Source organism: Convolutriloba macropyga, unplaced genomic scaffold, assembly GCF_964194025.1.
Source record: "Convolutriloba macropyga unplaced genomic scaffold, txConMacr16.3 SCAFFOLD_942, whole genome shotgun sequence".
Lineage (NCBI taxonomy): Eukaryota > Metazoa > Xenacoelomorpha > Acoela > Convolutidae > Convolutriloba > Convolutriloba macropyga.
Genome location: NW_027451884.1, coordinates 20,001 through 73,948, shown reverse-complemented (window position 1 = coordinate 73,948; position 53,948 = coordinate 20,001). Strand labels below are relative to the sequence as shown.

At 36.5% G+C, this 53,948-nt stretch overlaps 1 protein-coding gene across 1 annotated transcript; it reads left to right on the top strand.

Annotated features, from left to right (window-relative positions):
• Nucleotides 1–17,112: 17,112 nt before the first annotated feature.
• LOC142357033 (uncharacterized) lies at nt 17,113–43,255 on the top strand. Its single transcript, XM_075408752.1, has 4 exons — nt 17,113–17,124; nt 17,255–17,425; nt 18,935–19,043; nt 43,047–43,255. Exons 1-4 carry the CDS (start codon nt 17,113–17,115, stop codon nt 43,253–43,255), a joined length of 501 nt encoding a protein of 166 aa, XP_075264867.1.
• The last annotated feature ends 10,693 nt before the right edge of the window (nt 43,256–53,948 follow it).

The following is a 53,948-nucleotide window of genomic DNA, read 5'->3' as shown; positions in this document are numbered from 1 at the left end:
CTTTGACTTTAAAAAATAGTTTTTGAGAGGTCGGTGCTTTTAAATGAAAGTTACCTGCCGTTTTTTCGTTAATTTGGCCCAGGTTTTTTCTATTATGACTTAGTTTTTTTGTATAAGTAAATTGTAGCCGATGCCGCATGAATATGCACCCATCTGAAATCAATACTGCAATGTTATTGAGAGCCTAATAATGACTTTAAAGTACAAAATTGGCACAATGGCTCAATTTTTTTTTTTCATGTTTCGGATTTTTTCATTACTTTTTTCGTTATTCGTTCTTTATTTTTGGGTCCTAAAGTGGATTTGTTTTTTCGAATTTTTCAAAAAAAGTGCCTTTTGGCTACTTACGTTTGATGTTTCATGCATTAAATGCCTCTTTATAACTTGAGATATTTTTGTTTTGTAGAATTGTACATATTCTTGCACGATTTTAAAATATTTTTTGCCAAATTTTTTTTATTTTTTATCGTTTTTTGAAATTAAGTACTAGAAAATTTCATGTGTACTTTGTGAACTGTCACGGACCCTAGTTTTTTGACTTTTTAATGAATGATCTTGTGGCGCTCAGCATTTGAAAGTCTGCAAATTTTATTTCATGTGTGCAAGTTTAAAATTTTTTTGACAATTTTATGGCTAGCAGTATTTTTTTCAACCTTTGAACTATTTTTTCCAGATTTGAATTTATACAGGAGGATAGATATATAATTTTATGCTACATAAAAAAATGCAATTGATTTTCTACTTCATATTTTTATTTGATTTTTTAACTTTCAAAAGTCATGAACTAGACTTTTTGTTTTTTATATTTTTGTTTCTGTCCTTATTCTCCACATTGTAGCATGTATCAGTCTATCATTGTCCTGAGACCTATAGTTCTCGTCAGCTCTGCTTTTATCAGTTATTAAAAATATTGAACTTAGCCTTTTTCTAAGATTTTTTTTGTTTTTAATTGATTTCAATGGCTGTGCGGCACCGAGACTTTGCTTGAAATGCCGTTTACTGCTTGACACATTTTGACTGATAATTACTTTCCACAAAAGTCATTGGGGCCTTAGTTTGATTTCCTCTGATTTAAATTCTTTTTTGTCCTTTTGTTGATTGATTTGAAGGTTTTCTACCATTTTTGCTGAGTCTTTTTTTGCATTTTTGGCCATTATATTGTTTTATTGAAGTTAATGGTAATTGATTTAAAACCTGATGTCTGCAGGCTCTATTTATCATAAAAATATTCAAGTTTCTTTGTCTGCACAGTTGTCTCTTTCTATGCGATTTGACAAAAGTGAGAGCTTTTACACAATGTTTGCGAGATCGTTAAGGCTCGACTGATTTTTGTGGTTGAAGAAATTGTTTTCTTTGCTTGAAACAGCTGTTTTAGTTTGCACGTGTACTTGCACTACATGGAAATTAAAATTGATTTTTCCCTTGTATTTTCATGTTTACTTTTTTTCTGTTAAATTTGCCTTTGATTCTTTGACTTTAGACCGCTTTTCTTCTCTGCATTGATGCCTTCTGCAAAAGACATTGGCAATTTGAAAAGACAATTCTTTTGGAGGACATGACTTCGAGTCGTTTCCTGATTTCTTCCGGCTATGTTTTTTCTTGGTCAAAACTAACTATCGCAACCTGACAGTCTGGGCGAATGTTATCTATCTCTACCTGGCCTAGTTTTGTTTTATTTTAGGATTGCTTCTTTTTTTTCGTTGATATTAATCCCTTCTTTTTTCGGGACCTGTTGTTTAAAGTCTATTTGCATCGATGATGGGATATTTCTCGTCTCTTCATTGATTGCCACTTAATGTTGTGTCTGTTAAAACTCGTCCCTTATCTGTTTGATGTTTGACGTCAAGCAGTTGAAGTTAGGTTGCAGGAGAATTTCTCTAGTTGGAGGTGGTGGTACAGTCTTCTGGGTTACATTATTTCCTGCTAGTGGTTGGTGCAATTATGCGCTGTTAACGATGTGATAATTCTTAAGTATACTTTTACCGGCCTAAATGCTGTAAACTTGATTTCTCAGACAAGTTCGAATCATAATCATCAAAAAACAGGCTAAACAAAGGCGCACGTGGCGAAAAAAAGAAGTAATTAATTAAAGAAATTGAAACAAAGATCCTTTTTGACCAAATGAAACCCAAAAAACTGAAGAACGAAAGACGACAACGCCATCCCCCCAACCGGGACCAGAAGACCATTGTCATGCGCTTCGCAGTTTTTATCTGACTGCAACGTCTTGTTGTGCAAGACTTTGACTTGTTAGCTGCCTAATCGGCGAAGAATCTAAATTTGTTTTGGAAATGTCTGTCTTAGTTGAGGCTTCAAGTTTCAGGTTCTAGGTTTCCTGGGTCTTTTCTTGGGTCTTTCCGATCTCTTTTTGTTTCGGACAAATTTTTTGATCGTTGCATCTCCGTATAATAGGCTGGTAAGCTGGTAACGTGTCCCTTTTCATTTTCGTAAGAGACAGCCCGGACCCTAGCCCCAGCACAATTCAGCGCTGAATCTTTACATTCCTATATTAACTCGGAAAATCAGTTCTGAATCAGTACATTTGCAGTCCAGTTCTAGGTTTTTATGAGCAGGACAAATTCAGAAAAATTTTTAATTCATGATTTTGTACTTGACAGATTTAACTTGATTTTTTACCATGATCGGACAAAACTCCTGTGAATTTTTAAATTTTCGATTTCTCCAAATAATCGACCATGACGAAATTGCTTGAAAACTGGCAAGCTTGAATATTTTAGGTAAGTGTCGAATGATCTTATTGTACTTTCTACAGTTCTTTTTCCGGCGTGGGCAAAAAACCTTACGTATATATATTTCATATATTGTGTATCATATATTTTGTATCATATATCACTGCTTTCATATATTTTGTGCGTTTGAGAATTTTTTTTTAGATTATTTGTCTGAAACATCCAGCATGTTTGGTTTTTGTGGTTTCTTGGTAGCCGTTTTCAGAGAGTTGATATCAGGGTAGCAGTTTCTGGGCAGTGGTTTCTGGGTAGCTTCTGTTGGTCTTAGCACCAATATATTTGGTAATTTTGATGCTGTTCCACTTTAAGGATCTAGTTGCTGGGATCCTATTGAGTAAAGGTCTTGAACTTGGTTTTTTAGCTGTTTATTAGGTATAACTGCAATTCTTGGTTTGTTTTTTAATGGCTTCAGTTTAGCGATTTGGGTCTAAGGGGTTTTTGTGTTCAGGCATTTACTGTCCAAATGCACGTAAGACCGTAGCTGCGGTCTAAACTTCTGATATTCGCTTCCAGGTCAGGCCAGTATGGGAGTTCAGCTTTTTAGTAATCTTCGTTTGGCCTATATGAATAACTTAAGGTTGGACAGTACCGTTTTCTTCTTTTCGTTATAATTACTTCTCATCTACCATCACCACTCTCATTGCAGTCCCCAAATTCCAATTTTCTGGGTAATTTCTTTTTTGAGACTTCTTTTTGAATTTTGGCATTTTTTTCGACTTGAATTTCCTTTTCCTTTGAACTGCACCTGAAGTCTCGAAATCTCTGCTATTGGTGTTTACACTCTTGAGGGTCAATTGTTAGAAATGTTTGTTATAATACAAGTCCTCTGGTTTATCTCGGCTGTTATTGAGATTTTGGATTCAATTTGGGATAACAGTCCAAGTCTTATTTTTTTATCTCAAATTTTTGTGACTGGTTTGTTTGATTTTCTCATATGTACAATTTGCAGCTTTACGGTGCTAGGAAAATTGGCTGACAGTTTAGCCGAGAAATTGAGATATTTAGCCGAAAGTTTTGTCATAAATGGTCAAAAAAGTCTCATTGGTCCATAAATCAGTAGTTCGGCGGACCATTATCTTTGGTGTGTGGTTGGGGTGAGGGGGGGGGGGGGGGGGGGGGTGGAAGTTGGGAGGTCGCGACTACGGATAGACATTCGTTACGTTAGTTGACGGTATATTTGATAGCTTATGAAATATTGATTTGAATTGGCCAATCACAGCTTCGGAATTAAATTTATCGCTCAATTTACTTAAATACTTAATAAATCTCCTTTTTTGTTGTCGGCTAAACGCCCTGTCGGCCAATACGGCGGCCACCCATCTTTACTCTTAGTGAGATTAAAGCGAAATGCAGTTGTTGATTTGACTCATTTAGTGGTTGGTCTTTTCGGCGTCCACAGCACGATTTTTTTTGTTAAGTTTTTGCCTTAGACATTTTAGCCCAATTGCGGTATGATAGTTTTGTCCCAATGGGCGGGTTTTGAATGACTAAAAAGACTCTTGAAAGTGGCTATTAGAGCTGATGAATTTTATTTTTTTTTTGGCGTAAGCTAAAACGATTCATGACCAATGATGTGTGATAACTATCCGCTTTCGTGGTTTCTCGGTTTTGATTACGGTAAAATCTGTTTCCTGACTTCATGGTGTTTTGTTTCTGATGCGATTTTCTAACTCTTACTGTTATTTAGTTCCATATCTAAAATTTACTATATATGCTTTTGGGATAAAATTTTCCACAGTAAATGAGTGCACCTCGATCTTTTGTTTCTTTGAGGTATCTTCATTGTCGAATTTAGTTTGTTTCTCTTTTTGTTCCTCCAGTTAGCCGTAAACGCAAGACTTGACACGCAACTAACGGCACAGTCTTCGTTTTGCTTATATTCTGTCAGCTTCTCTCACTTATTAATTCGATGCTTGTTGCATGAGGGTTAAATAAATTGTCGCATATTGTTTTTGCACATACTTTTAGGGACATATGTGGTTTTTTCAGTACAGTATTACTGTACGTAGCGATATGCTTCATAGAGTGGCAAGTGCAGAGCAAAATCGTAAGATCTGTAATTTTTGTTTTCTAAGCCGAACATTTTTAGATGTGTCGAATGATCTTATGGTACATTCTACAGTTCATTTTCCGGTGTGAACAAAAAACGTTACGTATTCTGCTTTCATATAATTTTCGTTTGATAATTTTTTATAGATTATTCGTCAGAAACATTCAGCATGTTTGGTTTTTGTGGTTTCTGGGTAGCTGTTTTCAGAGAGCTGTTTTCTGGGTAGTGGCTTCTGGGTAGCTTCCGCTGGTCTTGGCACCAGTATTTTCGGTTATTTTGATGCTGGCCCAGTTTGGGGATCTAGTTGCTGGGATCCTATTAAGTAAAGGAAGTAAAGGTTTTGAACTCGGGTTTTTCAACTGTCGTTTAAGGTATTACAGCAATTCTTGGTTTTTTTAATGGCTTCAGTTTACCGATTTGGGTCTAAGGGGTTTTTGTGTTCAGGCGTTTACTGTCCAAATGCACGTTGGACCGTAATTGCTGTCTTAACTTCTGATATTCGCTTCCAGGTCAGGCCAGTATGGGAGTTCAGCTTTTTCCTTCATTTTCGTTTGCCCTATATGGAAAATTCACCTTTTCGTTATTAGGTGAATTTTCCATATAGGGCTGCACCGTTTTCATATTTTCGTTATTAATACTTTGTCATCTACCATCACCAATCTCATTGCGGTCCCCAAAACCTCTTCCAGTTTTCTGGGTAATTTGTTTTTTAAGACTTCTTTTTGAACTTTGGCAATTTTTTTTAATTGAATTTCTTTTTCCTTTGAACTGCGTCTGAAGTGTCTGCTATTAGTGTATACATGCTGGAGGGTCAATTTCTAGAAATGTTTGTTATAATACAAGTCCAGAATGTGATCCTGTGACTTTATCTCGGCTGTTATTGAGATTTGGGATACAAGTTGGCATAACAGTTCAAGTCTTTTTTTTCAAATTTTTGTGACTGGTTTTTTAATTACCTGTAATGTACAATTTGCAGCTTTACTCTTAGTGAGATTAAAGCGAACTGCAGTTGTGGATTTTATTCATTCAAGAGCTGTTCTTTTCGGCGTTCAAAGCACGAATATTTTTTGTTAAGTTTTTGCCTTAGACATTTTAGCTCAATTGCGGTATGATAGTTTCGTCCCAATGGGCGGGTTTTGAATGACTAAAAAGGCTCATAATAAATTGATGCTTTGAAAGTGGCTATTAGAGCTGGTCAATTATATTTTTTGGCGTAATCTAAATGATTCATGACCAGTGTTTTGTGATAATTATCCGCTGTCTTTTTTCTCGGTGTTGATTTTACTATGGGATGTATGTGATCCTGTTGATTAGCTGTCTTTAGTTGTACATGATGTGAAAATCATCAACCAAAAGAAACTTTCGCGATCGGGTTATACAGCTGCTGCACATTTTTGAAAGTTGGTCTCTACTGATTACATTGATTAGTTTTTTTTGGTCCATTCTGCTGTTAAACTCCTACCCAGTAGGAAGTGATGGAATTATTTTACTCCATTAACAATGGCCCGTCCGAGTTGAATTTTTCCGCCCAAAATGATGTAAGAGTGGGGCTGCAATGGGAGGATTTTTTAGGAAAATGCAGCTCAAAACTCTAACGTCTTTTTGGGCTGCATTAGGCTTCCAACGGGGGTAAAATGATGTAAGAGTGAGGGGGTAAAAACAAATCAACCCCCCACTCTTACATCTTTTTGGTCTGTCAAGTTAAAATAATGTAAGATTTGGGGGGTAATTTCTCCATTACCCCCGAACTCTTACACCATTTTACCCCCGTTGGAAGCCTTATGCAGCCCAAAAAGAAGTAAGGGTTGAGCTGCCTTTTCCTTAAAAATCCTCCCATTGCAGCCTCACTCTGACATCATTTTACCCCTCTTGGCAACTCAACTCTTACATCATTTTACCCCTCAATCTTACATTGTTTTAGCCCCCATACTTGAAGACTTCCAGTCTTGAACCCAAAACCTCGCAACCCTCAGCTGGTTCTCCTTAACCTCCAGACCATCAAAGATTGTCCAACTCTTGACGGTCTATATATATATATATATATATATATATATATATATATATATATATGCAAATTTATATATATATATATATATATATATATATATATATATGAATAATAATTGTTAGAATTGCCCCCTCTCAGCAAATGACCCCCTCACTCTTACATCATTTTACACCCTCTGAACAAATAAGCCCCAACTGTTACACCACTTTTCGCCCTTGGCACCTCAAATCTTACCTCATTTCACTTCCTCTGAACAGACTACCCCCTCACTCTTACACCATTTTACCCCTCTTGACAGCTCATCTCTTAATTCACTTTACCCCTCTGATCAAATTATCCTCTCAATCTTACACTATTTTGCCCCCTTGGCAGCCCAACTTTTACATCATTTTACCCCCTCTGAACAATTTACCCCTCACTCTTACATCATTTCATCCCAATTGGTAGATGAACTCTTACCTCATTTTACCACCTCTGAACAAACTACACCCTCACTCTTGAACCATTTTACCCCCCTTGGCAGCTCAACCCTTAATTAATTTTACCCCCTATGAAAAAAGAACTCCCTCAATCTTACACAATATTACCCCCACTGGCAGCCTAGCTCTTACCTGAGTTTACCCCGTCTAAAAAACCCTCACTCTTATACATTTTCACCCCCCACCCTTGGCCGCTCAATTTATTTCATTTTAACCCCTCTGAACATCTTTCCCCTTACTCTTACTTGGCTATTTTAGTCAGGGAGGATGATTTTTTCAAAAATCCTCCCGATGCAGCCCATTCTTACATGGTGATTTTAGTCAGGGGGAATTCCTCAAAAGTCCTCCCATTGCAGCCCATTGCAGCCCTCTCTTACATGGCAATTTTAGTCAAAGGGGGTAATTTCTCAAAATTCCTCAGCCCAACTCTTACATCAAAATTCCCCATTGCAGCCCAACTCTTACATCATTTTACCCCCATAGACAAATTACCCTCCACTCTTACAACAAAATGGGAAGATTTTTGGGAGGACACTCGACCCGGGCGCTTATCTGAGTCGCGTAATTTTCTTCGAACCTATTCAAATGGAATGATTTGTAAGCTATTTGTCTTACACTGTGTATGGTTTGCCAGAGGGTTGTGACAAATCTTAATTTGCTCGAGTGAACAAAAGAAGCTACTTTTCCCTCGGTTTTGTAATGGGCCAATTACTTATTCTCTCTGATTTTAGATTTTATTCTATCAAACGCTTCTTGATCGCGTTCTCCCCATCTCATCTCGTTGATTGGATTTTTTTAACTTTCCTTAAAAAAATGGTTAGTTTTATGATATTTGGGTTGACTTTCTATAGGTAATAGACTCACCAGAGCTTGGATCTGACATCAATTTTTTAAGGCGATGCTGATCCCGGTTTTGCGTGCGGGTTTTTGAGTTGAAGTCTTGAATCCGTTTTATCAATGTGGTATCCGAGCCAATTGATAAGGGAAACCGTTGGTTACGAAACATAAAGCAAAGTTGTTATAAGGTGGGAAAATTAGCTTTTTGGGGATGCAAACTGACTGTTATACGCGGCTAGGTTGGCGACAACAGAAAACGTCCATTTTTTAAATTACAATGAGAGAGTGTGCAAATTAAGAGTTTAATTTCTCAGCAATTACTTTGTAGTTTGTAAATATACTTTTTGATCCTTTTTTTTACGCATTTGGGCTCTTTGAGCTGGGATGAAGTAAGTAGTGAAATAACCAATAAAAAACTTGCTTTTGAAGAAAACGACCGGTAAGATCACTCTTTCTCTAAACTTGACGCTTCTTGGACTATACATCCTAAACTTCTCTCGTGGGAAATCACACAATTTTTTCTCTTGTGATATAAGTCATACAATTTAACTTGTGAAAAAGGTGTCTCGTGTGATTTCACGCGAATGAATATAAGTTATCTCCGTTTGATGAATATTTACATGATTTCTTGTGTTGATGAGCAAAATTTTTGTAGGCCTAAAAAAACTCCTAATTTTTGAAGGCAAAATTTTTCGCGTGCAAGTTTTAGTTGTTCTCTTGAAAACTCATAAAATCAATATTAATGTGCTAATTTTGTGTGTGAACGCTTGCTCTGTCTTGCGGGTAAACCAATCCTACATCACCCTAAATTAGATCTGATCTGTTTTGTGACCATTTGTCTATAGTGTAGGAGGTATTGAAGCTGTTTCAGGAAAATATATTTATGTTGAATTAGGCACGAAAAGCGTTGAATAAGAATACCAAAGAAAAATCACAACACAAACCACCCAATGCTTTCGTTTTTCTTACATGAGTTTAACAATGTAAGAAGAAAATTACTCCAAATGTTGTGACCCCTGTTTTTGAGTTGCACGCAATTAAGAAACAATTGATAAGGGAAATTGAGTTCGTTTAAAATTGGGAACAACCTTATTGAAGTAAATTACCTCAAGAGTTCAAGACCGAGCTTCAAAACCCGGTGAGATTGTTCTTAATCACCCCCCCCCCCTCCAACGTCGTACCGCCGGTAGCCTTTTATAGAAAGAGCAGTCGAGTACTGCAACAGAAATAGTCCCAACGGCGAGGACACTTCAGAGAAAATTTTTAGTCCTAAAAATTTTTGTCCTAAAAATTCCTAGGCAAGTCATCATTAAAAATGTGGTCGACAACAACACGATCAAAAGTCTAGCTATCAAAAAAAAGAACCTTCGATTCGGGAAAGCATTTCGTTATTTTACGATTTGCAATCCCCCATATGATAAAAATACAGTTTCGAATATGGGAAAAATGAATTACAATCTACGAAAAACTGTTGTGAACAATACTGTTCGTCTGCCAATCCAGTCTCAAGATAATGCTAGCTCACGAGACATCATTGATGACTCTGACCCCATCAGTGATGCAAATACTGCCTTAACGCAAAACTTTCAAGACCTGAGTGTAAAAGAGCAATTCCACACAACACCAGGAAACATACTTTTCATCCCCGATACTGTCAATAAACTCTATAAGGTGCAAGTGTTAGAAAACTCGGGGCATGAAACCAAAATTAGATATAGTGGTTGGGGCTCAGAACACGACTCGTGGTTTAATGCGAAATCAATTTGGGCCTATTCGAAGCACAAACATAACTTGAAGAATCGCAAAAAAATAACAAAAGAAATTTCAGATAAAATTGACCTACTCCTTGCGTCGTGAGAGCAAAACCAGCTTGATGATAATTTCTTTGGGAACATTGAACAAACAATACTGAACGAGAACAAAAAACTGCCCTGTTTACAGACAATAGTTAGTTCACATGTTCCAACATGTCGTTTCGTTCCGGTCAAGTTTAGAACTAAGTGGTCACAATTGCTGACCAGAATCCTGGATGATTGTGCCACAACACCAGATGACGAACTAAATTGGCAGAAATTGTTTTCTGTTTCGAAGTGCATCTTGCGTGCAAGCAACCGAGGAGGTAAAAAGCACAAACGAAATCAGGATCAGCGGCTCTCCGATCGCATCGATCGATGGAATGCGGGTGAATATGCAAACCTTTGGACAGAAGCCTTGGCAATGAAACAAGCGAAGAAAAAATCCACAAACGGAATAGAAGAATTAGCCAGCAGAGCTAAAAGTCTATGTTTGCAAGGTCAATTTGGTCGCGCCGCAAAAATCCTGTCATCTGAGGGACTTGCGCCTAATAGCAGAGCTACTCTGAAAGCACTAGAAGAGCTACTACATCTCAAAGAAGCGCCTCCAACTTTGCTCCAACCAGACAATGTTGCTTCAAGTGCGTATCAATTTAGCGATAACATAGTTTTTGAACAATTGAAAACTTTCAGCAAGTACACTGCAGCTGGTCCTTCCAAGATGTATCCAGAGCATCTATTGCACGCAGTAGAGTGTACTGCTCCCGACCACTCTGAATCCGCCCTTAAAGCAATAACAAGGTTTGTAAATACAGGAAGCAGGGGTAAATTCCCCTCATTTGTTTCAAAAGCCCTCTGCAGCGCATCGGTCACCGCTCTATCCAAAAAGAAAGGAGGAGTACGCCCAATGGCTGTCAGTGAAATCATGAGGCGCCTTATTGCTAAATGTTTAGTGAAAGAAGCAAAACTAGAAGCAATTGAGTTGTTCGATTCAATTCAGCTAGGGGTTGGAGTCAGCGGAGGTGCGGAAGCAATTATCCACTCTGCGAAAATCACCTACGAAAAGATCCTCAACGCTGACTCTAATGAAGGAGTGCTTCAGATTGATTTCCTAAATGCCTTTAATTCGATTAAGCGTTCACACTTACTGCAAGCAGCATGCGATTTCATACCAGGTATAGCAGCTTTCACATATTTTTGCTACTCTCAGCATGTGCCACTGCTGTATAATAACGACAGTCTTCAAAGTGAATCAGGTGTTCAACAATGAGATCCCCTGGGTCCACTTCTCTTTTCGCTGACGTTATGGCCTGTTATAGAAAAAATAAGAGACGCGGTTCCAAATCTTACCCAGCACACTTGGTATTTGGACGATGGTTTTGTTGCTGGTTCAGAAGATCAAATCCGAACTACGCTCGATATATTAGCTAATGAAGGTCCAAAAAGGGGTCTGTATTTGAGGAAAGACAAGTGCGAACTCTGGTGAATCATAGATCTACCCTCAGTTGATCGAGAAGTCACACGAAATATGGGCAATGGTTTTGAAGTACTGGGTGCCGCAGTCGGATCACCAGAATTTGTTTCTTCTGGCCTGCAGAAACGTGTTCACAAGGTTTTGTCGCTCTTGGAAAATTTGAGATATCTGAATGATCCCCAATGTGCTCTCGGCATACTTCGTTATTGCCTAGGGACACCAAAGTTAGTCTACTCTCTACGCACTAACACGCCGACAAGACATCTGATCGATGTTTTAAAAGTCTTTGATTCCAGCCAACGGGATGCGTTAGATCAAATAATAGGTACTGTCACCTGTGACAATGTGTGGATGCAGTCAACTTGCCAATAAACATTTCTGGCCTCGGAGTGCGAAAATCGCAAGAGCAATACAAAGCCGCATATGTGGGCTCAGTGTTAGCATCTGATGACTTGGTTTAGAAAATTAAAAAACCAGCGCGCGTCAGGCAGTAGGGTTTTTAATTCAGTAAGAAGAAAATTCAAGAAGCTGTAGATACTGAAAAGTTTTCTGAGCTGCTAAGAAATCAGTCGTCAAACAGAGAGAAAGCAAGACTGCAATCACTCTGTTTGCCTCATTCCGGCGCATGGCTTGCGGCACCTCCAGTTCATGCCTTAGGTCTCCATCTGAGTCCCAGCGAATTTCAAATTAGTGTCAAATACAGACTAGGTATTGCAGTTTATGAAGATGAAAGAATATGCCCTTACTGCAGGTCTGGGACCCTTGACATTTTTGGTGACCACGCCGTCATCTGTACCGGAAGATGGGATGCAATTTCTCGGCATGACAGGATTCGTGACCGTTTTGCATCAGCTTGCTCAGCAGCTAACTTGTCCCCAGTCATCGAAAAACGGAACCTTATTGCAGGAAACGGTTCTCGCCCTGGCGACATATTTATGCCTTCATGGGAATCAGGTCGTCCAGCTGCTCTAGACGTCACCGTAACTTCTCCACTGCAACCAAACATTATAAATCATGCGGCAGGGAAGTCTGGTTAGGCGATTGAAGCAGCCGAAGAGTGAAAGTATGCACAACACGAAAAAAATTGCTCTGAGCAAGATTTTTGTTTGTTCCTCTCGCTGTTGAGTCATTGGGTGGTCTGTCAGTTACTCTCAAGAAAGCGTTAAAGCGCATAGCTCTGTTAGCTGACAGCAGGAATTATCAGTCGCAGGGACATGCTATCGCTTTTGATAGACTTGCTCAGTTCGTTTCCGTTGTGATTGTAAGAGGATCGGCTACAATATTGCTAGCACGAGTCCCGTAACCCCAGCTTTCGCAATATTTTTGGACAAATTCTATTGTGGGCAAACATTGTGATCTCCAAGAAGAGTGGAGTTCTTTGAGAAGTGTCGCCCAATGAGAGGGGACCTGCGTTTTTGTAAATATTGTCTCACCCAATGAGCGGGGAGAACATAAATAATTTTCAAGAGTTCAATGAAGACTGAAACGAGAAGAATTCTGAAACTTAAGGAGAACAGGACTGATGTTATAAAGAGCGATTGAGAAGAATGAAGTATTCTTCAACCAAAAACACACTTATTTGAACCTTTAATGAGCAAAAACTTTTGATTCCGAATCAAAGTTTGATAACAAAGATTTGTATTAATTCACGATTGAGTATTTAAAAAAAATGTGTTGGCTATGTGAAAATAAAAACTGCAGATGAAGACTCTCACTTACAATTCTCTCGGCCTTAATATCCTGGTTTTTTTCGTGATTCACACAAACAATCGTGTGAAAATCCATTTTTTTCGTTTAATAAATCCAATTTATGGCATAGTATCTCAGGAAATTTTCATCCGGAGGCACACTAAAAGAACTGTGAAAAAATATAAGAATTTATGTGAACATTACCCGATTTTTTGTGAGTTTCCACATGTGAATATTTGTGTTTTTGGGTTATAGGATTTGTATTCTTTTCATGTTCTTTAATATAGGCAGAAACAAGAGTTGTATTAAGAATAAAATCGAATCTTAAAATAAGATGAAAATTTTAAATTTTTGTTAACCCATGCGTGTTGTTAACCATTTTTTTTTTCAGCAATCAGCTTCCGCTTTTTAAATCTTATAATAAATTGTTTTCGGAACCGCATATTACAAATAATCATTAATCGTATAGTTATCTAGAAATTATTTTCAATATTTCTAACGCGCCCTGAAAAAGTATCATTGACCCTTAATGAATCGTTTTCAGGCTTCTTTGTGGGGAAGATAAATGTTTCTATTTGAAAACTTTTGTAACCGTTGGCTGAACAGACACTAAGCTTAAACAACCCAGAGATACATTTACAGTGCTTTCTTTCGTCGTTCGTCTTAATTTCAGGAGCTAGGATTCTGCTCGAAGCTAGAACAATTTTCGTTTAATTTTATGAACTTACACAACTTTTTACAACACTTAGGAGCAGTCAAATTGACGCAATTTCAAGGACGCCATAGCTTCTGAAGATTTTTTCCAATATTTCCCCTCAATTGATTATCACTTAGATGAAGGCCACGCGACAAAGTACTTCAAAGGAAACCGCTCTTGATCAAATTTGGTTAAATATGTTTGCATATCTCAAACGTGTGACAATAATCTGAATCGCATTAATTTTGTCTCCATTTTATCTTCAAAAATCATTAATTTTTAATAAAAGGGACTTAATCAGGCAGATTTTGGAGACACAAATTAAGATAAATGCCATTATTGCTTTGATGATAAATATGTCACCAAAAAAGTAGTCAATTTAGACCGATTTAGATAAAAAAATTTGGCTGATAATTGTATCGTGCTGACAAAAATATCAGATAAAATAAAGGTTGCTTAGATCTTTAACTTTGCTTAACTGAAGCAACAATAAACACGAAATTCAAAATGAGCAACTTAACCTTGACTTCAACCGAGTCATCTACAATTGACATTTATGCCTCGTGGTTTGACCCAGTGTGGACAGATTATGTGAGAGTGTTTGGAGTGGTGACGTCACTGTTGGGACTGATAGGCAACTATCTCTGCTTCATCACTGCTGCAGAGATGCCACAGTCTAATGGCACTCGACTCATGAGACACTTGGCAGTGTGGGACTCAATGGGTGCCATTGTCAATGGAATACTCAGAATGGGTTTCCAGCTATTTGGCATCGTTATCGCCAACTTCAGCGTTAATATTCATTTTTTGTTCACAAGCATTTGTCTTTTTATATATTACTAGCAGGCCCGCAAAAGCATCACAAGAAAATCATTTAAAAGAAAAGATAGAAGGTTGAAAAATCGGATTTTTTGCACCATCTGGGGCTGGAACCTATGCCCCTCGTTCAAAAGCAATAGGTATTACGTTTCGTCACCGATGTGTTTGGTTTTAGTATATTACCCTACGTGCCAACACTTTTTTGTTCAACCACGTTTTCTGCTTTACCATTTTGCATATTTAAGGAGCGCTAAGACTTGTACAGATAACGATATTCTACATGGTGGCATAGTGTAACTCATGTTCTGCGTTAGGCTGCATGTATAAGGAGCGTTTAGAACATGCGATGAAACGGAGCTTTAACATACAAAAGTGAAAAGAGAAGAAAGAAACGAAAGAGAAAAGACAGAGGAAAGAGAGAAAACGAACGCAGAAAAAAAGAACAGGAAACAGACAAACAAAAGAGAGAAAAGGAGAGAAAATAGAAAAAAAACAGAAAAGACAGAGAAACGAAACACAAAAAAGACAAATGAAAGTGGGAAAAGAGAAACACAAACGAAAAAAAACAAAGACAGAAAGAAAAAGAGAAAAGAAAGAGTAAAGAAATAGAGAAAACAAATCGAGAAACGAAAGACAGAAATGAAAGAAAAAAAAGCGAAAAAAAGAGAAAAGCAAAAGAAAAAATAGAGAAAAGCGAGAGAACAGGAGAGACGACAGAGAAAAACAAATGCAGAAACTGAACAAAAAAAAAGAGAAAAAATAAAAACAAAAGAGAGAAAAGACACAGAGAAACCAAAAAAGAAAGAAGAGAAACCCAAAAAGGAAGAGAGAAGAAAGAGAGAAAATAGAAAAAAGGAGAGAAAAAAGGCAGGAAAAAAAAATGAAACGATACACAAAAAAGAAGGAAACGAAAAAAAGAAAGAAAAAGGAAAGCAAAAGAAAAAGAAGAGAAAAGAAAAAGAGAAAAGAAACAACAGAAAAAAAGAAAAGCAGAAAAAAGAGGAAAGAAAGCGAGAGACAAGAGAGACGAAAACGAGAGAGAGAGAAAATAGAAAAGCAAGACAGAAAACCGAGGGATAAAAGAAAGGCAGAAAAGAGAAAGAAACGGAAGAGAAAGAAAAAACAAAAGCAAAGAGAAAAGAACAAAAACCTAATGAAAAAACGAAAGAGAGGAACCAAAGAGAGGAACAAAAGAGAGAAGACTGAGAAAGAAACGCAAAAAAGAACAGAAGAGACAAAGGGAAAAGAATGAAAAAAATGAGAAAAAGAAACAAAAAAGAAAGGCAGAAAAAAGAATAGAAAAGAGAAAAGAAACGAAAGAGTAAAGTAAGGAAGAGAAAAGAGCAGGAAAGAGAGGCAAAAAAGAGGAGACAGATACAAAAGACACAAAAGAGAAAAGCGAAGAAAGAGAAAAGCAAGTGAGAGAAGAAAGAGAAAAGCAAGAGATAAAAAGAAGGAAAGAAAAGAGAAAAGAAAGCGAAAGGAAGGAGAAAAAAGAAATAGAAGAGAGACTGAACAGAAAAACCGAAAGGAAAGAGAAAAAACAAGAGAGAAAAGGAAAGAAATAAGACAGAACAGAAACGGCAGAAAAATAAAAAAGAAAATACGAAACGGAGAAATGAAAGCGAAAATCAATTCAGAAAAGAAAAGAGAAAAGCAGGAGAGAAATGAAAGAAGGAAAAGAAAAAGAAAGGCAGAAAAGAAGGAGATAGAGAAAAGAACGAAACATCAGAAAAAAGAAAGGCGTAAAAGAACAAAAAAAAAGAAAAAAAGAAGGACGGAAACGAAGGACAGAAAAGAAAGTGAAAAGCAAGACAGAAAAGAAAGCGAGAAAACGAAGAAGAAGGGCTGACAAGGAGAATAGCAAGAGATAAAGAAAAAACAAAGGAAAGAGAAAATAACCAAAAAACTAAAGAAAAACCTAAAAGAGGAACAAAAGAAGAATGGGAGAGAAAGGTAAAAAACGAAAAAGAACAGAAAAGAAGGTGAAAAAAGGAGAAAGTACACAAACAAAAGAGAAGAAAGGAAGCAAAAGAAGAAAAGCAGAAACCAAAAGAAAACAAAATAAAAAAGAAAGAACAAAGAAATACAGAAACGAAAAACAAGAGAGAAAAAACCAAGAGAGAAAAGAAAGAGAAAAGAAAGACAGTAACAAAAGAGAAGAAAGGAAGCAAAAGAAGAAAAGCAGAAACCAAAAGAAAACGAAATAAAAAAGAAAGAACAAAGAAATACAGAAACGAAAATCAAGAGAGAAAAAACCAAGAGAGAAAAGAAAGAGAAAAGAAAGACAGTAAAGAAAGAGCAAAGAAGATAAAAAAGTTAGTCGAAAGCGAAAGAGAACAGAAAGCGAAAAGAAGAGAAAAGGAGAAAAAAAGGACAGAAAATATAGATAGGTAGCGAGAGTAAAGAAAGCGAGGAAAACAAATCAGAAAAGAAGAGAATAGAGAAAGAAGAAAGAGAAAAAGAGAAAAAGGCAGAAGAAACACAGAACAGAAATAAAAAATCAAGAAGAAAAAATGGAAAGGAAAGCGACCAGAACAAAAAATTTGAAGACAAAGAAGGAAAGAACGACAAAAAAGAGAAGGATTAGAAAGAAAGTCAAAAACAAATAAAAAAAAGAAAAGAAAAAAAAAGAAACAAAAGAAAGAAAAACATCAGAAAGAAGAACAGAAAAGAGAAAAGAAACAAAAGAAAAAAGAAAAGAAGAGAAAAGAAAGAGATAGAGCGAAAGACAGAAAGAAAAGAGAAAAAGAGAAAAGAAAGCGAAAAAAAGAAGGAAGGAAAAGAGAAGAGAGACAGAAAAGAATGAGAAAGGAACGAGAGAGAGAAAGAAAACACAGAAAAAAACAGAAAAGTGAAATCAGGAAAAAAGAGAAAAGCAAGATACAAATGGAGAGAAAAAAAGACAAAAGAAAGATAAAAAGAAGTACAGAGAAAACAGACAGAAACGAAAGATAGAGAAAGAAGAAAAAAGCAAGAAAGTCGAAAAGCAGAAGAAAGGCAGAAAAAACAGGAAAAACAGAAATGAGAGCGAGAAACAAAAAATAAGAAGGCAGAGGAGAAAAAAGATAACAGAAAAAAAGAGACCACAGACAGAAAAGAAAAGCAAGATAGAATAGAGAGGAAAGAAAAAGCATGAGAGCAAAGCAGAGAGAAAAAAACAGAAAAGAAAGAGAAAACGAAACGATAGAGAAAACAGACAGAAGAGAACGATAGAGAAAGAAGAGAAAAGAAAGAAAAGGCAAAAGAAACTCGGAACAGAAAGAGAAAAGCAAGAGAAAGAAAAAACGGAAAGGAAATAGAAAAGAACAAAGAACTGAAGAAAAAAAAACGAAAGAGAAGAACAAAAGAGAGGATTAGAAAGAAAGGCGAAAAAAATAAAAACAAAAGAATAGAAGAAAAAAAGAGAGAAACAAAAGAGAGAAGAAAGGCAGTAAGAAGAATAGAAAACAGAAAAGAAATAAAAAAGAAGAAAGGCAGAAAGAAGAACAGAAAAGAAAACAAAAAACAAAAGAGAAAAGAATAGAACAGAAAATAAAGAGATCAAGATTAAGATAGAAAGAAAAGAGAAAAGAAAGCGAAAAGAAAGCGAGACAGAAAAGAGAGGAGGGAGAGAGAGAGAGAGGAGAGGAAAGAGACAAAAAAAAACAGAAAAGAGAAGACAGAAACTGAAAAGTACAAAGAAGGTAAAGAAATCAAAAAGAGAAAAGCAAATTAGAAAAGGAGAAAAGAAAACGAAGAGAAACGCAGGATACAAATGGAGAAAAAAAGACATAAAAGAAAGAGAAAAAGAAACAATACAGAGAAGAGAAAGAAACGAAAGAAACATAAAATATAAACTAAAGAGAAGGGGGAAAGAAAAGAGCGAAAGAGAGAAAAGGGATACAAAAGAAAAACGGAAAGAGAACAGAAAGAAAAAGCAGAAAAAAGAAGGAGAGAAAAGAAAGACAGAAAAGAAAGACAATAAAAAAGAAAAAAAGACAGATAAAAGAGAGAAAAAATTCAGAAACGAAAGAAAGAAAAGACAGACAAATGAAAAGACAGAAAAGAGAAAGAAGAGAGAGCAAACAAAGAGGAAAAAAAAGAAAACGGTAAAGAAAAAAAGAAAATAAGAACAGAAAAAAGAGACCAAAGACAGAAAAAAAGGGAAAAGCAAGAGAGAAAAGAAAGAGAGAAAAGAAAGAGAGAAAAGAAAGAAACGAAAAAACATAAAGGCAGAACAGAAGAAAGAGGAAAGAGAATAAAGAAAGACAAACGAAAGACAAGAAAGGCAGAGAGGAAATACAGAAAACAGAGAAAAGCAAAAGAGAAAAGCAAGAGATGAACGAAAAAGAAAAAAGAAAGAAGAGAACTGACAGACAGAAAAAAAGAAAAAAGCGAATAGAAAGAGAAAAGAAAGAAAAAGAAGAGAGAAAAGAAAGAGAGAAACAAAAAGCAAGAAAAGAAAGCGAAAAAAGAAAGACGGAAGAGAAAAAAAAACAAACGAAAAGGAAAAGAAAGACAAAAAAGAATACAGACGGGAAAAACAGAAAAGAGAAAGAAAAGCAATAGAGAAAAGCAAGAGATAATCGAAAGAATAGAATAGACAGACGGACGAAAACAGAAAACGAATAGAAAGAGAAAGGAAAGAAACAGAAGGGATAAAAAGACAGAAAAGAAAGAGAAGCAAGAAAGAAAAAAAAACAGAAAAAAAACAGAAAACAAACAGAGAAAGGAACGACAGAAAAGAAGGAGAAAAGCAAAAGAGAAAACAGAAACAAAAAAAGATACGAGAAACTAAAGAGAAGCGGAAGAGGAACAAAGAGAAAAAAATAATGAGAACAAGAAAGACAGATAAAAAGAGCAAAAAAGAGAGCGAAAGAGAGAAAAGAAAGAAAAGAAACAGACAAAAGAAAAAACAGAAAAGGAATACAGAATAGATCGAAAGAAAAGCCAAAGAAAGGAGGAGAGAAAGAGCGAAAGAAGCACAGAAAGAAAAAGAAAAGCTAAAGAGTACAGCAAGAGAAGAAACACAGAAAAATCAACAGAAAAAGCACAACAGAAAAGAAAGAGAAAAGCAAGAAAGAAAAACAACAAAGAGAAAGAAGACTGAAAAAGAGAGAAAAGACAGAGAAACGAAAGAGAGAATAGACAAATGAAAAGAGAGACAGGAAAAACAGAAAAGAGAGAAAAACAAAAGAAAGAGATAAACGGAAGATAGAAAAGAAAGAAGAGAACAGACAGAGAGAAAACAAGACAAGCGAATAGAGAGAAAAGAAAGAGAAGGGAGAAATAAGACAGACACGAAAGAACGAAAAAAAAAGCTAGAAAAGACGGAAGAGGAAAAAAAGAAAGAAAAGAAAGACATAAAAGACAGACAGGAAACAGAGAAAAGAGAATGAAAGACCAGAGATAATAGAAAAAGAGAAAAGAATAGACAGACAAAATGGAATAGAAAGAGAAAAGAAAGAAACAAGAGAGAAAAAGACAGAAAGGAAAAACAAAAAACAAGAAAGAAGCAAGAGAAAAAAGAATGACAGAAAAAAAGCAACAGAGAAACGAACGACTGAAAACAAAGAAAAAAGCAAAAGAGAAGAGCAGAAAAGAAAAAAGATACGAGAAACTAAACAAGCGGAAGAGGAATAAAGAGGAAAAGAATGAGAAAAAGAAAGACAGATAAAAAGTACAGAAATCAAAGAGAGAAACAGAGAAAAGAAAGAAGGAAAAAGATAAAAGAGAGGAAAAACAGGAAAAAGACAAAAGAGAGGAAAAACAGAAAACGAGCGCCGAAAAAAAGAAAGGAAAACGAAAGAGAGGGTGAGAAAAGGATCGAAGGAAAAACGAAATACATAAAGAAAAAACGGAAGAGAAAAATTACAGAAAAAGACAAAAGAAAGAGAAAAGAAATCGCAACAATCTTTGTTTAGAATTTAAAAAAGCTAAACAAAATCTTGACCGTGTTGCATATCTATCTAGGTAATTCAAATTTCTTTATCATTTTTTCATCATTTAAATGGAGAATTTTTCATCTTTGATTTTTTTCGGACTTTTACTTAAAGAATCTTTATTCTCTCAATATCTGTGATGCATCGCAAATGTCAATCAAGGACTGTTTTCGTGTGACAAATTTTTCGGTGATGGAATAAATTTTTATAAGCGGGTTTTCAGTCTTTGCCCTATTTTTGCATCCCCAGTTTTTCAATCGTTGACCATTGTGGCACAGGTAGGTTTCCGAACTTGGGCAGCTTTTTGGTCAATGACCTATTTTTGCATCCACGGGTAATCATTCATTGACCTTTACGACATAGGTAGCTTTCAAGTCATTGACCTATTTTTGCATCCGTAGATCCATAGATTTTCGGTCGTTGACCTTTTTGGCACAGGCAGCTTTTCGGACATTGGCAGCTTTTCGGTCAATGACCTATTTTTGCATCCACGGCTAATCAGTCATTGACCTTTACGAAATAGGTAGCTTTTAAGTCATTGACCTATTTTTGCATCCGTAGATTTTTCGGTTGTTGACCTTTTTGGCACAGGCAGCTTTTCGGACATTGGCAGCTTTTCGGTCAATGACCTATTTTTGCATCCACGGCAAATCAGTCATTGACCTTTACGGCATAGGTAGCCTTTCGGTCAAAGACTATGCTGCCAAGAGCGAGCATACATGCAAAACGATGTGGCGCATGGTGTTCAGTGGCTTTCTGTCGAGGTTGAATTTATAGATGCTTTACAGCAAGGGATTTAGCCTAGTGGTTTGCGAATGTTTTTATACCCTGATCGAACTCAACAGACCCCGGTTCGAATCCACCTCGCGGCACTCAAAATGCATGCAAAACGCTAGCTTTCTGTTTTTCGCTAGTTTTCAGCTTTTTGGTCAATGACCTATTTTTGCATCCACGGGTAATCATTCATTGACCTTTACGACATAGGTAGCTTTCAAGTCATTGACCTATTTTTGCATCCGTAGATCCGTAGATTTTCGGTCGTTGACCTTTTTGGCACAGGCAGCTTTTCGGACATTGGCAGCTTTTCGGTCAATGACCTATTTTTGCATCCACGGCTAATCAGTCATTGACCTTTACGAAATAGGTAGCTTTTAAGTCATTGACCTATTTTTGCATCCGTAGATTTTCGGTTGTTGACCTTTTTGGCACAGGCAGCTTTTCGGACATTGGCAGCTTTTCGGTCAATGACCTATTTTTGCATCCACGGCAAATCAGTCATTGACCTTTACGGCATAGGTAGCCTTTCGGTCAAAGACTATGCTGCCAAGAACAAGCATACATGCAAAACGATGTGGCGCATGGTGTTCAGTGGCTTTCTGTCGAGGTTGAATTTATAGATGCTTTACAGCAAGGGATTTAGCCTAGTGGTTTGCGAATGTTTTTATACCCTGATCGAACTCAACAGACCCCGGTTCGAATCCACCTCGCGGCACTCAAAATGCATGCAAAACGCTAGGCTGCATGTTTAAGGGACGCTAAAACATGTGAAGATTAGGAGCTTAAACATGGTGACATAGCATTCGAGTTAGAATTAATATATAGATTGATTTAGGTAAGATAATAAATCTGATAAAAAATTTTATTAGCAGAAATTGCGAACAATTCAGTATTTCTCAGTTTCAATTTTCAGAATAATTGACTTCAAAAATTTTATAAAAGCGATTTTAAAAACAAAACAACTTTTTCCTCTAGCTTTGAAATTATACCTACATAATTATCTTGGTATTTCTTCCTTCCACCCAACTCAAATTAGAAAAGCTGGTTCAATACATATTCCGCGTCGAGTCCTTGAACACGGAAATCTGAGTTTTATAATGTATCGATGTTTCCGTTATCATAGGATTTTAAACTGATAGTCAACGGTTTACTAAAAGAAATCCGTATCGGTAGCATTATTCATGTCTGGCCGAGGAATTGTGGAACATTTATTTATAAACAAAGGGTTACATTTTTAAACGAAAAGATAATTTCGCGCTTTTCGGGTTATATATGTTGAAATTGGGGTATTTCTGCCGCTTAAATGGGCGATGAAGTTAACTGAATTTTCTAAAAATTTTACCACTTCACTTACTGCAGAAGATGTTTGAATGTCTCAAAACGCTTCTTGCTCTTGGAAAATTCACACCATTGGGTCCTTCTACCATTCCCTCCTGGGCATTGCGAGACGCAGCTAGTGAACTACCTGAGCCTATTTGTTTTCTATTGAATGAAAATATGAAAACAGAAAAATTCCCTGCTGAACTCAAAAGAGCCAACATCATTCCACTTTTTAGAAAAGGAGACCTTGATGATCATCTAAACTATCGACCACTTTCGTTAACACCAGCATTAGCAAAAGTGTTTGAATCTGTTATTAAACAACAAATTGATGAATATGTTCATAAGAATGTCCTGCTTTCTAAAACACAGTTTGGTTTCAGAAAAAAATTTCTACAACAAATGCGCTTGTTTATTTAACTGAAAAAATAGGATGCAACATTAACGAGAAAAATATTATTGCGGCAGCATTTTTAGATCTATCAAAAGCTTTTGAATCCTTTAATCTCGAACTCATGATTCAAAAAATTTCCATTCTTGAGTTTTTGAAGCCAGCTCAAAATCTAATTACGAGCTATCTTTCAAACAGAACACAAAGAGTCATAATCAATAATGTCTAATCATGGTGGATTGAAGTGGCTCAAGGATTTCGGCAAGGAACAGTCTTAGGTCCTCTTTTGTTCAATCTATATGTTTACTATCTTAGTAACTTTTTGTCATGTGAAACAATACAATACGCAGATGACACAGTCTTTTTAAACTCTCGTGATGAAGTTCTCAAATTCAAAGACCGACTTGAGAAGGCCATCCAAAAAAGCATACACTTATTTAGATTACATCACCTCAAGATCAATTCGGATAAAACAGAGTTTATATTTTTTGGTCGCTCTAATCCTCAAGACGAAGCGACATTAAAAGTTGGAGACAAATTAATCAAATTAATAGGTTCGAAAGCGGAAATTAATTATCTCGGTGTTTATATTGACAAAGACCTCAAATATCAAAAGCAAGTAAAAGTTCTTCTGTCAAAAATGGCCCAGGGCATTAAATGCATATATGCACTCAGAGACATAATTCCCACTGTATACAAAAAATTATATTGTTTTTTTTTGTTCTGAGTCATGTTCAATATTCTTCTGTATTACTTGCAACTGTCAATCAAAATCTCATAACAACACTAGAAAAGCAGTTAAATTGGGCCATCAAAGCTTGTTTTCACAGACAAAAGTTTTTACTCATCCTCAGATCCTAAAATGAACCTTTGTATACTACCTATTTCGCTGCTTTTTGATTACAGGGCTGCCATTTACTGTCATAGCATCATGAATAAAAAGAAGCCTGCCTTCTCAAGCTCAGCTTTGAAATTACCAACCCCCTTTTTTTATATACACGAGCAAACTCAAAAAATTTTTACCCAGACAATTTTATATGCAACTTGCATGAAAAAAGTATTACAAAGAGAGGTATTCAGCGGCACAATCCGTTTCCAAACAATTATTTGTCAATGTCATGAAGTCTTGCAAAGAACAAATATAAGCAGTTTTTTTAATGAATACAAGAAGGATCCGAAGAAAACCCAACATTATTCAAGTTCTTGGAATCATTTTAAGTTCATTTAAATCTCTTTCTGTTTTGTACTCAATTTATGTTACGCGCGCCCCTCCCCACCAAAACAAATGACTGCTCTATTCGTTCGATATTTTAGTTATTATAAATTATTAGTTTTCGCTAGATGTAATTATCAATATTCTACACTGCCTATCTCCGTAAATTTTACTACGACTGAAACCTTTACAGATATTGGGAGAAATACAGTGTTCCTTTTTTAAATTGATTTCAAGTCATTTGATTGCATTTTAAGATAATTTCGCGGCAATCAATAAGAATCTTAATTAATTCGCGGGGTTTTTGAAGGTGATGCTTTGGGCTCGTTTTTTTGCCTAAACTGAACAGCAGCAACGTTGAGAATGTTATAGTGTATGCTTACTGGTGAGAACAAAAATTGTATGACATGCAATCTAATCAATTAATACTTTATTGGTTTTCACTAAACATAAACTGGTCTCTAAAGCAGCAGTGCATCAATTTACATACTTTATGTTACCAAATACTACTTAGAGTACTTTTTGTGTTCTTTAAGAGCTTTTTTGGCTCTGCAAGTCTGATTTGCCTTAAGGTGTGATTTTGAAGTTTTAAACAGAATTTCTCGATCGTTTACCAACTCACTCCGAAAAGATTATTTAACTGTTTTGTTATTTCACCTTTTATAACGCTGTTGTCAACCCGAAATGACCGCATTTGATGGAAAAGGTACAAAAATAACTCAGAAGACAGAGTCAACCGTGGGCTTACAAACGGTGCAGAAGGTAACAGGCTCAAGGCATTTCCAGCGACGGAACGGTGCGAGTTGTGTGAAGAATTGGAATAAAATAAAACTCGAAAAATTTGAGTCCAAACAAAAGATCACTTTTGAGTTGGAATGTAGTGCAATTAAACGATTGAAAGTTGCTTGTTAGGTGTCCAACAATAATAAATTCTGCAGCTTTTCCTAATCAATTTCGGAGAAAAAATGCAGTTTTAAGATCTCGTTTTCCGACAAGAGAATTATCGTGTCCTTATGCAAGGAATTGCTTCAAAATTTTCCAAGAAAAAGAGTTGCAGCTACTGGCATGGCCAGCATATAATCTAGATATGAATCCAACTGGAAAATATGGTCCATTTTGAAGCATGACTTCCAAAAACTTTTTTTTGCAAGATGTTGATAGAAAAATTGTGCAAAATCTGAAACAAAACTGATGCAAATGTCATGAGAATTTTGTTTGAAAGTATGCGAACTGTCTGCTGGATGTTAAGGAAACTAAAGCGTAATGACTCCTTACTAGAGAACTGGCTTGAACGCAAAATGTTGATTTACTTGTTGTTGCGTTGTCGCTATTTAAAAAATCTCCTGGCGTACATATATATCCCTGGTACCTTAGTGAAAATTGGCAACCAACGTGGTCATCGAATAGTCCAGATATTCAGCAGATTTTATCTTAAATAATAAATAGGTTAATAATCAGCAATGCCTTATAGAGGAAGCGGCACGCAAAAATGACCAGATTACAATTTCAATTGAGATTTATCTTTGTCAATTACTCACGAGATATTTCTTTATAAAGTCAATAGCATATAAGGATAATTTGCTGTTTCGCACATTTTCATCATGTTCTTTTCTTTTTGTCCTTTTTTGTCTTTATATTTATTCTTCCACTCAACAAACAATTTGATTAATAACAACCCCTTCTGGCCGGGCGTTTTTACCGTGTTAATGGCTATCCTAATCGTAAGCGCAGACAACAGCGATGTCTTCAACAAATTCAAGAAGAGTTCTATACAACTTGACTTGCTCAAAATCAAGATTACAGAAACTGATTTTTGAGATAAAACAGTATTTGCTGCTATTGCAAGCCCTTTTCTGCTAGTGCCAGGCACGAGTCTTGAAAGAGAGGGGTCTCTTTCAGTTTTTTTTATCTTGTTATCTCCAACTAGTGATTATAAAAATTCCATGGCACAAAAAGGGTTCAGACAGCAAAACATTTTTTTCTCAGTACATTATTGTCACTGTCATGGCACCGGGTGCGTTTGAGTGCAAAAAGAGCGTACTTACCAATAGCTGCTGCATCACAGAGGAGTCAGGGTACTACAAAAATGCATCACTCAATCACTTTTACATCATTGGACCTTAGTGCCACGTGCACTTTTCTCATAAAAACCTGGGAAACTTTGCTGCCACTATATTCCAGTAATTTCCACTGTGCTAGTAGATATACAGCACGGTATATTAGAAATATAGCACGATATATCCATTAGCACGCTAATAGCATTACCGTGCTAATGGATATATCGTAAACTAAGAATGACATTGCCTATATATGTATGGCCCCCTATATATCAGCAGTACGATGTGGCTGCTATTGCTGCGATCGTAACGCTCTCCTAATAACTCAAACGTACTGAGCGCATCAGCGGGGTGAAGGAGCCCGAAACACTAAAAAATTTTGCGGCTATTTTTTCGTGTTTTTGTTACATTGCTCATTTGAAGTGGAATATAGTTTGATTATATGGTTTTTTTCATTCTGAATAGTTCGTCAGTTAAATCAAAGAAACGAAAATCATTCAGTGAGGAAAAGTTGCCCCCGATATAAAAAAAATTTGAATAGAATTGCCCTAAAGTGAACCACTATGGTGTTCGGCATTTACTTTGAAAACCTGTTGGACGACCCTTTAAACATAAATTTTTAAATTTCTGCAACTATAGCCCAGCCTCAATCAGCTTAAATAAAAAAATCACATGCAAAAATTGATCTGCCCTTTTTAAAAGAGGTCTTGAATTGTGGTGTCAGTAGCAAAATCTTAACCGGAACTATAGTTTACTGAATGTGTTTAGTTTTGTAGGTATACTTGAGGTCGTGGAAGAATCTGTCAATTGTTTAGCATGAGTTTATGCATACAGTTATCTGCAGTTATCTGTGTTAAAACATGCTACACAAAAAATGAGTACTGTTTTAGTCTATTAGACAGAATGATAAATGCCATGATCAGAACGCTTGCAGGTAGAAAATCCATAATTAATATACCAAGATCCATTACTGGGTGTAGCTGGCACTAGTCTCCGGGTGGGCAAAAGATTGACGTTTAATATGAATCATGGCTGTCTTTGATTGGCTCTTTAATTGCAACTGTTTTGTGTAAGTTCAATTGCCGTTTTGTTCCGATTTGCTAAAGGAGTCACACACCCTAAATTTTTGTTGTGTGAATCATACAAAAATCGTGCATCGCCACACAATTTTTCGGTGGAAAAGTGACACACGAGAAAATGCACGATTCTTACACGATTTTCTCGGCCTTAATCACAGTGTTTATCGCGTGATTCGCACAAAAAAAGTGTGATGTTTTACACCTTAAGTCCGAATTGAATAGGTTAACAAATCTTCACAAATCGGGGCATCTATTGCAACTTTGATATAGAATGCAAAGAGGCAGCACCATAAGAACAGAATAAAACAAGGCGGCTCGTTAATGTGCGTTCGCACATGATGTTCCGACCCGAGCTCATCTACATTTTTGACTAAAATGTCAACCAAATCAAGAGATAACAAAAATAGATGTTTGAGTTTAAAACAATCGTTACACATTCTATCTACTAATTGAATTACTAATGCCATGCTTCATTACAGCACCAACGTGACCTGACATTGAAGAGACTAGAAAAAAAATAGCACCAACAAAATTTTGCCGGCAAAAAATGAATATCTAAATTTAAAAGCACCTGGTAACAACGTCAAAATGCAGTCAGATAAAACCTTAACTACACAAGTTTACCTTTTACTAACTATACAGCAGATGAAAAGTTTTCTTAACGAGACTAGGTAACAAGCCGACAAAAAGAACGAACAGTGAGGCGAAACTTAAAAATTAATCAACATTTTTCGCACCAAGAAAATTCAAAAATCTTAAAAAACATTGGTTTTTAATAAAAAAATCCTTGATAAATTACTAAAAAGTCATTACAAAACCAAAAGCACCCGTCTGTGGTCAGACTATGCCATAGAAACAAACTAAAGAGAAACTCAAAAAATTACAAACGATTTGCGAAAACACAAACCTTTGCTACCATTAAAATCAATAGCTATCATCTGAATATGTATTTTTAATTCAGTTGTTATTTCTGCTATTTCAGTTGAAGGATTTATACTGAAAGATTAAATAAGTTTACTTGGGCCACATTTAAAAACCATTGGGATCTGTTATTACGCGATTGTTCTGAAGGAAGAGAAAAAGAAACGCAAAAAATGGCCATTCAATAAACGTTCAGAAAAACGAAACAACAGTGGCACATAATATCAATATATATGTTATTTCTTGAAATACACGAAATTCGATGGGACATCTGATTGATGAATAGAAGTTAAATTTGACGAAAGGAACCTATTCGCTATATACTGAATGTTTCGAGCAACATCATTCATTCAGTCCTCAATTACAAGCCTATGAGATCTGTGAGCAATTTACGGCTACCTAAAGAACAAAAACAGCGAATTCAGGAAAAAAAATTGAGCGACAAAAGGGTCGAAGGCATTAAAAAAATGAACTTTTCACTAAACACTCTTCAATTTTAAATTAATTTTTCAGGAGCAATGGGAAAACCTTTTTTATCAATATAATTTCAAAAAATCAACAAATATAAACAAATACATTAGACGCACGAAAATTGCGGGAAAACACGTATTATCAACGCCATTAAATTCATTAGCCTTCAACGGAAGCCAGTATATACAATAAATGATGCCTCGAGGGGACAATAAGTTTTTTCGCCAATCGTATTTCATCAATAAGACCTTACAACAAGTTAATGACTATGAAAACAACAACAGAGAGAGGCAAAAACCACAAATTCAGTAGAAAAGTGCCTGAAGAAAATGTCGAAGCAACTCAAATCATAAGCTCTTCCCTGAAAACTTTATTTATGATCCGTTGAACTTCTTCCCTAAACCAATAGGGACTCTCAGCAGTAAGATGATGTGATAAGATTTCAAAAGGATCGAAAAACAAAATAAAGTACCCAAAAAAAATATGAATTCTCGTGGCATTGATGTTTTAAAACTAATAGGTAGAAGATAAAACAGCTAACCAGATTAATTTTGGCTATAGTAGAACGGAAATGGATTCTGTTAGAACCAACAATGACCAAGAGTATTCACGAAAAAAAATTAGGAATGGTTGAATTTCAAAAAAGTTTCGAAAAATTATTTTTAAACCCTTAACAGCCAGTAAACTCAATCTTTCATCGGAGCTCAATGACGATGCTCAGATATAACCCATAGGGAGGAAAATGATGTCTGTCATGCATAGATAGTTAAAAAGACATCACAATAAGTCTTATGACAGAAAACAATAACAAAAACAGCAAAAACTAAAATTCAGTAGAAAAATGCGAGAAGAAAGTGTCGAAGACAATTAAACCATTAGCTATTCTCTGAAAACTTTCTCTGTGATCCACTGAACGTCCTCTCTAAGCCAGTTGGATTACAATAATCTTTGGATAATGTGATAAAGAGTTCAAAAGTGACCAATAATTCAAAAAATCCAAAAAAAAAAATTTAAAAAAATTGAAATCTTTGTCATTGAAGTCATATAACCAATAGCTAGAAGATAAAACAGCTAAACAGAATATTTTTAGTCGCAGTAAAAAGCAAGTGGGTCCAGTCAATACTGAAACTCACTAACAGTTCAAGAAAAATTTAGGAATTGTTATTGTTCAAATAAAATTTTCGAAAAATGATTTTTATTTTAACAGACATTAAATTCAATAGCTTTCAACGGAAGTCAATAAAAACGCTCAAAGATGCCCCGGTGGCAGTACATTTATGTTTGTCATGCATAGGTATTCATTATGAGATCACAGTAAGTATAATGACTATTAAAACAACAAAAAAAAACAGGAGAAAACCAAAAAATCAGTAGAAAAGTGCAAGAAGAACGTGTCGAAGCCATTTAAACCATAAATTTTTGTTTAAAATTTTTATTGGTCATCCACAGAACATCGTTTTTAAGCTAATGGGAACTGTCAATATTTGGATAATGTGATAAGATTTCAAAAGTAACCAATAATACGTAAAAATCCAAAAAAAAATTTAAAAAATTGAAATTTTTTGTCATTGAAGTCATATAACCAATAGATAGAAGATAAAACCGCTAACCAGTTTAATTTTGGTTGCAGTAGGAAGGAAGAGGGTGCTCTCACCCCTGGACTGACTTACAATTCACTATAATAAGATTATGATTCTTTAATATTCAAAAAAAAATTCGAAAAATTATTTTTTAAGTCTTAACAGCCATTAGCCGCCCCCTCAATGAAATAGACATGTTCACTTAATGCTCATTATGGAACATATTGCACTGTTAGTCAATGAATCCCTACCATAGGACTCCAAAAAAAATAGTAAAACTTCAAAAAGAAATTCAAAATTTCATTCAAAATTACGAAAACTCAGAATCGAAGCCAAAAAAAAACATGAGCAATTCCTTGAAAACGACGTTTTTTGTTCATTGCGCTTCATTCGACTATAAAGAAGTTTTGTCATTAATAGAACGTCGATATAAAATGTGACTTGTCTCTAGGTGACTTAAAAAAGCAAAAAAGAGAAAAGTTTTATTAAAAAAAGGGCTCTCAATTAGAGTTCGATTTTTTTTTGATAGTGAACTTCCCTATGAGACCAGAACTAGTCTTTCTATCGCCTTGCATTCAACTTTTACGAACTCAAAATTTATTCTTTTTATAGAAATTTGAATTAATGTTTTCGTAAAAAAGATCTTAGTTTGGAGAAAATTGTACTAAAAGTGAACAATCATGCTAAAGATCCCATTGTTCACACAAAACTTCAATCCTCGATAACTCCTCGAAAAAAACGAAATTCAAAAAAATCTTTTTACTTTTGAATTCTACGCTGGACCAGCTTTTTAATGATACCACTCACATTTCTCTACGACGAATATATCGATCGGCCAAAATTCACTGAACAAAAAAAAAAAACCCATTTGAGTATATAGTTCCTTCCCCCACAAGTGGGGTCGGAACAATCAACCATTTATAGTCTCTGTCTTGTAAAAATTTTTGTTTTCTTCGTGCACAATTGTGCTGCACTCAACTCATTGATGATCTTTGTACAAATTTAAAAAGACATCAACGAATGATTTTTCTCCAAGTTAACGATGACATTTGATAAAACGGTAACACAAAATTTGACATTAGCATCCTGTGAATGTGACTTTCAAGAAAGTGTGTGTTTATTTGTTTGATTCATGTAATAGATCTAGTGAATTGCCTACTACAGTAAATCACGAGAATTTTTTCACTGCTTTTACAGCATTTATTTAGATTTGCGTGAGACCTCGACTCGGCAATTGAATGAGTCGTAAATGTGGTGCTAGGAAAAATGGCCGACAGGGTGTTTAGGCGACAAGGAAAAAATGAGAAATTTAGAAGAAGAAGAAGAAAAACACTTTATTGTATTCCGTCGTCTGTCAGTTACTATACTAACTGTTATCTAGAATACACAGTGTATATTAATAAATGAAGTGAGAAATGGAACAGAGAGAATGTTTAGAGTCGGTTATGAAGATATTTAGATTCACAATTTTTTATCTCATCCTTCCTAATATTCAGGTGGGGGTGGTAATAATTGTACTTTTTATGTAATGCCCAAGTCGACAGCGAGGATGGCTTGTTTAAATTTTCTTTTCCGTGTTTGGTGAGAGCGCTTTAACATTTTATATCAAACTCTACTGTTGGTCTTAGAGTGTTAATACGGCTAATAGTGCTAAAAAGGTATGATTTGGAGAGGTACAGGCTTTTTGCTTTTGTTGGAAGAAGCCACAGTTTTGTTCTGCTATTTGTATTATATGAGAAATTTGGGAACTGGAGCGTTCTAAACGCTTTCGTGCTGTTTGTAACAAGTTGTGCTGCATAGCTAATGGACCGCTATGATATTATTTGCTGGGCAGTGGGGATTGAATAAAATCGTTTCACCCTACGAAGTGACCTCTCTTTGTTCCTAACGGCCACACGACACCCCCAATTTATCTGTTTGTCTAGTTTTAGCAGGTTTTTTTTGTGATACCATTCAGTATGAGACATGGATAATGTATATGGCTCAATACAAGACTTTTCAGGAGAGCAATGAGAGTTGGTTCTGGCAGTGCACCTTGTAAGCTTTTGATAGCTTGAATCCCCGCTGCCATAGATTTAAGCATTTTGTTGATTTGTTCATCAAAACTTAAATGCTTGTCGAGTAATATGCCAAGGAATTTGACAATTTTTGATTGCTTCAATGATTTCCCTTCGATATTGAGTTCATGGTCTTTTATAGAGTCTGAGGCACGGGGTTTGCAAAAAATGCTGAACTGAGTTTTTGAAATATTGATCATCAGTTTGTTTGCACGGAAGTATTGAATGATTGAATGAAAATTTGTTTCCAGCTCTCTTATACTCATCTCAGTAGTTTGCTTGGAGCATAACAATGTTGTGTCATCAGCGTATTGTATAAGATTACAGTTATCCGAAACAGCTTTACACATATCATTAACGTAGATTATAAAGACAAGTGGACCTAGGACAGTGCCTTGAGGCACCCCTTGAGTTGATTTATACTCATCTGAAAAAACCCCGTTTAGTTTAACTTGCTGAGAGCGGTTTGTTAGAAACGAAGCCAGTAGCGCCACTGCACTTTCTTTGAAACCTATTGATCTCATTTTCATGTACAAAATTTCGTGTGACAATGAATCGAATGCCTTAGAGAGGTCTAGGAACGCAGCAGCTGTTGGGATATTTTCATCTAGCTTCGTTCTAATGATCTCGCTGGTATAAAGTAAGGCATCGGTGGTTGAGTATCCTGCACGAAATCCAAATTGTTTATTAGTTAGGATTTTGTACTCAATAAGATATTCATTAATCTGATCAGCTAAGAGTCGTTCAATAACTTTCGAGAGACATGGTGTCAAGGAAATGGGTCTATAGTTAGCAGGATCTTCAGGGTCATCTTTTTTAAAAATTGGTATCACATGGGCAGTTTTAAGTGTCGAAGGAAACGTGTTTTCGCTTACACTGGAGTTAATTGCAAAAGTTAGGTGCGGGAGTATTGCGTTCATACCATCTTTTATTGCCCACATTGGTATTTTTGTGGGTCTTAGGGGTTTGTTAACGCTTAATTTGAGAATTGTGTCCCGAACTTCTCTTTGAGTCACAAAGCGAAAATTAAAAATTGAGTGATTTTCTGATGCTATGTTAGCATAGTACAACTCATTTGATTCCCTTTTATAGTCTCCTAGTGTTGTAAACCGGTAGTTTAGAAGGTTCACTATCTTTTCAGGTTCCGTAACTAGGTCTCCTAGTGCATTCTTTAGGGTTCCAATACTTGCTTCTACATTAAAACTGTTTCGAAGTGAGTTAATAAACTTCCAGCGCTTACTTGGTACTTCCAGCGCTTACTTGGTACTTCCAGCGCTTACTTGGTCTTCCAGCGCTTACTTGGTACTTCCAGCGCTTACTTGGTTCCAGCGCTTACTTGCTACTTCCAGCGCTTAATTTAGCCGACAGTTTTATCATAATTGGTCAAAAAAGTCTCATTGGTCCATAAATCATTAGTTCGGCGGACCATTATTTTGGTGTGAGGTCGGGTGGCGCTCCACTCGGCCTCTCCGTGGCCGCAAACCCCCTGCCGGGGGGGGGGGAGGGGGGAGGTTGCGACCACGGATAGACCTTCGTTATGGTACTTGACGGTATATCTGTCAGATTACGAAGTAGTTAATTAAATTGGCCAATCACAGCTTCAGGATTAATTTTATCGCTCATTTTACTTAAATGGTCGGCTAAATTTTTTCTTATTCTGGTTGCCGGCCACACACCCTGTCCTTCAATACGGCGGCCACTCGTATACATCAATACGGAGTTGTGGGCAACTCTAACTTTTTCTCTCACCCAATGGGAGGGGAGATTAAAAAAGAAAAGAGACTCAAAGCGATGTTAATTTGGGCATCTGATCGACAATTAATGGTTTATTTTCAGAACACTGTTTATGAACCACCATCGCACTAAAATTATTACTTGCTAAATTAAATGATTAAAAATGAACAACTATAATGATGTTTCAGCGAGTATCATGCAAAGTCCTCTTTTACATGTCCTACAGCGCTGGAGTTCTAACAATCTATCTTTTGGTTGCTATGGCAACCGATCGACTCATAGCCATCAAATTTCCTATTTTCCACCGGAATCATTCCACGAAAAAGTTACTCGATGTCGTGATTTTTACAATAATGGCCTCAAGTTTTGCTCTCGTATCGCCAGCTTTCTTTTTTCTGGACATCAATAACGATGGAGTTTGTATCATATCACCGAAAGGATACCCAGAATTGCATCGAATTTACAGTCTATTTACCGTTTTTGTGGTGTTTTTTGGCTTTCCATTTGCGATGGTCTTTCTAACAAACATATCCTTCGCCGTTTCACTACTCAAGCGTCGATCCGGATCAAAAATAAAGAATAATCAAAACGCGAGCAATGTCACTTCTGAAAAAGCGAAAATTGAAAAACAGAAAATAGACTCAGAACGAGATTTCGTATTTATGCTTTTGATTCTGACTCTATCGTTCCTTGTGTTTACACTGACATCCGGGATCTTCCTTTTCTGGAACGTTGGCTTGTCTGTATCAACTGGACCACAAAATGACGCTTTGATCGAATTCACGGAAAACATGAACTCGTTTGCTAACATTATGAACAACTCGCTCAACTTCATATTCTACTACGTGGGAGGTAGAATGTTCAGAGATGCTCTGGCGAAAGCTATTCGGAAAAGGGAAAGTAAGCAAGCAAGCAAAAAATAAATTTTGTGACCTTGACCTTGAAAATCCTAATTCCGTTAACGTTTGCTTTTCCTATAAAAATGTAACTTCTTCCATCATACAACTTGCAAGAAAGTAATTCCATCTAAATCTTTCTATTAGGGAGGTTGATCAATTAGCATACCTTTTAGCGGCCGAAAATTTAAAATATATTCCTGGCAAAAAATACACATAATTTCAAATTTTCCGTTGAAAATAATTGCAATTTTTTCAGCAAACGAATAATCGCAAATTCAAGGTATACTTAATTATTGCCTTTACAAAAATTGGAAAATCAATTTTTAAGCTAGCAAAAACTGTCAAAACTGATGTGGACGTCGTTTGATATTACAAATAAATAGACATCGAATTATAAATTTAATGATTAGACAATCCTTTGTTCAACATGTCCCCGTTTTTCTCCTCGATTTTGACAATGAATAGATGCTCATATTAAGATCCTTGTTTTTCCCAGCTCCATTTTTTTATTACGGGGAACTTTTTTATTACAAGAATACAACAAAACGGTGAGAAACCTGGATTGTCGAATAGAAAAGATGGAGCAATAATTCAATTACTTTAAACAAAAAAGTCCAAAAACCAACCAGATCTAGAATGACGATTAATGTGTAGCGAGAAATTAACAAATTATAAATTCGGGAAAAAAGTCACAAAAATGAAGAACAACATAAAGTTGTTAACTTTCTATAACGGATTTCATAACTAAAATCAGGCTGAGCATTGTCGGTTAATGGGAACGCAGAGACAAATCTTGTAATCGAATAGTTAAATTAGAAATAATGGTTGACAACTGTGGCGATTAACACGAAATTCAGTCCATATTAATTACCCCAAATTACCGCACTTTTACATTCATGGTGATCACCTTTAATTTATAACTTCCTTGACTTCTTATGACATCCGATCTTAACTAGCTATTTACTCTGATAATTTACTTCTCTAAAAGATCAAGGGTCATCATATCACCTATAACAATATGAAAAGTTGGGGACAAATCTAGTATAAATAGCACGTGTTAGCTCCTTGTTGCATTCACTCGTTTCATAAATAACCAAGATGTAAATCAGCATGTGGATGAGGTACGTATATCTTTCCATACTTCAAACAATTAACATTATACTTTCAGCACTCCTCCTATCATGTTAGGTGTTTGTTCCGAGAAGGACATCACGAAAAAATGATATTTTGGTCTTCACCAATGCTTTTGTAAGTGTGTCTGCCGGCATGCGATCGGTAGGTAAGTAGTTTAGCTCTAATAATTGACTTTGAACTAAATTCCGAGCGAAGTGCACTTTTAATGAGAAGTGCTTTGTCTTTCCGTGATTCATCGAATTTTTACTTAGAGCAATACAATCTTGGTTGTCTACAAAGACGTTTAATGGCTGCTGGATTTCTAAATCTAATTCTCGTAATAGGCTAACTAAATGTACTGCTTCTTTACTGGCCTCTACTACGGCGTTAAGCTCAGCCTCAGCTGTTGAAGTAGATACACATTTTGTAACTTGCTAGCGATTGCACCTGAACTATTATTAAGTTTAAAACAAAAACCATTTGTGCTTTTTCTATTGTCTATGTTGTCTGCCCAATCTGAGTCTGAAAATCCTGTTAACTCCAGTTTCTCATTTTTTCTAAAAACCATCTTCTCTGATTTTGTACCTTTTAGTTAACGTAAACACCCTTTTGCCGCATTCCAATGTCGCCTTCCAGGATTTTCAACAAACGAACTTAATAAATTGGCTGCATGCGCAATATGTGGTCTACTTGTTAATGCCAAATAGTTCAAGCATCCCACTATACCCCTATGACCACATGATTGCATTTCTCTATGCTCATTGCTGCCTATTTCTGGTGAATCTAATTTTGATAGTTTCATGCTAACATCTAAAGGTGTTTCCAGTGTCTTTGATTCGCTCATGTTAAACTTCTCTAGTAATATTTCTACTTATGCTTCTTGGCTTAGCATAACTTCGTTTTGTGTTCGCTCAATTTTTATATTTAAGAACCAGCTAAGATCTCCATAACTGCTAATTTGAAATTGCTCACTAACTTTTTTTTTAAAGTTTTCACAAAAGTCTTCCTGCAATCCTAATATCACCATATCATCTACCCAAAGACACACTAAACCCTCTATACCAATTTCTCCTTTCTTTATGAAAAGACACTCATCTTGAATAGCCGGCGTGAAACCTAATTGGTTGAGAAATGTTTTGATTGTTAAGTACCAATTTCTACCGGATTGTTTCAATCCATATAAACTTTTCCTCAGCTTACAAACTAATGGATTTCCTTGCTTGTCAAACTTTTCAAACCCTTCGGGCTGTTGCATAAAGATTTCTTCTTCGATGTCAGCGTTTAAGTATGCTGTTTTGATATCCATTTGTTTTAACTCGGTGTTTTTATATACTGCTTAGCTTATCAGTACTCGAATTGTTGAGAGGCGTGTTGTTGGTGAGTACGTTTTGTTGTAATCCCGACCTGGAACTTGGCTAAATCCTTTTGCTACGAATCTTGCCTTATACCTTGTTATCTCCCCACTAGGACCAAACTTAAGAGCAAAGTGCCAGCGGCTTCCAATGGATTTATTTCCTTTGTTCTCTACCAGTTCCCAAACTTTATTTTCCACTAATGAGTTGTATTCCAACTTCATTGTCTCGTACCAGTTTTTATCCCTAATTGCTTCATCAATAGACTTAGGTAGCAATTCGTTGTTAACAATTTCACCAAGGAAAGCTACCGGGATTAAATCTCTATCACCATCTGAATGATGCTTGTTGAATATCTCCTTCTTTTCTTTGACTTCAATAAACATTTCGTTTTCGTTGAAAGTTACATTGCGAGATTTTCTAACCTGAATGAGCCCTTTGTCATTTGGAATACCTACCAGATAAGTCTTACTATTGTCTGAAAACCCTAAGAATATTCCTTTTTGAGAATTTCTATCAATCTTACCACGAAAACTTTTTTCAACATGAACGAAAGCTGAACAATCAAAGACTTTGATTGATTCTAAGTTAGGCTTCTTCTTGTACATTGCCTCATAATGTGTCTTCTGAATACCTGAATGGAAACAAAAACTTTTAATCTCACTTGCCATGTTAAGTGCATATGGCCAATACTCTTTTTCTAAACCTGACTGCTCTAAAAGACATCTAGCCATTAGGGTGATTGTCCCCCAATTCCTCTCAACCTTTCCGTTTTCTTGTGGTGTATGCGGTGCCGAGAACTCAAGTCTAACGCCTTTTCGTCTATATAATTGTTTTATGTCATTTGACACATATTCCCCTGCACCGTCACAAACTAAGGTTCCTGGTTGCCCTATGTCTGCAAAGAACTGTTTAAACTTTTCAAAGGCTTCGTCCCTTGACCTCAAAAAATATAGTTTCTGATATCTGCTAAAACTATCCACGAACCCTATTGCATACCTGTGATCATCAACGGCTTCCGGTTGGATGGACTCTAATATGTCGGTATGAACAATTTCTAAGAGTTCACTTGCTCTTGTTCCTGAGTCTTTTGGTACTGGAAGTTTCTTTGATTTATTTAGCTGACATATTTCACAGTTTGCTAAATCATGATCGTATTCTTTTAGCCCCACTGCGTGATCTTTTAATTTGTATATGTCCTCAACATTGTTATGACCCATACGCTTATGCCACAAACTCAGGGGATCTCAATTTGCTAAGTTGCACTGCTCTCCGTAATCAGTCTTGTGCCAGATAAATAAACTATCTCTTTCCTCGAAAGAGAAAACTGTTCCCTTCTTTGTTCGTATTTCTAATTTCCTGCCAGAGAAGACCTCGTTGCCTGTTGCTCTAAGTTTTGACAATGATACCAGATTCCTTGTGTTGTTTGGAACAAGCAACGCATTACTTAACCTTATTTTTCGATCTGAACCATCGGAATCCGAAACCTTAATTTCAACTGTTCCTTTCCCACTAATTGAACTTTACTGCTGTTTGCATTAGTGATGATACCAGAATACTCTTTGTCTATATCTATGAATAAACCTTCGTCTTTAATCATATGACTCGTAGCACCTGAGTCCAAAACTAGCTCATTGTAAGGTTGTTTTCCGACGTTTCAAAGAAGGAAAAGAATTCTTCTTTTTCTAAATTCTGCTCCTCAACTAAATTTTGCGAGCCTCTCTGATTGGTTCTCCTGCATTGACTTACAAATTTTTTCTCAGGTTTCTGTTGCTTTTTACAAAATTTAGCTTTATGTCCGTGCTTACCACACTTGAAACATTTCATTTGAGAAGCTTTGGTTTGTTCAGTAATCGTTCTCTTAAACCTACATTCTTTTGCGATATGTCCCATTTTCTGGCAGTTGAAACATTTCCGTTCCTTATTAAAGAATACGCTCTCTGTTTTGGTTTTTACATTTTCATTTTCGAAGTTTATCAGGTCACGTTTTATTTCCTCTAGAGTTTTCTCGTCTTTGCTGTATTTCACGAGTGTTGAGAAATTTTCATATTTCTTCGGGAGCCCTTTTAGAATTATTGAGACAAACATTTTTTCACTAATTCCTTCATTCACTAGTGTTAAGTTGTATTGCAAATCATCTGCTCTGGTGAGATATTCTATTATACTCTCACTTGAAGTCTTCCTAAGGCTAGTTAATTGCGCTATCAATTTGTGTAGCTGGGGTCTCTCAAAACTTTTGAAGCGTTTACACAGTACATCCCAAGCTCTAGTGCCATCACCCTTATGTGGTCTATGAAAAGAAACTGATGCTTTGTCTAAAGCCTGAACTAACTCGTACCACAATGTCTTCTTTTTCTCTTCTAATTCTTCCCTCCCTTTTTCTATAGCTTGCCTACGTTGCTCCTCCGAAGAATTATTTCTAATAGCTGGCACATAATCTAGATAGTTGGCTTCTCCACTAAGAACTTTACCAAGTTTTAAAGAGTGCATACGAGCCTCAAACTGTTAAGCAAAATACAAGAAATCATCCTCACGCCCGCTGAATACAAATCTTTCTAATTTTGAGCTCATTGTTAGGCCTGTTTTACTTTCGTTTAATTTCCGTTCGTCTCAAATTAACTCTTTAGCTTTAATTTTTCCCGACTGAACCAAAGACTTATGATGCCCCAACTATGTCCTTTGTTTTTCTAAGCTAGTACTGCTCTAGGTAAATATTACTTTGTAAAAAGATTCGGGCTGTGAAAAAGAACTTGTTCGGACTGAGATCAAAACTCCTTTCCTTTCAACGCGTGTTTGAATCTGTTACCTCTTGGTGGCTGTGTTATAGGGCAACGAAGTGGTGAGTCGTTATGTTTGTGTATCAAATAACGCTTTATAGCAACAGGTTAGCACTTGTAATATGGTAGCACTTTTTAGGAAAAAAAACACTAAGCAAAAAGGATTTGGTCGACTAAATTAATCTGGAAGTTGGTGTTCTGTTCGAGTTCTGTAGTGTCCTTGACAAAACTGGAAGCAGGACATTGACATTGAGCCAAGGTTTTTCTGCCACGATTAAGCACGATGAGGATACCAACAACCTCCGAGGATAATGTACTCGATTACTAATCCTTGTCCTAATTAAGAAATGTTTACCACCAACTTTTGTGTCTTTTGACCAAACTTGTATCTTACAGAAGCACAGCACGCACAATTGAAAATGAAACAGTTGTTTAAGCTGAGCTGTTCTCAGCTATACTAAGCAATCCTGGTTCTCCGACAGCTCTGTTGTACAATTGAACCTCCGCGCTCCTTTTTGATCCCCCACAACAGCTCCACTCGCTCTTGACTTCACAAGCAGAATCCACTGCTTAGCTACACACACTTAGCACTCCACGATTGAAGTCCCCCGACCAGGTACACAAGCTCTCGACTCAACAGATGAAGTCCCCCAACCAGCTTCACAAACTTCTCACTTCACAAGTGAAGTCCCCAACCACTTACAAAAGCTTCCAACTCCACAATTGAAGTCCCCCAACCAGTCACACAAGTTTTCAACGCCACAACTGAAGTCCCCCAACCAGTTACACAAGCTTCTTACTCTTGCTTCTTTTGGTCTCACTTGGCCACTTCTTGACTACAAGGCTTGTCTCTCCTTGTCTTCTCTGTCTTCCTCCCCCAGTGATTTCAGCGATCCTCTTATGTATTAAAGAGGCGCAGCAACAACGTTTTTCTATTTACGATGGGGATTGGTTACTTAACTTAGAAAAGCTCTGGGCCCATAACCTGTCGGTTAATGGGAACGCAGAGACAAATCTTGTAATCGAATAGTTAAATTAGAAATAATGGTTGACAACTGTGGCGATTAACACAACATTCAGTCCATATCTATTACCCCAAATTACCGCACTTTTACATTCATGGTGATCACCTTTAATTTATAACTTCCTTGACTTCTGATGTTAACTAGCTATTTACTCTGATAATTTACTTCTCTAAAAGATCAAGGGTCATCATATCACCTATAACAATATGAAAAGTTGGGGACAAATCTAGTATAAATAGCACGTGTTAGCTCCTTGTTGCATTCACTCATTTCATAAATAACCAAGATGTAAATCAGCACGTGGATGAGGTACGTTTATCTTTCCATACTTTAAACAATTAACATTATACTTTCAACAAGCATTACTGAGAAATGGCAAAACGTTCGCTGATCTCCATAAACACATTAAGTATGACAAACAGCAATAACATACTCAAATAACGTCACGAGACTTAATCAAGGGGAAACACTAAAAACCAATAGGAAGCATCCAAAACAAAGACACCACAAACAAAAACTGCAACAAATCCCAAAACAGGTACTTGCACGGTCACAAAAAACAGTGTAGAGCCAAGCCCCAATGAAATGAGTATATTGAAAGGCGACAAGTTACACGATGAATTAAAAAAAAACTGAATGTAAAAGCTTAACAATTGAGCTCAAATCATAGCGCTTGATAGTTTCGGCATAACAAATTTTTCGAGGCTAACTGAGATTTAGGCAGTCCTATCTGAAACTTCGTATTACCTGGGACCTCATGACAACCTTCGGGAGCAAATGGAACTATAGACAGGAAAACAAGCAATCTTGCTGTTTGAGCTCAGGAAAGTGTGGAACGAGAAACAGGAGCAAAAAACTTCAGTTGACACTGTTTTAGCCCCACCTCTTAGAATTAACAAATATCCTACTAAAGACCGAACGATTAAGGAGGCACTTATTGAGAGATGATGAAACCCTGGCGCACACTTTATCTTATGTGTTTCTATCATGAAGTCTGAAACAAATATAAATGTCATCATTGAATTGTTATCATGCACAGAATGTTATCGTCAAAGTCGCGTTAAAAGGATTAAGCCGACCGGGGTGATTGTGCTCGACGCTCTGAATAGTCATTACTACAAAGTAGAGTTATTTGGCGGAGTTTATCGGAGCGATTGAGCGCTAAGCTCTGAATATTCGCTGTTGTCTAACGTAGCGTTTGAGCAACAAACTCTAAGCTGATATAAACTATTCTAGTTTGATTTTGTAAAAGCAGAGCTCCGCGTTTTGAACTTCGTGCATTAGAGTGAGACGCTCTGGAACTTGTGTTAATTCTTTGGAGTGATGCTGGATAAGTTGATTGTTAGCTTGGGCTTAAAAGCAGCTGTATTGGTTGCGCTCAAATAGTAGCAGCAACTACTATACTTAGGGATCTGATTTGGGATTAAAGTAATTAATTTTTCTTGTTCAAAAATTGGGTACTTTGTTTGTTCGTTAATTTGGTGGAGCACGTTACTTGATCTGGTCCGTTGTTGTTAATCGAAGTATTTAGTTGTTATATTTTAAATTTAGTGTTTTGCAATAGACACTTGTTAACAACCAAGAGCACAGTACGGGAATTTTTTATTTTGAAGCGGACGAACCACTTAAATAAATCCAATGGATTTGTGAGATCTGGGCGCTATCATGTTGCTTGAACAAAATTCATAGTATACAGTGGGCGCTCCTAGGTCGGCAAAATTCTTCAAAATACACAATTGAAAGACAAATTTTAATTACAGAGCCATGGGTGCAAACGAGGACAGCAATGACTGAGACGAATACGTTGGTCTACACTGCTAATTTCACAACACGTTGGGAGCCTCATGATCAGAACACTGCGAGCCAAGACGAAGAGCTTGAGGGTGTGTTTCGACCTTGGTTTGCTGTTGCGTTGGAGCTAATAATACACGAGATTGGGGCTGGAAGGCTCAACTCGACAGACGTGTAGGAGATGATGCGACAATAAATAGAGTTGAACTCATTCAACAGCTGTCATGGCCCTCCATGGAACACAGGAAGACCCAAAGGTGGATGCAAATGAGGACAGCAATGGCTGGGACAGATATGAATGGTCTGATTTCTGCTAGGAAGACTGATGGAGATGGGCCGAAAGCTTGACGGTGTTCCGACCATGGTTTGACGGAGAGACTGTTGCGTTGGGTGAGTCAAAATCATCCATCAGCTGTCATGGCCTTTCCTGGAACATAGGACGACGTAAAGATGACGGCAGGTAGACCGTAAGCTACGCAGATCAAGAGACAAAGACGCCGTGGGAGGTATGTCTTAGACCGAAAACCAGCTACCAGTCCATCAAGGATTTTGAAAAACCGGGAGTCTACGAGATTGGAGAGCACGTCGAACAACGTGTCCATTTGCGGAATTTAGAATTGAACTGTTTAGACGAGAAGAACAAGATGATGTGGGCGTTGATGTGCTTTGCATAAAAACTAATGAACAACTGCGGGAAGGACTCGAAGCGAGCGCGTACTGTAGTTGCTTCAAATAAGCTGTCTATGATCTTGATGAGCAATTAGAAAATCAAATTAGAACTCTCATGCCAGTATCAAGGAAACTAGTTGATGGGAGAGGGCTGATTGTGTACCGGACATCAAGCGTGCGGGTGTTCCGTAGCAAAAAGACCGAAAAAAGGAGTCTCAACCAAAGAAAGTAAGCAACCGCGAAAAGGAAGAACCCGCGGAAGAGGCAGTCTCCATTAGTACACTTAGCGACTCCAGAGACCTATAAACCAATGAAACTGGTAATTGCAGTTCTATGCTTTCAACAACTTCTATGAGACAGTTCCGCACTCAAAAAAGCTAAAATTGACTTACCCAAAAATTTTAATTCAGACGAAAACGATCGCGATCTTGACTCACTGATTGCAGACAAATTAGAAAAACTGAATTTTCAGACACCCAAAGAATCGGTAGACGATTTCAGCGAGCGGTTAATTGCTTGGAGTAACGACCTTATAATCAATGAAAGCGACACAGAGTACGCCAGTGTTCAAGGATTTTGGCTCCGAACGACAGATCAAATCTACAAATAATTGTCCATAGACAGATTCTGGAGCCGCATGCCTGATTTAGTGATGGACATGCAAATTGTTGAGGTCTTGATCAATCAGAGACTACACGAGTCGGCTGAGCAGATTGAATTAGTGGTACTGGACAATCAGCGGCCAGTGCAATTCTGGAGACAGGCGAGCCCAATGGAACTGACGAAAAACCGAAAAAGTCTCCGGAAGACATCACTCCGGACGACAATTGTACTTAAGGCAACCTTTTCAAATCCCCTCACTAATTAGCAAGCTCCCGCTTCTGCAAAACGAAGAGTGGTTAGACAAAAAAACCTGCCTTATCCTCTTAATATCATTTGGAACTCAGAAAAATGACGATAATAAGTGAAGACGAAGTTTTGTGAGGAAGTGTTCTGAAGTTCTAACGAAATGGTACACAGAGTGCATGCCACGTATTTACGAGGAGGCTCGTCCTACAAAGGAAGAAAAAATCATGGCGACAGAAGGAACACCGCATAGAGAAAAAAACAAGTAGTTGTTTGGAGTTTGTGGGCACATGAGAGAAAGATCAAGTGCTCGGAAGCTCTACTGAGGCCTTCAGAAGGAATGAAGTTTCAGGCGAGACTGCGGAGTCGCACTAAGAAGCTGTGAGTTGCTGAAGTTTATAGTCTTGGCAATTTGACCAACCCGTCTGTTCTCGGCGATGGACCTGATGCGAACGTTATATTTCATGGTTGCTGGAAATCAGGACCCACAAACATCTGCAAATTTCATCACAGACACCGAAGTTGACGAAGAGCTGGCATTGGAAGACAAACTGATTGCAAACAATCAAGGAATCTTTCCAGAAGAAGCATTACTTTTGGAAACTAACAAAGTCAGCACTGCGGTGGAGAAACACAAGAAGCAAACACTATAACTAAAACCATGCTGACCAATACTGAGAAAAGGCAAACACATCTGGTGATCTTCATAAACACTTTAAGTACGGCAAAAAGCAACAGCAAATTCAGATAACGTCAACAGAATTAACCAAGGGGAAACATTAAAAACCAACAGGAAGCATCCAAAACAATGTCCCCACAAACAAAAACTGTAACAGTTGCAAAAACAGGTACTTCCACGGACACAAAAAAAAACATTTTGAAGCCAAGAACACAAAAATTGAATAAACTGCTGGGAACAAGTTACCCGATGAAATAATAAATAAGTACATGTAAAAGCTTAACAAATGAACTCAAGCCATAGCGATTGGTAGTTTAGGCATAATGAATTTTTCGAGGCTAACTGAGATTTAGGCAATCTAATCTGAAACTTCGTATTACCTGGGACATCTTGACAACCTTCGGAAGCAAATTGAACTATAGACAGGAAAACAAGCAATGAAGCTGGTTGAGCTCAGTAATACGTGGAACGAGAAACAAGAGAGAAAGATTTTAGTTGATGTTTTTTTACCCCCACCTCACAGAAATAAAAAATATTTTACTAGATTTTGAGTTTTACGTCTTCAAGGTATTTGACAAAAAAATAAAGATATTTTTGATCTACGAGCGTCAAAATCAAAGAATTTAGTTGAAACATGAAAGTGTGCTCATGTCTCGGTTTTTGCAACGACTCATTTGCATCAATTATTTAAACTCGCTATCTGCAAAGCGTGATCTTTAAAGAGGTTTAGAAAAAAAACAATTGCAAAATTAATTTTAACTATTTTGGTTGCAAATCTACTCAAAATTTGAGCTTTTTGAAGATGACTCCCCAGTTATCATAAAAATGACGAAATATGGTTTTTTTACTTGCCAAAAAATATGAGTTCTATGAGGCAAGTTAATAAACTTAAAATTGACATTATATGGTAATTAATAACACTAGAACGTTCCATATATCCCATCAAAGCAGCTTAGGAAACCGTTTCAAGTTAATCCATAAACCTATGGAAACTTACTTGCTATGAAAAAACAAGTGCATACGGTACGTTGTTGGACATAGCGGGGACAGATACCATATTTGGTTGCTTTCAATACAAGTCAATCAATAGAGTTCGAACAACAAAATTAGATTTCAAAAAAATACTGAGCTCAGGGTTTAAATTCAATTCACGTCTTGGAAAGTTTACTTTTTCTGTCTCCTTTTGTTTCTGGTTAGCCTGTACTAGACTTCTTATGGTTTGCTTTAGCTGATACTGCGGTGAATAGCTTCTCAGAAGACCGACACTATTTGAAAATTCTTTGAACTGTTTTCGATGCATTCGTGTATCGCGGATCCCCAGTCCTCCAGCTTTGCACCGCTTTTAACAGTATAGGCAAACCCGTCAAATCTTCTGGATTTCCTCGTTTCTGTCTGTAGGGTTTTCTGTCGTGTCGTCATCGTGGCTCCGCAAATTTCATTCCCACTCGCAGGATGCTGCAAACTGCCCTCATTTAGCTTTTTCAACTGGTTCTTGTCGTTAGCTAGAATTTCGAAGTCCATGCAGCCAAGGACTGCTTCTCGGAGACGTTTGTTCTAGTATTGAACTTGTTGATTAATAGTAGAAAAGTAATCGAAAAACCGAGAGTTTTTAGCCTTGATTTTTTTGCCTATTTTTCTGCTCAATTCTCCAATAACTGTTTTCTTAACTCCGTCACTGCCTGAAATGAGAAAAGGGGAGGTCAACAAAAGGAAAACATATACCCAAAAAGTCTCAACAAATTTGTTTTTAACTTGACTTTGAGACTTTCCGACAGAAATGAGCTATATTGACATTGAGTTCTTTTCACAAAACTGACTTAAACAGACCAAACTGCATTTTTACCCAATTCTTGAAACGGACTTTATATGGAAATTTATTAACCATAAAACGGATCATATATGGAGTCTTACATAACATAAAGCTAGTAATATATGTAGGAGCCGATTGTGTGGGTGTTGAATTTGGGTAGTCATCGCCATCAGAGCGCGGCTATTTTGTGCATCGTTTGTCTGGAATCCAAATGACGTATCTCCATTTCCCAGAAGATGAAACTTTTCAATCTTTCATCTGTCTGTTTTATTTATGAAAGTTTGTTCCTTGTCTTGCATATCATTTTTCCTCCTTCCTCCTTTCCATTGTGATCATCTGGGCTTCCGCTGTGAAACTCCAGATGTATCGGTAAATTCGGCCATTCCATGGCTGCAGTTTTTTTAGTTGCAATGTTAGGCCTGGTTCTTGACGCTGCATGAGAAAGTAATCCGGACTAAACACATGGAAGCTGGTGCTTGATTAAACACAAGTGCTTGTACAATCAATGCTTGGTGGCGTTTGGACAACTTGCTCGTCGTTAGTCGTTGCTTCAATTTTTCCCACAGGCTGCCCGCTCTTCTTAGTCTGTTTTTGACCTCGGTGCATGGGTACATCCCTGCTCCTAGTATTCGTGTGTTACCAGCTTACACGGTAGCAACCTTGAGCGATTCGTCTTTGTAGTAATTGTTTTTCTCCTCAAAATGGTTCATTGCTGTTTTTTCCTCCAGTGCATCTTGCTCTATTTGGTATTTGCTGGGATGTGCCGATGACAGTTGTGTCTAGATTGATGACAATATTCTGATGAGTTTGGATTGAAAAAAAAAGAAAGTTCTCTATATTTAGTCAGAAAAATTGATGATAAACCAGGCTGCTAAAATCATAGCATATTTGAATATAAGTTTATAAACAGAAGGTGATTATTCATTAAAAATTTTTCTGCAAAACAGAACAGAATCACTAAATTAAACTACTCTGGTGACCCTTGGTGAGTTGAGTATATCATTAATAATCCTTGTAAGGCAATATTTAGAGTCAACCCTGTGCTATTAAAATAAATTGATAATAATGGTGCAATGCCTTTTTTAATTTAATTTATCAAGTATGTAGCTAAGTTGTAGTGAGAGAGATGATCGCGAAACAAAATTTTTAGCTAGCGCGCTCTCAGCATGTTGAGAATGAAAATATCAAATGTTAGTTTACATTCTTTTATCGATTTCATTAAAGGATATGGGAGTATTATGCACTCATTGTGCAGTGGTGATTTCTACAGGAATCTAGTTTTGCTGATATATCGTTCGATGTGAGTAATTAACCTGTATATGCCCTTTTGAAAGATATAACTATAGTTTTGAACAAGAGGGCTCATCCAAGTCTGTGCGTAGCACAGTACCTTCCAACATAACCCTCAGGGTTGCAAAAAATCATTAATTTCTGTCAGAACAACCGTTGAGAGTATCCAAAAGCAACTTATACGCATTGAGGAAAATTATTGTAAGGTTTGAACCAAAAAATTTGCGTCCTTTTTATCAGCAGACAAGAAGGAGAACTCCTCAGCACATTCAAGAAAGATCTGATCAGTACAATTTAACAGACACAGACACAAAAACAATTGCAAAATTAATTTTAACTATTTTGGTTGCACATCTACTCAAAATTTGAGCTTTTTGAAGATGACTCCCCAGTTATCATAAAAATGACGAAATATGGTTTTTTACTTGCCAAAAAATATGAGCTCTATGAGGCAAATTAATAAACTTAAAATTGACATTATATGGTAATCAATAACACTAGAACGTTCCATATATCCCATCAAAGAAGCTTAGGGAACCGTTTCAAATTAATCCATAAACCTATGGAAACTTACTTGCTATGAAAAATCAAGTGCATACGGTAAGTTGTTGGACATAGCGGGGACAGATACCATATTTGGTTGCTTTCAATACAAGTCAACCAATAGAGTTCGAACAACAAAATTAGATTTCAAAAAAATACTGAGCTCAGGGTTTTAATTCATTTCACGTCTTGGAAAATTTACTTTTTCTGTTTTCTTTTGTTTCTGGTTAGCCTGTACTAGACTTCTTATGGTTTGCTTTATCTGATACTGCGGTGAATAGCTTCTCAGAAGACCGACACTATTTGAAAATTCTTTGAACTGTTTTCGATGCATTCGTGTATCGCGGATCCCCAGTCCTCCAGCTTTGCACCGCTTTTAACAGTATAGGCAAACCCGTCAAATCTTCTGGATTTCCTCGTTTCTGTCTGTAGGGTTTTCTGTCGTGTCGTCATCGTGGCTCCGCAAATTTCATTCCCACTCCCAGGATGCTGCAAACTGCCCTCATTTAGCTTTTTCAACTGGTTCTTGTCGGTAGCTAGAATTTCGAAGTCCATGCAGCCAAGGACTGCTTCTCGGAGACGTTTGTTCTAGTATTGAACTTGTTGATTAATAGTAGAAAAGTAATCGAAAAACCGAGAATTTTTAGCCTTGATTTTTTTGCCTATTTTTCTGCTCAATTCTCCAATAACTGTTTTCTTAACTCCGTCACTGCCTGAAATGAGAAAAGGGGAGGTCAAAAAAAGGAGAACATATGCCCAAAAAGTCTCAACAAATTTGTTTTTAACTTGACTTTGAGACTTTTCCGACAGAAACGAGCTATATTGACATTGAGTTCTTTTCACCAAACTGACTTAAACAGACCAAACTGCATTTTTACCCAATTCTTGAAACGGACTTTGTATGGAAATTTATTAACCATAAAACGGATCATATACGGAGTCTTACATAACATAAAGCTAGTAATATATGTAGGAGCCGAATTTGGGTAGCCATCGCCATCAGAGCGCGGCTATTTTGTGCATCGTTTGTCTGGAATCCAAATGACGTATCTCCATTTCCCAGAAGATGAAAGTACTGGCAATATTTAGAGTCAACCCTGTGCTATTAAAACAAATTGATAATAATGGTGCAATGCCTTTTTTAAATTAATTTATCAAGTATGTAGCTAAATTGTAGTGAGAGAGATGATCGCGAAACAAAATTTTTAGCTAGCGCGCTCTCAGCATGTTGAGAATGAAAATATCAAATGTTAGTTTACATTCTTTTATCGATTTCATTAAAGGATATGAGAGTCTTATGCACTTATTGTGCAGTGGTGATTTCTACAGGAATCTAGTTTTGCTGATATATCGTTCGATGTGAGTAATTAACCTGTATATGCCATTTTGAAAGATATAACTATAGTTTTGAACAAGAGGGCTCATCCAAGTCTGTGCGTAGCACAGTACCTTCCAACATAACCCTCAGGGTTGCAAAAAATCATTAATTTCTGTCAGAACAACCGTTGAGAGTATCCAAAAGCAACTTATTCGCATTGAGGAAAATTATCGTACGGTTTGAACCAAAAAATTTGCGTCCTTTTTATCAGCAAACAAGAAGGAGAACTCCTCAGCACATTCAAGAAAGATCTGATCAGTACAATTTAACAGACACAGACACAGAAACACCATAAAAAATCACGAGAACCCCACCCGTACCTTGGTCTACGACTAATCCAGCGCTGTAACATTAAATTTTTCATTCTGATTTTTTGCCTGACACTTGTTCTGTTCATGTCAGTTTTGGGAATTTATAGTCTGTTTTAAAGATGACTCGTTAGGGCATGATTTTGTTTATATGAATTTTATCTGAGCAGCAAAAAAGCGCGGCTGAATTTTATCGGGGCATTATTATAAGGCGGCTGAAATTTAGCGGCACATGAATAAAAAGCGGCTGACTTTCATCTAGGCATGAACCGAAGGCGACGGATTTGCATCTGTGCAGCATAATTATAATTGCTCGCCCGTATTATTTACTTAAGTGTTGTCTCAAGTGGCAATTAAAACGCGCTCTACTCTATACTCATGACTACAGTTTGTTACTCAAAATTGCGTTTACATGCGCTATGATGACTCTGACTCTAGTAAAAAGCATCAACGGAAAATATCTAGTTAAATGTGGAAAAAAGTGAAAAATGTGAATTAAATTGAATTGAAAGTGAATTAAATGAATTGAATGATTGAATGAATGAATTGAAGAGTTTCACTTTGAAGTGAATGAATTGAGTTTGAGTTTCACTTTCACAGGTCACTTTCACAGGTCACTTTTACAGGTCACTTTCACAGGTCACTTTCACTCTAACTTAAACTCTCCTCGCCATTCTCTGTATTCTCCCCGGTGCACGTACGTGACCTTGTCATCAATGAGTCTTCAGTTGCAGCCGGGAAAAGTTGCTGCAGAGGCTTCACTGAAGTCTGAATAAGTGAAGAGGGTGACTCGTAAATCTCCATCTTCATCAGCAGAGGCCCTCAGAGTTACGAAAGGTTGCAAGCAAAGTAAAATTGACCTGAAACAAAGGAAAGCGAGCCGGCCGATACTGAAAACAAACAAAATACACTTGAATACATGACAGCTTCTAGGAAAGACAAAGACCGAACAAATGACATCAATTAAAGCGGATAGAAGCAATAAGAGTCAAAATCTGATAACAATGTACAAAACTATTTAGGAACTATCAAATTCTCGGATCACTGAGAGGATTAGGGCTGCCATATGGCGATACCCTTCTCCATACTTATCGAAGTGGTATCTACAGTTATCATCGAAATCTTCCCTTCTGACTATTCTAGTACTTTTAAGTTGACTTCCTAATTGGTTCCTCAGGAACATATTGTTTTTAGACACCATTTCTGGGGGCAAGTCTTTCCTTCGCATGTTCCCTGCAAAAATGACTTTCGTGGGCCAAATTGCATCTCGAAACTCCATGAATTTCAAACAAATATATTGCACAGATTTGGTTTTTGCATCATTATCCCCGACAATCACAAATACACCTTTGTATTGCCTTGCGTCTGTTACAAGGCTCATTAAATGTTGACATCGTCGACCTCCTTCTCCATCGTATTTTACACTATAAAAACACATTTTTTGAGCCAGTTTAAGCAAGCAATATTCAGATATGCAGCAACAGAGTTTTCTCACCCGAATTCTTGCAAGAGCAGATCTTGCTCAAGATACTCCTTGGCGTCCCGAAGATTCGAGTCGCCAATGATCAAGTACTCATTCTGATAAAAAATTTTAATTCTAAATGATTTTTTCTATATGATGGAGCAAAAAATCGACCCCCCCCCAACCTAGGTTTTTAAACTCTTACTTTCACCTTCTTCCATATTATACTTGCGACGTTTTAAAAAAAATAGTTGCGTGCAAATGAAACTGAAAAGTTCAAAGAAGGCAAAAAATAGTGAAAATATTGAAATTTTTTAATTTTAAATCATTTTTTCTTTATGATGGAGCAAAAAATCGACCCCCCCAACCTAGGTTTTTGAACTCTTACTTTCACCTTCTTCCATATTATACTTGCGACGTTTCAAAAAAAATAGTTGCGTGCAAATGAAACTGAAAAGTTCAAAGAAGGCAAAAAAAAATATTGAAAATATTGAAATTTTTTAAATTCAAATGATTTTTTCTATGTGATGGAGCAAAAAATCGACCCCCCCAACCTAGGTTTTTGGACTATAACGTTCACCTTCTTTCAAATTATACTTGCGACGTTTCAAAAAAAAATAGTTGCGTGCAAATGAAACTGAAAAGTTCAAAGAAGGCAAAAAATAGTGAAAATATTGAAGTTTTTTAATTTTAAATCATTTTTTCTTTATGATAGAGCAAAAAATCGACCCCGCCAACCTAGGTTTTCGGACTCTTACGTTCACCTTCTTTCAAATTATACTTGCGATGTTTCCAAAAAATTAGTTGCGTGCAAATGAAACAGGAAAGTTCAAAGAAAGCAAAAAATAGTGAAAATATTGAAATTTTTTAATTTTAAATCATTTTTTCTTTATGATGGAGCAAAAAATCGACCCCCCAACCTAGATTTTTGAACTCTTACTTTCACCTTCTTCCATATTATTCTTGCGACGTGTAAAAAAAATAGTTGCGTGCAAATGAAACTGGAAAGTTCAAAGAAGGCAAAAAATAGTGAAAATATTGAAATTTTTTAAATTCAAATGATTTTTTCTATGTGATGGAGCAAAAAATCGACCCCCCCAACCTAGGTTTTTGGACTCTTACGTTCACCTTCTTCCATATTATTCTTGCGACGTTTCAAAAAAAATAGTTGCGTGCAAATGAAACTGGAAAGTTCAAAGAAGGCAAAAAAAAGTGAAAATATTGAAATTTTTTAAATTCAAATGATTTTTTCTATGTGATGGAGCAAAAAATCGACCCCCCAACCTAGGTTTTTGGACTATTACGTTCACCTTCTTTCAAATTATTCTTGCGACGTTTCAAAAAAATTAGTTGCGTGCAAATGAAACAGGAAAGTTCAAAGAAAGCAAAAAATAGTGAATATTGAAATTTTTCAATTTTAATTCATTTTTTCTATATGACGGAGCAAAAAATCGACCCCCCAACCTAGGTTTTTGAACTCTTACTTGCACCTTCTTCCATATTATTCTTGCGACGTTTCAAAAAAAAGAGTTGCGTGCAAATGAAACTGGAAAGTTCAAAGAAGGCAAAAAATAGTGAAAATATTGAAATTTTTTAATTTTAAATCATTTTTTCTATCTGATGGAGCAAAAAATCGACCCGCCCATCCTAGGTTTTTGAACTCTTACTTTCACCTTCTTCCATATTATTCTCGCGACGTTTCAAAAAAAATAGTTGCGTGCAAATGAAACTGGAAAGTTCAAAGAAGGCAAAAAATAGTGAAAATATTGAAATTTTTTAAATTCAAATGATTTTTTCTATGTGATGGAGCAAAAAATCAACCCCCCCAACCTAGGTTTTTGGACTCTTACGTTCACGTTCTTTCAAATTATACTTGCGATAATTCC

Coding starts and splice junctions, on each gene's coding strand:
- LOC142357033 (XM_075408752.1), top strand. Junction 17,426..18,934: donor GAAAGGAACGAGAGAGAGAA/AGAAAACACAGA, acceptor GAAAAAGAAAAA/AGAAAGAAGAGAACTGACAG. Junction 19,044..43,046: donor ACAAAAAGCAAGAAAAGAAA/GCGAAAAAAGAA, acceptor TTTTAATTACAG/AGCCATGGGTGCAAACGAGG.